Genomic DNA, 72,089 nt, shown 5'->3' on the forward strand with positions numbered 1-72,089 from the left:
AGGGTCATCTTTATTTTAAACCCCCGGGCCAGTGCTCCTCTGAGTGTTGGTCCAACCTGTCAGCTGCCGGTGGCCACCAGGGGCAACTCTGGGCTGGCCTACCGGAACCTTGGACAATCCGGTGTGCCCTGAGAACGAGATATGTGCAGCTCCTATCGGGATTTGTCGGCACATTCGGGTGGCTTTGCTGGTTTAGTTTTACCATTGTCGAGATGTCTTGTAATCGGGATTCCGAGTCTGATTGGGCCGTCCTGGGAGAAGAAATATCCTTCGTTGACCGTGAGAGCTTGTGATGGGCTAAGTTGGGACACCCCTGCAGGGATTTGAACTTTCTAATGTCGTGCCCGCGGTTATGGGCAGATGGGAATTTGTTAATGTCCGGTTGTAGAAAACCTGAAACTTAACTTAATTAAAATGGATCAACATCGTGTGTGGCCGTGATGGTCTCTTTTCGGCGGGGTCCAGGAAGAGAACGTGGTCTCGTGTTATGCTTGAACGTAGGTTGTTCTAGGATCACTTATTGATCATAGTTTTCTCGACCATGCTTTGACTTCTCTTCTCGCTCTCATTTGCGTATGTTAGCCACCATATATGCTAGTGCTTGCTGCAGCTCCACCTCATACCTTTTACCTACCCATAAGCTTAAATAGACTTGATCGCGAGGGTGTGAGATTGCTGAGTCCCCGTGACTCACAGATTACTTCCAAAACCAGATGCAGGTGCCGATGATACCATTCAAGAAGATGCGACTGAGCTCATGTGGGAGTTCGATGAGGTCTCATGATGTTACTATGTTTCCTTTCCAGACGATCAGTAGTGGAGCCCAGATGGGGCGATCGGTGACATTATGCATTTGGGGTTGTCTTTATTTTGGCTCCATAGTCGGACCTTGATTGTATCTGGATGATTGTAATGCTATATTTATGTATTATTTTAAGTGGCGATTGTAAGCCAACTATGTACCTCTTTCCTTATTCAGTACATGGGATTTGTAAAGATTACCCCTCTTGCGACATTGCCTTCAATGCGGTTATGCCTCTAAGTCGTGCTCCGACACATGGGAGATATAGCCGCATCGAGGGTGTTACACTTTGTTACACCAATTCCTTCCACACATGGCTTTCATTTTCGTGCACACCGCCACAACATATTAGACCCTAATACAGGAGTTTCCGCGAGATCTGTGTGCTTAGGTGTGCATGCATATTATTGATGTGGGTAGCAGTAATATGTAATGTTGCTTGATTATTTATATTGTTTGGATGCTTGTGTGCTTTTGTTTTTGTCGTTTCTTTTGCTTCTTTCTTTGGGCCCTCGGTGTTACATATTATCCCCTCATTAAATTTGCTCGTCAACCGATGTTGGACCCAAAGAGTCAGTAAGGAATGCATATAGTTGGAAACTCAGTGTCGGCGTTCTGGGAACGGGGGTCCCCAGACTTGCCTGCATGCGGCCCGCTGCGTAGCTAAGCCAGCAGGCCGTACGGCCCATCTTCATCAACAAGGCATCCAAGACCCTCGCGAGGGGCCAAGCCTCGCGAGGCGGACGACACAAGACCTCCTCTAGAGCGGCCTAGTCAGGCAGGCTCACGAGGAGCGGAGATATCAAGGCGAGGCGAACCTCATGAGGCTCTCGTGACGTGAGCCATGACGATCGACACCAGGCGGGCGCCAGCACGCGCAACATCCTTGTTTCCTCTTTGGTGCTAAGGAAACCAACGCAGGCGAGGATTACCGAGGCATCGGGCAAAGCTTGCCATTTTGGAGCAACAAGACCAAGACCAGAAGGATGACAAGACGGAGGTCATCGTGGAGCCCAAGACGGCGTCACCCCCAGAGCCTTTGGCAGGCGAAGACCACTTTTGTCAGGATAGCTTGTACTAGTTGTCCCCCTTCAAATTTGCTCTCCATTGTTGGCTCCCTTCCTGCTCAAGATTTGGGAAGAGGACCAGGGCCTCTATAAGTAGGACTAGCCACCACCATAGGCAGAGAGACAACATCTTAGATCATCCCCATCCACAGAAGTTGGCCAAGCACAAGAACACCTCAACCTTAGGAGGCTATTATAACCCTTGTATTGTTCATCATCAGCCCAAGAGGCAATCCACCACCACCACACTGGAGTAGGGTATTACACCACAATGGTGCCCCGAACCAGTATAAATCTTGTGTCTTTCTGTGTTGCGAGTGCGTCGAGTTCGTCCGCGAGATCTTAGCGAGCTAGGGCGTAGATCGGTGGGAGGAAGAGACTTCACGCGCACCCCAGTGTTCAAACCTTAAGGGTTTGCCGGAACCCCACATCCGACACTCAGCTAAACAAAATGAAATTCTCAGCCGACCGCAGTGAAATGAGAAATATCTAATTGTGATGATGATAATCAAGTTTGCATTAATGTGCACTCCTCACAACAGTACGGATAGTCAAGTCACCCCCAGTGTGGCCCCTTCATAACAGAAATGATCAAATCAGCGAGAAGATAAATTGTGTGCAAGATCGATGGTATATTCTCAGTCAAAGGTATAATTTAGATGCAAGTTTTGATTCTTCATTGAGGATGATTTTGAAACTGATATACCTGGAAGAAAGCAAGACTATGCCATGTATTCGATACTCATAAAGGAGGATAGTCTAGTAAAGTCCCGTTTAATACAAATAATCCATAGCATAAATATTAAGATGGTGTGTGTACATGGTAACCGGTCTGCATATCAGAATGAGAAGCTTCTGGTGTAAGCAACCCAGTCTTCCCTCGCGAGCTACCAGAGAAGCTTCCAACGCAAGATTCATCTATATTCGTCAGTACGATACATGGATGACTTCCCATGCCAAGTGCTATGTCTTGTTTAATGAGAAACCGCTAAAAAATTCGGCATAAGGCACTGAGTCCTCCCTAGAAAGTCTTTAAGGGGGGAAGCTTCTGAAGCACGATGCCCAGTCTTCCTCACCAAGATACTCTCGATGGTTTCCAACAAAAGCCATCCAATTTTCCTTAGTGCGGCATGGGTACAAGATATGACACGACGAATTGACAACATATGGTCGTGAATCCCAGAATCAGGTCCGCAATAGTTTGGTCAGAAGCAAGAGTCAGTCAGAACAAGACTGCCTCAAGAATTAAATTCTCATTTATATTGTGCGCCTGCTGCCAAGCTCTTGCAAGTCAGTGGTACGATGGTGAAAGCAAGGTGAGAATTCAGAAATCTCACGAGTCATGCCAGAATAAGGAAGTTGGTTATACACCTCAGTTGGTGATGCAAGAATTGACATGTTTTGGAGAAAGACAACATGGGACAGCAGTCAGGCTAGATTCCTCAAACCCAACAAGGTGATGTCATTCGTCACCACTTGGTATGCTTTACAGAAAAAATGAGTTAGATGCAAGCACATGTGAACCCAATATAGTTCCCACGGTACATGAACAAGGATAAGTTATGCTTGCCAAAATATTTCACCCGACAGTCCCTATGGCCACACGAAGAATGCGATATGATCAAGCTATTCCAGCAAAGAATCCAGAATAAGAGCAGAGTAATGAAGGAGCAAGACCGGCAATCCAGGTATGAAAATTGTTGCATAACCCACATGGTGCAGATACCCTGGACAGTCTGAGTCACTATAGATTGCCATGAATATTCATCAAGGGGGTCCACTAAATTTTCGTAAAGACCCCATATCAAGGAAAGAGCCGCTCAGTTAACAGTATTTGCTCAGATTTGTCGGTATCGAATATCCAGGTCTGTCAAGTCAGACCAAAGTTCAATTCAACGGCTTGATTCCAGCGACTATGGTAAAACATCATACAGCCTACTATCCCGATGGGTATACCGACATAATGAATAATCAGGATGATGAATAACAGTCTTGAAGCATGTGCCTTCACTTATGTGAATCAACAAAGGATATCCTGTCATGAACAAAATTCTTTTGCTAGAACCACGATCAGTCAAGACCACGAATATTATCATCTAAGGTTGTACCCCTTATGCTGGCCACGTCAGGCGACAATCAAATATTTGGTATGAATCCGATACTCAAGACAGTGGAATCAGTCAAGATGATTCAGAAGCTCCTGGAGAAGTCAGAATCCGCCAGGAAAACGGTTATGATTTACCTCACTGCTTGGAACCCAGAGAACCCGTACTTGGTGGAGAAACCCAATGCAAGAAGTAAGAGCTTGGGTGTTCACCAGGAAAAATCTGATCACCAATTCATGGAAGTTTGCCAGTACAGCCACCACAATCGAAAATCACTCTCGGATTTGTGGGACGGACATATATTTCAGTCATGATAACAAGTCACACTCAGCTAAGTCAGAAGATATGAAAAGAATTGGAGTCAATATAGGCATGAAAATGTGAGGTAAGATCTGTCAAGATATGGATACAGTGAAGCAAGACACCCTAGAGCCAGTCAGGTAAGTCATATGAAGAATTTCATGGGAACAATCAATAATTGAAAAAGGATACCCGGGTTGGAAACGGTCTCCTTAAGTCAAGTATATGCATACTTGTTCCCTGAGCAACCAAATCTCGAGGACGAGATTTCCTTGGAAATATTCCTTTTCTATTAAAGGAATAACCCAATTTCCCCTAGGTTGTGAAGAAACCTATATTTCTATGACTCCCAAAATTCCCAAATAATTCTCATAAATTGTTTGGGTCATATATTCTCAACGATGGCAAAATATTTTATTTGCCATGTTCCTCATCATGCTCAATTAATTATTTTCCTATTATGTCCTAGATGGCAGATTGTGAAGCAAGTGCCATTTATCTTTGCCCAATTAACCCCAAACTTCTTGGACGCCTTTTCATATCCATATAATTGCCTCATGCCAAAATTCAACTCCATTTGCCTAGTAATATTCCTGAGCAATTTTTCGAAGTTCCTATCTAAGGGAATTGGTTATGAAGGAAGTACTAGCTAGGATGATCCAAATGGGTTGAAATTTTGCATGGTCCTTCATATTATCAAATCAAATCCCTCCTCAAGATTTCAGCTCATGCAATGCATCCATGTGAGCTGAGCATCAATTCTTTGGTTCTGTCCAAATTTTTAGTTAGTGAAGCAAGTATATTTTATCTTGCTCCATTGTGTCTGAAAATTTTCCTAGGCCTTCTCCTACATATATAACTCATCTCCACAAGATTTGGTCTCATTTCATCTGGCCATTTTCCCTCAGGATTTTTCCTAAGTTTCTGTCCAGAGAGGTGCTATATGAAGGAAGTGCTATTTTGTCTTGGACAAATGGCATAAAAATTTTGTGGCACTCTCATATGCCCAAATACTCCTGCCATGCCAATTTTCATCTCAATTCATCACTCTATGTGAGTGCTTCTTCCTGTTCTTGTTTATGGACCAATTTATGTGGTTGTTAAGCAATTATATTAAATACTGGTCCAAATCATCACTACAAAAAAATACACTTCCGTGATGATATGTGTTTGTCACAGTAGGTCGCATTTTTTGTCATGCATGTACATCCATGACAAATTTATGACAGAATCAAGATAGTCATACCTGTGCCGTCGTAGAAGTGTTCCATGACATTACCAAAATTATCATCACGGAAGTGTCCACTTCGATGACGATAAATCGTGCGTCATAGAAGTGCTTTCGTCAAGGGTGACCGACACGTGGCATCCACTGTAACGGAACACTGTTAAGCTATCGGGTCGGGTTTTGGATCTGATAACCTGTTAACAGCCCCGACCAATGGGGATTTTCCACGTGTAAAATCATCATTGGCTGGAGGAGACACGTGTCAGGTCCGCGTTGGCACAGGTGTCACTCATCCAATGGGCGAGACGTGCCTATGATATGTTGACACATGGACCGGCCCATCAAGTTTAAATGGGCCAGCCCAACTGAAGGCCCACAAGATTTTGCGGACCATAATGGGCCGGCCCAGCTAAAGGCCCACGAGATTTTGCGGACCATAATGGGCTGGCCCAGCTAAAGGCCCACAAGATTTTGCGGGCCATCATGGGCCGGCCCAGGTAAATGCCCACAAGATTTTTGTGTGCCATAATGGGCCGGCCCAGGTAAAGGCCCACAAGATTCTTGCGGGTCATAATGGGCCAGCCCAGCTAAAGGCCCACGAGATTTCGCCGACATTAATGGGCCGGCCCAGCTGTAGGCCCACAAGATTTTGAGGACCCTAGTAGGTCGGCCCATTAACTGGCTGCCATGTTTTGGGTCAAATGTCGGCCCATATTTGATCCGGTCCATTAAAAGCCTACCACGTTCTGGGCCAAATTACGGCCCATATCAGGTCCGACAATTTAAGAGGCTTTCGGCTCAATTATGGCCCATATCAGATTCGGCCCATATCAGATTCGGCCCGTCAACTGGACACTATGCTTTTGGGCCCACTTGCTAAAGTCCTACTTAGTAATTTGGCCTAATATTAGTTTTGGCCTGTTAAGGGCCCGTTTAACATTTGGGCCCTATATTAATTTCGGCCTGTTAAAAGCCCGTCATATAGTTGGGCCTAACTACGGCCTGGTTTGCATCCGGCCTGCTCGCAGTCGATATATAATTGGGCCAAACAAGGACCGAGACACTTTTGGCCTGTTAAAAGCTCATGATTTGATTCACACAATCATGGGTCAGGGTTCATTTCGGGCGGCTGCCGGCCCGTGAGCTGTTCGGCACATTTCAAGACCAACCTACATCGTGATTGCATGACGGCCCGATTATGTACCGTAATTTTATGGTTTGGCCGGTTTACTGCGAAGACAGGATATATATACAGTAAAATAACTGCAGCATCATGAATAAGAAAAAACCTAGACTATACAATAAAGAAATTATGGCATATTACATCCACTGGGCATCAAAGTTTGCCACTATGATAATAAAGCACAAGCAGACAGCAGATTACATACACTGGGCATCAAAGATCGACACCAGTGCAAATAAACACGCCAACAAAATAATATACAAAACCGACAGCACTTCAATAGAGTTCAAGAAAGGTTAGCCCTACTGGGGAGCTGCAGCGCAAGCAGCTGAGCAAGATGATGAGACTGCGCTTGTTCAACACTTATATCTTCCTCACTCTGAAAGATAAACAAGCAGACAGATGACAGGTTTTGCACATAAAACTATCAGTGCTGACAATTCATCACATTTCTTACTGATGAATAAAGTGGCATAGTTTAAACAACACAATATGGTATTGTTCAGGTCAAGACATAGCAGGAAATGACATTGTGAAGGAGTTGGCAGCTTCATGACACCACTGGATTACAGATCAAGAACTCATAAGTTTCGATGGTTAGTGTGCTGTCAATTTATACCATTTCAGATTGGCAAATAAAGAGACAGTTTAAATAATAGTAGAATGATATGACATTGTTCATAGTTAAGACATTGCAGAATATGACATTGTGCTGTAGTGGGTAGGTTCACCACACCACTGGATTACAGATGAAGAACAGAAGCATACATGCAGTGCAAAAGAAGATCACTTGCTCTGTATAGTTTAATTTACATGGTATGAAGAAGGAACTTGGTTGTACAACTGAAAACTTAAATTGAGAAAGGACAAACTTTTGTTTATGAACTACAAAATAAACTTTAAACAAACAATTTGATGCAAACACCAAAAATAAACAGCTGTTGCAGTCATGCGTAACCAAATATATACAACAAAGTTTGAAGGCTTGAGATGGACAAACTTACATTATTGGTGAAGATAGGCTCTATAAAGGCCTTGTCCATGCTAATGGGGGGCAATTCAACAATTTTACCACAGAATCTTCTTCAAAAGCATTGCCTTTATTCTACATTTTGTTAAGAGTAAATATAGATGTGATAATATACGAAAAAATGGAGAATATTTAAGATAAGATGAAGAGTGATGCTACATAACCAAGTAGCTATAAATGTAAGTGCAACGATACAGGCAAAAGGTACAGCCAAGAGCAATGAACAGCTAAACTTCTTCAGTAACAACCTTATGGTAAGAGTAAATATAGATCTGATGTGTAGAAAATGGAGGGCAAAGGAAAATAAGCTGCAGAGTGATGGTACATGAACAACTACCTGTCATTATAAGTACACTGATAAAGGACAGCATGTACTTACAAGAACAATGCAGAGCTAAAAAAACATTGGCATTGGATATATTCTACACTAATGTAACCATTCATACAGATTAGATAATTTGGAGTGAACAATTGATAAGCAAGATATCATGCATACTGCTGTCACATAATGAACCAGGTATGTATGCAAGTACAGTGATACAGGACAATAGGTACTAACAAGAGCAAAGTAGTGGGCAGCATATTTGCGATATCCTGTCGTTCTTGTCAAACCGGAATTCTTCTTCGAGCAGATTTCCTGCAAAAAGGATTCGTAAGGCACATGCGGAAAAGTAGAAGTTCAAATTTTCATGTGATTTCATAGACAGTACCTCATCCTGGGAACAAGACCAGTGCATAACAAGGTTTTTCCATTCAATGTCTTCTAAATTTAGCACAGGAGACTTCACCGAAAATTCGTTTATAGATTTGTCATCAAAATGTGATTTCCTCAAGTAACACCGATACTGCTGCAATGCTTCCTTGAAAAGCACAAGCAAGCTTTGCTCGTCATGACTATCCAGATTGACCCTCGCCTAGTTACAACAATGTAATGTAAATCATTGATTTGTTCAATCAGCAGAAAACAGGAAAATAATAACCATGAATAATAGCACTTACACGTAAGTTGGACAGGAAGATGTGAAAATGGTGTTTGTCTTCACAATAATCTTCCCATGATGGGAATATATGCACGTAGGCCCTAACAACATTGAAAGTATTGTCTTTTAAACTAGGAATAAATGGAATGGGGTTCCAATCTGCAGGAATTGGCCGTCTCTGCAGTTGGGATAAGTCTTTGGCCGGTGGACTTGTTGTACTTTTTGCTGGAGTGGGATTTTTATGTGGTACAACTGGTGCTATGGCAAATGAAATCGGTATACCTTTTGCTGGAGTGCAGGTCCTGTGTGGTGGGGCTAGTGGTATGGCCAGTGAAGTATGGGTACAGTCTGCTGGAGTCGGTCCTACGTTTTGTGTCACTGGTTGTACAACCAATATAAGTGGGGTGATGTCTGATTTCTCCGGCACCACCATGTTTTTCAAGGACTTTGCTGGTGCTCCTTCAGGTTCAGCTATCACCCTCTTCCTTTTTGATGTCTGATGCACAAGAACAGCATTTGAGTGGAAAACATGGTATGATGACAGATGGAATATGTATTTATAATGGATGGGCATGGCATCTCGACATATATGATGAGTAAACTAAGCAGATGGCGGTGCAACAATGTAGAATAAATGCAACACAACATATGCAAGATAATCGCAATCAATAAAACATTGCCAAATTAGAACAGGCACCTTGATGGGTGAATAGGACAGGCCATCTGCCTTTGACTCCTCGAGGTTAGAATAGTCATTAGGATCATATTCTGAACAAGAATCAACAGGTGGGGAGCGTATGAGTTTCATTGCATCCAGAATGGCACTCAATGCCTTGGTGCCAATTTTGTAACTCACAGCAGTGTTTAGCTTCAAGAGTGGACTGCTGCTAGTACGACACAAAGCAGCTACACAGATCATAGTGTAGATATAACGGGAAAACCTTAAGCATCAGAGTAAAATCAGCAAAGTGGAACTTGCTGGAATATATGTGCTAGTATTGCCGGTACGGCTAGAAAGGCTTCGGATACCAACTCTCTTCAAGTGAAGGTGCGGTACTGTTAATATCAGTGTAACTCTCAAAGGCGACACAGCTCCCCGCATTTCCTTGCTATTCTTATAGGATTCAAGTGGGCAGGCCACTACAAATCCTATTCCTATGTTTACAAGATCCTACGAATCAAAGAGTCTCAAAGTGTCCATCACAACCGACCATATAGACCTCTACACTGCAAATGTCCCTGCTCATCTTCAGTACAAGGAACATACTGTACTACTATCATACTCCCTCCGTTCCAAAATATAAGTCTTGGTAGAGATTTCCACTATGGATCACATACAGATGTATCCACATACATTTTAGAGTGTAGATTCACTCATTTTGCTCCATATGTAGTCCACGGTGGAATCTATACAAAGACTTGTATTTAGGAACGGAGAGAGTACATATTAAAGAAGAACGGAAGAGGAACATGGTAAACAAGAGCAAGCAGATTTTGGATAATAAAATGTTGGTTGCGTAGTGCCCACACATGATGAACCAGAGCGCATTAAGAATGCAACTCCCAGCTGTCTCTCGACCATTTCAGGCGGTTGGATGAAGATCCTACGTCTCCTAACCCTTCTTCTTCCTCGTCTCTGGTTCTTCCCATACAGAACACCGCACGCGCCTCCGGCCGGACCACCGGCCCCCACCGCCAGTGTTCCTCCGGCACCCCACCCCCACCCCTGCCCCAACCCCCACCCGCGTCGAGTTTTCTTCGTTCGGCAAGGCCCCACAACTACCCGAGCCCCTTCGATCGCACCGGCGAACTCCGGCGAGCTCTGAAAAATCGACTGACCCAATTTTGAAATTTAGTCTACTGTGATTTAACTAGTGTGGAATATAAAAGGGGAAAACCATAAGAATTGGGAGTATAGTGTTGAGCGTGCCATGGCGGATCTGACGGTGCAAACCGGACAAAGGCAACTTCGCAACCAAGACAAGAAATCAGAGTAAAGCAATGGCGATCTATTTTCTTGCTGCGATAAATAAGTTGAGCAGATACGAAAGAGTACCGCCTCTGGTGTGGCGCCGTGTACGCATCTCCTGAGAATTTGACGGTGCTGTGGTAGCGATGGCTGTAGGCGGCGTGGAAGCAGATCTAGGAGGGTAGACGGTGGCGGCGGGGTGCCGTGGACGAGACGGTCGTAGGAGCGGTGCCGGCAAGGTGGACGACGACGGGGATGAAGCGAGAGGACGGGATGCAAGGATCCCGGTCCGAAGCCGTGGATGAGAGAGGTCAATCTCTTGTAATGGACGGCGGCTTCAGGGTATCAGCCCCTCCATGGTGGAGGAGGACGGCGGTGGATGGGGTGGCGGACGGCGGCGGACGGAGGAGGGTGGGGTGGAGAGGGTGTTTTGGCTCCCACGGAGTACGAATGGGGAAAAGGGAGGTAGAGAGGAAGGGGGGAACCATGTATTCAGGGCGCGCTTGTCTCAAATGCAAGGAAATTTACAAACTTAGCCCCTGTTTCAAATTTCTACTACATCACAGCAACATTAGTCGGTTGGGGATAGGACGGTAATCTCGCATACACCGAATATTTGCCGACGAGAGTTTGTTTTTGGCGCCCACCGTGTATGAATATGAATCGGGGAGGGAGTCGATTTCGGCCGAGGACACACTGTGTTTTGGCGCCCACCGTGTATGAATCTGGGTTAGAGGCGGTTACGTCACGTTTGGGTTAAATTACAAACCTACCCCTACCAGCAGATAGGCTTTGCGTGGCAGGGATAGGCAGTAGTGATTTCCATCTCGCAGATTTTGGTTTCGGGCGGTTACTGCGACTTTCCCCGCTTCGTTCAAATTTTGCAGAGTGCATGTTTACCGTGCCAACTCAGTTCAAATCCCGTTTGTATTCTATTTTTTTCAGGCAGGATCCATTTTCAATTGGAATTACATTCTATATACATCATTTTTTATATATACTTTCAAAAGCACAACAAAGAATTATGCTCCTTTATATGTATAATATGATTTACAAATACAACGATCTCGAAATCTTAAGGTTGAATTTGAAAAAAATTAACCAAATTATGTTCTACTAAAATGTATGGATCAGTAATATCTACATATTAAGTAACATAGATGTGCGTGAATTCATATGAGTATGCATGTTTGATATATCAATTTTGGTTCGAGTATGGATTACATGTATCATCATCTCGAATTCAAATATTTGAATCCCTTTTTTGTTCACTCCTTTCACGCCCATCTCTCTCGCATGCATGCTCCTTCAGGTCGCTATCACTCTCTTTTCTCCAGCTCACCCGCACGCTCACTTCATGTTTCTCCTATCCTCGCAAACATGGTCTCTCGACGTCTCCCTTGAGAAGTGTCACACTCCCCCTATCATTATACGTTACACAGTTTTCATTATCTCTCACGTCTCTACTGTTCTCTGGTATCACTCGGTACCTAAGCTTTCTTTTTCACCGCGACACACATAGTCTCCACTCGTCTTTCACTTTGTCTTTCTCTCTATGGGATTCTCTCACACACCCTATATGTCTCTACATATGACTCATACCACTAAAATTACTCTCTCTCTCTCCTGTAGACACAACATTTGTTGCGGTCTCCTTTTCGTCTCCATCCCAGACTAACATTATTCATTTGTTTACTGATCAGACAACCCCGACTACCGTCTCCTCTCTCTCTCACACAGCAACACACACACACACAACTCTTGCTTCCACTCCCCTTCCCGACTACCGTCTCTCTCTCACACACACAAAACTCTCGCTTTCGCACCCCGACTTGTATTTCTCTCACAAACATTTATCGACTAGCTAGCCTCTAGATAGGTTTATACACCCACACACTCGTGCTTCCACCATCGCATACATGTCTCTCTCTCGTTCCTTGTATCTATGTAGATTTTTCTTCCCTTCTTGAGACACGCCCTCTCGATCATGCACACACACACTATTGCCTCATTTTAAGCTGGTACCTATCGCACACACAGTCCTTGTGTCTTTGTCACACATGCACTCCGTCCTCCTCCACTCTCCCTCTCTCTCACACACACATGGGCTTTTTGCAACAACTAGCAAGATGCCCATGCCTTGCATGGAACATCAAGATGCATTTGTACGAGTAGTTTATCTTGTGGGGGAAAAGGATGAATGAGGGAAGGCCTTATTTGCAAATGTGGAGAGGGGTGTGGGTATCTTTTTGCAAAATTGCCATAGTTTCCTTCCTATCCGTCAGATATAGATGGGACGGCCTATATTGCAGGATGGCAGGCACACGATCATCACCGACAATGCTTTTTATAAGAGTAGGGATAAAAATAGAGTTGGTGATGATGGTGGGCCTGCCATCCTGCAATATAGGTCGTCCGATTTATATCTGACGGATAGGAAGGAAAATATGGCAATTTACCCGCACTCTTCACCACATTTGCAGATAAGGCCTTCCCTCGTTCATCCTTTTCTCCCACAAGATCTTGATGTTCCGTGCAACGCACGGGCATCTTGCTAGTAAGAGTAGAAATTAGACATATACCACTTCTCGAATCTTGAAACCAAAAACATTCCTCCCTTATCTCATCAAAACCGCCAAAGGAATATATTTTGTGTGAAACATAACATATTTTTAGTGATATACGTATTTCAAAAATAGACTTTTTTTCTATAAAATCAGTGAATATGTATTAATCTACTTTGATCGCGTGGCAATGCATTGGCACATTGCTAGTAGTTCTTATAATTTTTTGGGCACCAGACAAATGGTGGAGTACATATACAAAGAGAAGAGGCGCACGCATGCAGTCGGCCTCTCGCTGTCTCGCACACATGAGTGTTACGTAAAGGTGACGTTAACAAATAAACCCTAAACCCCTAGGTGCACGATTGTTGCATTCACGGGTACCGGGTACGTGGTGGAGCACCTTTGTAGGAATAGTCAGCTCGCGGGATAATTTGATCCATAGGAGTTGATGGTCGGGACCATAGATGAACGACTTGGAGCGCGTTGGCTCGCCAGTTGCCACAGATCGAGTAGCCATGTTTAAAATATCATTTTTAGCGGGGTTAAGAGTTCCAATTTTCAATGGCGTGTTATAAGTAGTAAGTAGTTTTTAGAACGATTGGTATGGAGCGAAAATGGAATTCATAGTACTACGTACCTCCTTGGCGTATGGTTGTATGGTTTTTTTTTGCGATGGAGGTTGTATGGGTTTATGTTGCGAGATGTTGAACCTGGTAGTTCTAGGGCAAATACTATGGTTTAGATTTAGATGCTGGTTTTCAGTAATGAAAATCGGAAGGGGAAACCCTTCTTTGATTAAAAAAACTACTACCTCCATTCTGGTTTACTAGTCCCCATCGTACTTTGGGTCAAAGTTTGTCCATGAATTTTACTTGTAAAATGTGATTGGAAAATGAGATACATGCATGAACACTAGTTACTCTAACCCCCCTCTCTTCTTTAATTCTTGGCCACATCAGCATGTTTGCTATTCCCGTGTGCATGATACCAGCTAAGATACCACCATTATGGCCAGCCTTAATCATCGCATGCAATAATTTAGTGCACCTTGAAATATGAACATGTGTGGGGCGTGTATGTTTTTAATGACTTGAGACTATACCTAGCCCGGCATGCAAGATGACTTATTATGCACCGTTCCCCATACCTGCAGGAAGCTCGTTTGTCTCCAAATATTTTCCTCTCTGTGTGTGGAAACAATATGCCTGCCAAACTCTCCTTCTCCCTCCGGCGGTTCCACCACTCCACCCCGTGTGAAAAAATCTGCATGCATGACTCTCCTCCCCCACGCTCGTCCAATCCGCTGTGACCAGCAATATTTCCACCCCTTCGCTCCCCCGTAATTTACTCCAACAAATATGCCCATGTAGCTGTTACTTAACTACCGGTGCATTCGGTCACTGACATATGGGCCCAACAGGGGTCTGGCCCACATGTCAGTGACCCAACTGGACTCGCAGTTAAGTCAGTGCAGCTCAGTCCATATCTTACGTAGGTGTGCCATTGCTCGCTATAAATACTACGCCTCCCATGACATCGCTATCTCCTCCCCCTCACATTCACGTTCATCGCTATCTCCTCCCCCTCCCTCTCACGTCGACCTCCACGGCATCGCCCCTCCCCAAGCCCTAGGAGCCCCTCGCTGCACCGCGCGGATGGTCACGTGTCGCCGTTCCGTTCCTCGCCGCCACTAGTCGAGGAGGACGCATCGGTGTTTCGCTCCTCGCAGCAACGCGACGCATCGCCGTTCCGTTCCATGCCGCCACTAGTCGAGGAGGACGCGTCGGCGTTCCGCTCCTCGCCGCGACGCAACGCGTCGCTCTTCCGTTCCTTGCCGCCACTAGTCGAGGAGGACGCGTTGGTGTTCCGCTCCTCGCCGCGACGCGTCGAGGTGGACGCGTCGGCGTTCCCAATCTCGCCAGCATGCGCGCCGGAGGACGCGCCGGCACCCCGCTACGAGGAGAACGCCGTGCCGCCCGCCGAGCCCCCCAGCCTTGAGGAGCTTTGGAAAGAAATGGATGTCACCTTGTGGGAGGCTTTGACTCCAGCAGAGCGCGCCAGAATACAAGCGGAGAAGAAGGCCGAGGAAGAGAAGCGCACCGCGGAACAAGCTGCCTGGGAGGCCTATGTCGCATCCGAGAGAGTCAGGCGATTGGCTCTTTGGCAGAAGGCTCGTGCGAGGGCCGTGAGGGTGGCGGAGGACGCCCGTGCCGATGCCCTGAGTGCAATCGGGCCCAAGTGCCTCATCTACGCTTAGCGGTACGTGGACCGGGTGCATGCTTCCAGCGAGGAGTACCTATTGGCGCCGGATCACCACACCGGTGAGATCGCGCTCGCCCGCCGGCAAGCCACCAATCAGCACCTCGCGAGTTGCGAGGCTGAGGAAGAGGCGTTGTGTCGGCACGCTAGGAAACGGACACGCACCAGGGCACTCGTGGCGCGCCATAAGAGCTCATGCGAGCGCCATGGCTTTTAGGAGGAGTATAATTTTTGTTTCGTAAGGCGATCTCATTAGTTTTGGGATGCAAATAATAAATCCCGAACATTCAAGAATTTTTAGCGTCCTTAATTAAGTATGTAAAAGGGAAAGTTTGGAAACATTGTGTATTCGTACGCATTTTGCAAGTACGTGCATATAGCACAAACTTTACTATATACTATCGCACTACACGTCTCTCTCGATATATGCTTGCAGACTGTGCTACTCCCTCTGTCCAGGTCAATAAGTCATCTTTGGTTGTGCACCGTGACCAAGAAGGAGGGAAGACTTATACACCTAGACGGAGTGAGTACTACTATTACTTATGTACGTGCAAATGCACATTTTAACATTACGATGCGGTTTTTGTAAAAGTATGAAAACAGTACTAGTAAAGCTTGTGAAACGATTGAATGCAAAACAAATGCAAAAATGCTCGTTTGATTGTTTACTTTTAGCTTCCTTCTCTGTGGTTATTTCTCTGTCGTACTTTGTACGTAGTATCTCACTGGTTGGAAAGGCATGCAAATTCCCAAACCGCTTCCTACACCCTGTATCGATTTTTTTGCCTAACAAGTTGTGCCGTGCAATTGGAATTCCATCTTGAGTACTACTACAAGTAGGAGTACCAGGGGCCAGTTCTTTTAGGCTTCTAGATTAGTAATCCCGTAACTACTACCTCCATCCTGGTCTATTGGTCCCCATTGTAATCTGTGTCAAATTTTGATCATAAATTTAACTAATGAAATGTTAGTGCATGTCACATGCACTACTCCATCCGTCTAGGTGAGTAAGTCATCTTAGAGCAAGGTTAATAGTAAAGCCTGCTGCCGGCTCTATAGTAGAGCCATGTCACCTGTAGCCTATATTTGAAAAAGTTCATACAGTAGAATGGATGTAGTTTTGTCTATACATTTAATGCACGAATGCTGTGCTAGGCAAAGGAAAGTTACAGGATTGGCTGGGGGAGCTGAACGCCGGCCGTAGCACTCGCATGGGCTGCATGCAGGCTTCTTTTCCTTGTTGCTTGTGCTATCTCCCGGCGACTCGCGAAGCGCCCGCTTGGTCCTTTCTTATCACTTCTCTATCCTCCAGCTATGATTTTGCTGATGTGGAAGATGCTATAGCCTGCTGACTAGTCTCTATTGTACTTGCTATTAGGCTGTGCACCGTGACCAAGGAGGAGAAAACGAGAAACGTTAATGTTTATTTGCTAATTAATAGTATTGCATGTAATGAACTAACCACTGCATGTCATGTTTGATATCTCAAGTCATTAAAAGCATGCACACTCTTTATCTCTTATTGGTTGATATGTCAAGAAACAAGAAACGAGGTAGAAGTTAATGCACCGCGCCTAAGTGTTTTGGGATTATTTGGTTTTCGTAAGATGACTTACACACCTAGACGGAGGGATTACAATGGTGAGGAATAAACCAGTTAAATCTTTGGTCAAAATTTAGCACAAATTACAATGGTGAGGAATAAACCAGGATGGAATAGTAGTTTAGAAGCCCAAATAAATGAGTGAGGCGCCTTATTATTACTCTCCACTGTGACTAGTCTTGTGGGAAAAGCTAGGGAAGCCGCCAAAAGAACTGGCCCTAGGATTAGTAGCTAGGGATCGAGTGTGCGAGATGAACCGAAGAAAGTAAATGCAGAGAGATGAAATGCAAAAAAGACGGAGGGATGTGATGGTTGCTTATTCGTTTATTTTACGAGGCCACTTATTACCGGGAGTGGTTGGGTTTTGTGATATGACGGCTTTACTGACGCGCCACGAGCGGGGTGAGAGGTGAGACTCCCGTGCAACGCCGCCCTCTACACTTGTACTACATCGGTCGTGGTTTATTAGTCCCCCATTGAATTTGACTGAAGATTTAACTGACAAAATGTTAGTGCATGTCAACAAAAACTATATCGTTGGATTCGTATTTGAACATAGTTTTGAATGATATAATTTTAGGTGACATGCATAAGCATTTATCGTACTATATATAATGTTAGTTCAATTTTTGGTCATACTAATCTATAGTAGGAAGTTGCCCGTGCGTTGCACCGAAGAGTGAAATGCATTGATCGGGGAGTTGTTTATTTTGACAAAGGATGTGGGGGTCATCTCATGTGTAACGGGTATCGATAGGTTTCTTCGGATATTATTTCATCTCTAGAGCTCACAAACATCTGGGTGAAATAGATAAAAGGTATCTTTTGCAAACAAAATCGTTCAACTGTTCAACCTGCATCCAAAACTTGTGAAGAAATAACACTTATTGTGCTTTGCAGGAAATGATCTTTTCTATACTATCTATACTACTATATAGTATACGAGTCCTGAATTGCACCTAGAGCATCAATCATAGCCACTCATCTCCTAAATCTAACGGCTGATATTGGAGGGATTCGCAGTGAACAGTGCCTGCGGCTGAATCTACTTGGTTCTGGAACCATCGCTGCACCGTGTCATACCTTCCTGAAAAGAAGACCTATGCCTCCTCTACTATGCTGCAATTGTCAGGTTGTGATGAGTAAAAAAGAGTTGGTTGTGAGCCGATGTGAGATGGTCTGGAGGAGAAACTAAAGTTGAAGTAAACAATTTGTGGGTTCCACCACGTACTTTTTTTATATTCTTCAAAAAAAATTGGATGACCGCAGGCAGTAGTTGCATTTTGTACTACCAATTAGTAAATTTCTAAACTCTATTTCGTGTGCATCAACACTATTTTTTTGCTCGGAATTCAATTTTCAAAGTATTTTTTGGTGGAATCACACCATACTATTAAGACGTGCATTGCACGTGCATACACACTAGTAAGAATTAGTTTTTGAGTATCTATTGTTATACATGTTGGCTACAGATGACATGGCACTTTCTTATAGTCAACAGTTGGCTATACTATTAAGTAATATTAACCATGCCCTTATACATCTAGACGGAGGGATTAAATCAAGATGACTTGCAAGCGGGCAGAGGAGATGTAAGAAATGGTTCATCGTAAGTCTTTCACTAGTACTGTAGTAAAAATTCATACATGGAAGATTCTAGACTAAACCATAAACGGATACACTTTTATTCATGCGCGATACTCCAATAGAGCAAGATCCTGCATGGAAGTCTCCACATGCTTAGACAACGGATTACATTGAGCGAAGACTAATGATCAACATTTAACTTGATAATGCGTATGTCCAGGTGAACCTCCTTGGAGTCCCCCTGCACCGCGTCGGCGGGTAAAGGATGCCATGGGTTTTCCAAGTCCACATTGGCGGGATAGTCCCATCTCCCCAGAGTGCAAGTCCGTTTGATGAGGCCGGTTTCGCCGCCCACGCGACCCGGAGGGGTAGTAACACTAACCACGCACTCGTACATCGGCCTCGTGTCAGTGTCAGCGTCAGCGGCGTCGCCCCTGACGCACATTACAGAGACGGGGCGGCGGCCTGCGCGGGCCTCGCCGGTGCCCACGATCAAGAGGAAGACACTTCCGTCCTCCTCCGAGACTAGTAGGCGGCGGTGATCCTCCAGCAACTCCGGCATGGTGAATGGGTAGCACGTCTCGTACTTGATGTTCTCCGCCAAGGGCCAGCAGTGACCGCTGCACGCATCCGTGAGGTGATGCACCACGTCCGCCGGCGAGCCACAAAACGGCATCGGGCACTCATAGCAGTGGACGAAGGGCTCCTTGGAGGCATCAACCAGGCCGTCCATGAAACGGGAGTGGCTGTAGGGGACATTGCGCCAGTTGAATATATGAGGAGATTTAATCCGAATAAGCACAAAATAAATCATGATGGCTATAACAGAGATGAAACTAATCATGTGGACTAGCATAGTAGTAGGATACAGAGTAGAAACATGAATTCTACCACGATTTCGAACAGGAAGGACAGAAACACATACGGTGCAACGGGAGCAGCACCATTGGCGTTGAGGTTGTCGCCCATGTCCAAACTCCACATAGACACGGGCCCTGTTTGGATACTCTAACTCAGTTAGAGGTTAGAGTTAGATTCTAACCTTGAACTAGCTCTGAACTAACTCTAACCAAAAAGATGTTTGGATGGCAGGGTTAGATGGAGCGCAGATACGGCGAGGCGCCTTCATGGGCAGTGCGAGAGGGAGGGAGGAAGAGGACGAGAAGCTTCGAGGAAGTGGGGTGGGATCTGCCACGGGAAGAGCGAGACAAAAATATGTTTTTTAGTGGTCCCGAGAAGAACTAACTCAAATAAGCACCTCTTGGGGGGGTTAGTTTTTTGGGGTGGGTTAGATGGATCTAACCCAAACTAACCCTCTTGTTTTGATATTTTTGGGTTATTATTGAGTCCAAACTAACCCAAACTAACTCTAACCCATATCCAAACAGGGCCATGGTCTTTGATCACGGTTCATAGTCATTCCACGCTCGGGCATTGAAGTTTATAACTATTTTAGATTAGAATATAATACTCCTCCGGTGCTAGTAGTAGAGCAGAGTCCTACTCTAGTACTCTACTCAAGCAAGTTAGGGCATAGCACTGTAGGGAGTACCAGTACTGTGATCACTCAAGCAAGTTGTCTGGCATCGACATGACCCTACGCTGTTGGTATGTGTCTCGTAAGTCAAGCGGCATGCTGTAGTCATCATCACCTGTCCACTTCCCGTAGCACATATTCGCTTCTCCATCTTTGTCCGCACATAATCTCGTCCAATCTTCCATCCCCGCTAAGGCGCCTCCCCCCCTCGTCTGAAACCCAAGCACTAACAATGGCATAACCGAGCAGCATCGGCCGAAAGAGTGGATGGAATTCGCTCCCCACAGAGGTAATCAAGCTCATTGTTTCGCATGTGGACAATCTCAGTACCATCCAAGGGTCATGATGGCAGCGCGGTTTCGTTCATCAAGCAAAACTGTGTGTACACAGCGTACCATGCGTCTCTGCATGCACCATACCCTGATATGAGCCGCCACGCTCTGCAGCCCAAAGTAGGAGAGAGGGTCGCAAGTATCAAACTTCGGCCTGCTGGCTGGAGTTTCCCCCGTCAGGCACCCATCTAGTTCAAGTCGTCAGCCAATCTCCATAGCTTAATAAATAGTAACGTCTAACTGAGCCAGTTAGTTAGATGTGTACACTTGGTGTAGTAGGATCTTTAATTAGTTTGATGCATACACTTGTTCTTTTTTGGTAGCCCTTTTGTAATGATGGCTGATGTTTGGTTTGGAAGAGAGAGGTGCGTCTTCACTCTTCTGGCCTGCTTACTGCTTCTGTTGCACCCCCAGCCCTGGTTGCTGCTGCTGCTGTTTTCAATGTACAATCAGTAGTATATTTCGTCTGTTGGTTGAATAAATGTGTTATTAGAACGACGAACACAATGTTTTGGAAGTCGTTGCACGGTTCGATCCTTTAGTGCCCCGTACCGTACGTAGTGCATACTATTTTTCGTACGGAACACATTTTCCACTTGTTGATAACATGCAGCCCACTCATGAAGGCCCAATAGAGAAGCCCATAATTAACTGGAAGGGAGGCTCTCACATGAATCCAACCCAGGTACATGCTCATGGTCCCCTAAACATAAATAGGTAAATAAATAAATGAAGCTAAATGCTCATGCACCAGTTCTTTGGGAAAATAGGTAGCCCCGTATTTCTTTTTGAAGAATACCCAAGCTAGGCCTATTTGTTTTCTTCGAATTACTGGGCTGCAAATCTTTCAAGATGAGGAGGGATGCATTCCGGCCTGGCTTAAGAGTATGGTCAATGTCTGTTAAAAGTAATATCAAAAGGGGTTGAAAAGTCCAAAAAAATTATAGCAAATGGGATATAAGTTTCTTTTTTTGTTTTTGTTCTTCACTGATATCTTATACGTATTTCATTGGATTAAACATGATATAGTACTAATTTATTTTTAAATTTGTTTTAGTATGGCTATTAATTTTTGGATTAAGAATATTTCGTTCCCTAGCAAAAATTTGCGAATTTTCAAGATTTCCCACATATTTAGTTAATTTTTTTACCCTGGTACTGACCAGAAAATGGCCAGCAATTCTAAAAATGGAAAACGGGCTGCAATAAATTCCATATGAATTATAAAATGAGTAAAATTAATAAAAATAATAGAAAATGGGTTGTACACGCCACAGATTTCGAGGCTGACTTGTTTACTCAAGGATTTGTCAATGAACACACGATTCTAGCAACAGTGACTGTTGGATGTCCATCCAACGGCCGATGTGCTTCTTCAATCTCTCATCTTCCTGCTCCAGCCGCCTAAACTAGCGGTGGTGGGACTACCTGCTCCCTCCTCTTGTAGCCCGTTGTGATGCCGCATAGGCTTCCCCGGCCCACCCTACTCCCTCCGCTGGCCTGGCCGCACGCAATCAACTGCCTCCTTATTACGCGAAAAAATATTCCTCCCACTGACATCTGGGGTGCACCGGTTGGGAGGCTGACCTGTGGGCCTACTAAGTTGATGCGTACGCAGGGCTTGTCAACTTAGTCAACAAACAATTCTAGCAGCAGTAACCGTTGGATTTGAATCAAACGGTCCTGTTGCTTCTTCAATCGCTGGTCTTCTTGCACCAGCTACCCAGACTAGCGCCGGGGAGACCGCCTGCTCCTTCCTCTAGTGGCCGGCTGTGCTGCCGTTGAGGCCTCATCGCCCCCTACTACACCCACCGCTAGCAAGGCCCTGCGGTGACGGCAGCCTCACACAGCAGCCGAACCAGTGAACCCTCGTACTCCTCTCCTCGTGGGCATCCCCTGCCGCGTCTTCCCCAGCTCCGCATCGTCCCCTTCCTAGGCCTCACCGTCGTCCACCGCCTTGGTGCTCTCGGCGTGGCGTGGTCAACTTTGTCAACGACATTCCATCGGAAGAGTACTGTACGTGTAGAGGCTGACAGCTGGGTCCATGGCCACACCCTAGTTTTTTTGTGATTTTCCAAGTAAGTCGCTTTGTCAGGCCTGTTGGGCTGCAAATCTTTCAAGACGAGGAGAGCTTTCATTCGGCTGGCCGAGAAAATGGCCCATCAGTAATGAGAAATGGGATGTACATTTTTAAAACACATCAAACCGGCAATTAGTTTCAAATATCTTTTTTTTCATTTCGAGATTTTAAATTACATTAATTTTTATGCTTGGAGAATTTGTTGGATTTTATATTGATATACATTTATTTTTAAAATCAGTTTGAATGTGAGTCGAAATTTCGGGATTAAAAACAGTTCAGACCGCACCGAAATATGCAAAATTTCGTATAATTTTTTAACCGTGGCCACAAGATGGGATGTAATGCTAACAAAAAGAATATGGGCTCCAAAAAAACCTTAATAATTAGCAATTGGGTTGTAAATTATTAGAAATAATGGCAGATGGGTTGTATGCTATTTTCCACAGATTTGAGGCTTTCCTAAAAAAAGGTTGACGGACAAGCAGTCACTGTTGGATGGCCATCCAACGGCCATCGTGCTTCTTCAATCTCTGCTCTTCCTGCTCCAGCCGCTCAAACAAGCACCGGCGGGACTGCCTGCTCCCTCCTCCCCACGGCCGGCTCTGCTGTCGTGCAGGCCTCACCGCCCCACCGTACTCCCATCGCTGGCCTAGCCATCCCTCTACTTACCCACACATGGTGTTATTCTCCGGCGACGGCAAACGAACCAGTAAACCCTCGTACAGTCGTACTCCCCTCCGTGTGGGAAACAACTACCGAGTCTTCCCTACCTCCGTGTCGTTCCCTTCCTAGGCCTCATCGTCGTCCACCGCCCTGGTACTCTCGGCGTGGCCTGGTCAACGTGGTCAATGACCGACATGCATCTGAAGTGGACTGTACGTGGAGAGGCCGACAGCTGGGTCCACGGCCGCACGCAAGGAAATGCCTCCTTATTACACGCAAAATAATGATTCCTCCACCTGACATCAGGGACCCACCGAAAGGGCCTCTGTATTTTGTGAAAAAAGCGTTACCGCCGCTGACAGCTCGGACCCACCAGCTATATCTTCGCATGCAAGGAAGTGCCTCCTTATTACGCACAAAAAAAATGAATACTCCCCCTATTAGCTGGGACCTAGTATAGTGGCAGGCTGACTTGTGGGCCTACTAAGTTGACATGGACGGAGGGCTTTGTCAACTTAGTCAATATGCACGATACTAGCTCCAATGACTGTACGATGTCCATCCAATGGCCGTAGTGCTTCTTGAACCTCTGGTCTACTTGCTCTAGCCGCCCAAACCAGCGCCGGTCGTGCCTCGTGCTCCTGCCTCCCGTGGCTGGCTGCGATGCGGCGGAGGCCTCACTGCCCCCTACTACTCCCACCGCTGGCCAGGCCATCCCTCTACTCACCCACACCCCCTATTATTCTGCGGCGATGGCAGCCTCACACCGCAATGAACCAGTGAACCCTCGTACTCCTCTACGCGTGGGCATCCATTGCCGCGTCTTCCCCGGTTCCGCGTCGTCCCCTTCCTAGGCCTCGCCGTCGTCCATCGCCCTAATGCTCTCGGCGCAGCGTGGTCAACGTGGTCAAGGAACGGCTTCCATCGGACATGGACTGTACGTGGAGAGGCTGACAGCTGGGTCCATGGTCGCAGCAAGGAAGTGCCTCCTTATTACGTGCAAAATAATTCTTCCTCCACCTAACAGCGGGGACCTACCGGACGGGCCACCATATTTCGCGAAAAAAACATTTGCCCCTGACTACAGGGACCCACCAGCTACATCTTCGCACGCAAGGAAGTGCGTCCGGGCAAAAAAAAATGATTCGCCCCCTGACTGCTTGGACCCACCAGCTACTTCTTCGCAGGCAAGGAAGTGCCTGATAGTCGGGACCCACCTGGCTGAAGCGTACGTAGCGTTGTCATTCTGGTCGCGAACGTGTATGTACATATATACTGGTGGATGTAGAGGCACGCACGTGCCGTAGTAGAGGCGTGTACGTGTCGTAGTAGAGGCGCACACATAGCATGTACACGTACGTACATCGGCCAGGGTGCAAGAAAGAAAATACGGCCATGTATACGTACATACGGGCGGGGTCTCAAACGCCTACTCACGCATACATACAGCCAGGGGTCGTGTACATGGCTGGGTCGGAATGGAGACACAGCGTCGTCGTCGAGTTAATGGGGAGGCAACGGAACGCGTCGTGTTCATGGGGAGGCAACGGAATGCGTCGTGTTCATGGGGAGGCAACAGAATGCATCGTGTTCATCGGGAGGCAACGGAATGCATGGGAGCCAACCGACTGGGTCGAAACGGAATGCGTGGTCGTGTTCATCGGGAGGGCTTGGACTGAACAGGTGATGGAAACAAGGCCTGGCGTACCGCACAACGGAGGAAACGGCCTTGTGTTCGACCGGCCACGTTCGAAACGGGATCCTGTTCATCCGGAGGGGTCTGGCGTACCACAAAACGGACGAAACGGACCTCCTACGGTCGAAACGGGGGTCCTGTTGATCAGGAGGGGTGTAGCTACCGCAAAACGGACGAAACGGACTTGTGTTGGAGCGCTACGGTCGAAACGGGGGTCCTGTTCATCGGGAGGGGTGTGGCGTACTGCAAAACGGGACTCCACGGGATACTGTTCATCTCCACCGTCGACCTCCTCCAGCCTCCACGGGCTACCGTCGACCTCCTCCAGCCTCCACGGGCTCCTGTTCATCCAGCCTCCACCGCGCGCTACTCCACCGGCTACTGTTCAACCACCCCTCCACGGGCACCCCTCCACCGTCTACTGTTCATCCAGCCCTCCACACCACGGGGTCTTATTCAACCACCCCTCCACAGGCACCCTCCACCGTCTACTGTTCATCCAACCCTCCACCACACCACGGGGCCCTGTTCATCCAGAGGCAACGCCATGCTCACTGTTCATCCAACCCCCCCCCCCCCCCCCCCCCCGCAACGCTCATTGTTCATCCAATCGATCGACTTCAGTTAGCAGCAGTAGCGAAGGAAATCGCTCGATCGGGTTCAGTTAGCAGCCATCGATCGATCGCTCGGGTTCAGTAATGCGTAGCCTGCAGTGCAATCACTCGGGTTTAGTTAGAGCCCAACGCCTCGCTCGGGTTCAGTTAGTGCCAACGCCTCACACACACTCGCGTACGTGTACGAGAAAAACGCGCATCGCTCGGCCCCCGACCTCCCACCGTAACCGGGAACTCCCCGAAATTCCCCCCCCCCTCGCTTCTACTATGCTTTTTTCCGTCATGGACGGCCCAAAGAATGTCATGCAGCTGCGTCTCCGGCCCGCCCAGGACGAAAAGCCCATTTTCTGTCATTATTTTTTGTCATAGAAGTAGGAGCCCACCACATCTATGATGATACCGGGTTTTGTCACAATTATCATCATAGAAGTGTCATATGTATGACAGAAAAAAAATTCGTTCGGCCCAAAATGTCATGGATGTGTCTTTTTTTTGTAGTGCATATCATAATTGACAGGATTATAGTCCTTCCTAACCTAAACTCCCCTGACATCTAGTTTTCCTCTTAACCTCACTTTGTTGTTCACTGCATAATGATTCAGTTTGATGCAGTAAACTTCAGAGCTCAATTACCATTTAACCGCAGAGTCTTTAACCGAGCTACCACCGCAGTTGAAACCGCCCCAGGAAGGACTAAACCCCAGACATCGTTTGGCATAGCTTGTAGCACTATGTGCACCAGTGCACGTGGTGACCACCGCTTTGGCATGAAGTGCGCACGTCCATAACGTCTTCTTGCTCGGCCCCTCCTTTGCTCGGTGTCTCAGCGAGCACGGGCCTGTCCAGCGTGTTCCCCGCGTCGTCGCCGTCCTCTTGGAGGCATTGCCACCTCCGTCCGCTTCTCCGTCGGTGCCTGTCGCCGCGCGCCCATGGATGCGCTGTAGCCGACATGCATTAATGGCGCTTGGCTACTCATGCACCCTCGACCTCTTCTGCTCCGTGACCTTGATATGTCTCCATCATATCTATAATTTTTTATTGTTCCATGCCAATATTTTACAACTTTTACATAATTTTGGCAACTTTTTAATACTATTTTTGGGACTAACATATTGATCCAGTGCCCAGTGCCAGTTCCTATTTGTTACATTTTTGTTTCTTAGAAAATCCATATCAAACGGAGTCCAAACGGGATAAAAACTTATGAAGATTTTTTTGGAATATATGTGAATTTTGGCAAGTGGAATCAACGTGAGACGATGCCCGAGGGGCCCACGAGGGTGAGGGGCGCGCCCTGGGCCCTCATGGCCACTCTGTATGGCGGTTGGTGCCCTTCTTTCTCCGCAAGAAAGCCAATATCCGGATAAAAATCGTGTCAAAATTTCAGCCCAATCGGAGTTATGGATATCCGGGAATTTAAGAAACGGTGAAAGGGCAGAATCAGGGAGCGCAGAAATAGAAGGAAACAGAGAGAGAGATATCCAATCTTGGAGGGTCTCTCGCCCCTCCACCGTCATGGAGGCCATGGACCAGAGGGGAAACCCTTCTCCCATCTAGGGGGGTGGTCAAGGAAGAAGAAGAAGAAGAAGAAAGGGGGGCTCTCTCCCACTCTCTCCCGGTGGCGCTGGAATGCCGCCGGGGCCATCATCGCAACAACGATCTACAAGAACAACTTCACCGCCGCCATCACCAACTCTCCCCCCCTCTATGCAGCGGTGTAACCCCTCTTTTACCCGCTTTAATCTCTACTTAAACATGATGCTCAACACAATATATTATTTCCCAATGATGTATGGCTATCCTATGATGTTTGAGTAGATCCGTTTTGTCCTACGGGTTAATTGATGATCGTGATTGGTTTGAGTTACATGTTTTATTATTGGTGCTGTCCTATGGTGCTCCCCGTGTCACGCAATCATGAGGGATCCCCACTGTAGGGTTTGCTATATGTTCATGATTTGCTTATGGTGGGTGGCGTGAGTGACAGAAGCACAGACCCGAGTAAGTAGGTTGTTTGCGTATGGGAGTAAAGAGGACTTGATGCCTTATAATTCTATGGTTGTGTTTTACCTTAATGATCTTTAGTAGATGCGGATGCTTGCTAGAGTTCGAATCATAAGTGCATATGATCCAAAAATAGAAAGTATGTTAGCTTATGCCTCTCCCTCAAATAAAATTGCAATAATGATTACCGGTCTAGTTATCAATTTTCTAGGGACAAATAACTTTCTTGTGACAAAAAGCTCTCTACAGAAACTAATTTAGTTGTGTCTTTATCTAAACAGCCCCTATCTTTTATTTACATGCTCTTTATTATCTTGCAAACCTAGCCTACAACACCTACAAAGTACTTCTAGTTTCATACTTGTTCTAGGTAAGGCGAACGTTAAGCGTGCGTATAGTTGTATCGGTGGTCGATCGAACTTGAGGGAATATTTGTTCTACCTTTAGCTCCTCGTTGGGTTCGACACTCTTATTTATCGAAAGAGGCTACAATTGATCCCCTATACTTGTGGGTTATCAAGACCTTTTCTAGCGCCGTTGCCGGGGAGCAATAGCGTGGGCTGAATATTCTCGTGTGTGCTTGTTTGCTTTATCACTAAGTGGATTTTATTTGCTGTTCTAGGTTTACTTGCTACTCATGGAGATGGGGAACCTCCTAAAACCCTCGATGCTCATTATGTGAAAGATATTATGCACTACTTTAACAATCCTGAGAAAACCCCATTCAATTGTATAATGGGACACACGTTGGATCAACGTGAATACTTTAGGGATTATCGCTTGACTCAAAAAGGGAAACTATTATGGGATCAAATTTATATGTTGCATTGGTATGCTCGGCAACTATGCTTGAGATATGATTATACTTGTTGCTCTAGGATGAAGGCTCCACGCCTTCCCTTTTCATGCAAATTTAATGATAATGAAACCTTAGCTTCTTATCCTAATGGTATATATGATTACTATGATGTGGAACGAATAGAAGAATTTGTTGCTTTTAAGGGTGCTTGTGAAATTGAATCTTTGTTTAAAGAGTTTGAAGATTTTGATGATTCAGTTTATAGACCCGAAAATTTAGCTATCCTTAAATATTGCTGTGAGAATTATAAATACAATTATGATATTGATGAATTTATTGAGAAAGTCTTCGATGTCCGAGTAGAGACTAATATTTTGCAGGAGTCTATGGAAGAAGAAATTGATGAAACGGTGAGCTCATTGGATGAAAAATATGATGAGGAGACCGAAGAACAAAAGTAGGAAGATCGGTTTAGCTACCCGTGCCCACCTTCTAATGAGAGTAACTCTCCAACACATACATTATTTAATGTCACTTCGTTCTTACCGAAGGATGAATGCCATGATAATTGCTATGATCCCGTTGATTCATTTGAAATATCCCTTTTTGATGAACTTGATGCTTGCTATTCTTGTGGCCAAGATGCCAATATGAATTATGCTTATGGAGATGAACTTGTTATTGTTCCTTATGTTAAACATGGAATTGTTTCTATTGCACCCACACATGATAGTCCTATTATCTTTTTGATTTCTCCAAACTACACTATACCGGAGAAGTTTGCACTTATTAAGGATTATATTGATGGGTGGCCTTTTACCGTTCCACATGATAACTTTGATGAAAATAATATGCATGTGCTTGCTGCTCCTACTTGCAATTATTATGAGAGAGGAACTACATCTCCGCCTCTCTATGTTTCCAACACGATAAAATTGCAAGAAACTTCTTATGCTATGCATTGGCCTTTACTTGATGTGCATGAATTGTTCTTGTATGACATGCCGATGCATAGGAAGAGAGTTAGACTTCGTAATTGCTTGATATATGTTGCTTTGTGATCACTACTAAATTCCGAGTCATTGGTAATTCAAATTGGCTTTGATATACCTTGGGATTCGGGTGGATTCATTAGTTGAGCACCTTATGCATAGCTTAATGGCTTTAAAGAAAGCGCTGCCAGGGAGAAAACCAGGAAGTTTTAGAGAGTCATTTATTTCTGTTGAGTGCTTTTATAGAGTTTAAAAACAAAAAAAATAAAGAGGGAAACCCAAAACTTTTCAAAAAGGAAAGTGAAAGTGAGAGAGACAAGCATTGTTGAAGTGAGGGAGCTCCTTGAAGTTTGTTCATGCTCACGGAAACTTTGTGAATCTTGATTACAGAAACTTTTCAACAAAAATAATTATCCCCTTATACAATTCCATTGTATTATAAAAATAATGTGCCAAGATTTGCCTTTAGGATGTTTACATTGCTTGTTGGTTTGTGCGGTGGAAACCAGAAACTTTGGCTCTAGTGCGCGATTTTACATTTTTTTACTGGAACGTCAAATGGTTCTAAAACTTTTTGCACTGTCTTTCTATACAAATTTTTTGTTTCTCCTAATTTTTTCAGAATTTTTGGAGTACCATAAGTATGGTGAATGTTCAGATTACTACAGACTGCCCTGTTTAAGACAGATTCTGTTTTTTGATGCATTGTTTGCATGTTTTGATGAAACTATCGATTTCTATCAGTGGATTAAGCCAAGGAAAAGCTATATTACAGTAGCTACAATGAAAAAACAAAATATGAATTGGTTTGCAACAGTACTTAGATTAGTGATTTTCTTTATTATACTAACGGATCTTACCGAACTTTCTGTTGAGTTTTGCGTGGATGATGTGATCAAGGATCGAGGAGGTCTCGATATGAGGAGAAGGAGGAGAGGCGAGAGCTCAAGCTTGGGGATGCCCCAGGCACCCCAAGTAAATATTCTAGGAGACTCAAGCGTCTAAGCTTGGGGATGCCCCAGAAGGCATCCTATCTTTCTTCAACAAGTATCTGTATGTTTTCCATTTCGTTTCGTTCATGTGATATGTGCAAATCTTGGAGCGACTTTTGCATTTAGTTTTCACTTTTCTTTGATGCACCATGCTGGTATGAGATAGTCCATGGTTGATTTGTAGAATGATCTTTGCACTTCACTTATATCTTTTGAGTATGGCTTTATAGAATGCTTCATGTGCTTCACTTATATCATTTGAAGTTTGGATTGCCTGTTTCCCTACACATATAAAACCACCATTTGTAGAATGCTCTTTTTCTTTACTTATATTTGTTAGAGTGTGGGCATATCTTTTGTAGAAATAATTAAACTCTCTTGCTTCACTTATATCTAATTAGAGAGTTGACAGGAATTGGTCATTCACATGGTTAGTCACTAAATCCTACATAAAACTTGTAGATCAGTGAATATGATATGTTTGATTCCTTGCAATAGTTTTGCGATATAAAGATGGTGATATTAGATTCATGTTAGTGGGTAGTTGTGGATTGTATAAATACTTGTGTTGAAGTTTGTGATTCCCATAGTGAAGTTGGAGCATGAGGTATTTATTGGTTGTCTTCCTTATGAGTGGCAGTCGGGGACGAGCGATGGTCTTTTCCTACCAATCTATCCCCCTAGGAGCATGCGCGTAGTACTTTGTTTTGATGACTAATAGATATTTTCAATAAGTATGTGAGTTCTTTATGACTAATGTTGAGTCCATGGATTATACGCACTTTCACCCTTCCATCATTGCTAGCCTCTTCGGTACCGTGCATTGCCCTTTCTGACCTTGAGAGTCGGTGCAAACTTCGCTGGTGCATCCACACCCCGTGATATGATACGCTCTATCACACATAAGCCTCCTTATATCTTCCTCAAAACAGCCACCATACCTACCTATCATGGCATTTCCATAGCCATTCCGGGATATATTGCCATGCAACTTCCATCATCATCATATACATGACTTGATCATTTATTGTCATATTGCTTTGCATGATCGTAAGATAGCTAGCATGATGTTATCATGGCCTGTCCGTTTTTTGATTTCATTGCCACGCTAGATCATTGCACATCTCGGTACACCGCCGGAGGCATTCATATAGAGTCATATATTTGTTCTAGTATCGAGTTGTAATATTGAGTTGTAAGTAAATAAAAGTGTGATGATCATCATTATTAGAACATTGTCCCATGTGAGGTTATCAAAATAAAAGTGGCCAAAGGAGCCCCCAAAAACGAGAGAGAGGCCAAAGAAGCCTACAAAAAAAAGATCAAAATAATAATAAAATGAGAGAAAAGAGAGAAGGGACAATGTTACTATCCTTTTACCACACTTGTGCTTTAGAGTAGCACCATGTTCTTCATATAGAGAGTCTCTTGAGTTATCACTTTCATATACTAGTGGGAATTTTCATTATAGAACTTGGCTTGTATATTCCAACGATGGGCTTCCTCAAGTGCCCTAGGTCTTCATGAGCAAGCAAGTTGGATACACACCTACTTAGTTTCAGTTTAAGCTTTCATAAACTTATAGCTCTAGTGCATCTGTTGCATGGCAATCCCTACTCCTCGCATTGACATCAATTGATGGGCATCTCCATAGCCCATTGATTACCTGCGTTGATGTGAGACTTTCTCCCTTTTAGTCTTCTCCACACAACCTCCATCATCATATTCTATTCCACCTATAGCGCTATATCCATGGCTCATGCTCATGTATTGCGTGAAAGTTGAAAAGGTTTGAGAACATCAAAAGTACGAAACAATTGCTTGGCTTGTCATCGGGGTTGTGCATGATTTGAATATTTTTTGTGATGAAGATGGAGCATAGCCAGACCATATGATTTTGTAGGGATAACTTCCTTTGACCATGTTATTTTGAAAAGACATGATTGCTTTATTACTAAGATTGAAGTATTATTGTCTTAATGTCAAATGATAGACTATTGCTTTGAATCACTCGTGTCTTAATATTCATATCATGATTAGATTACATGATCAAGATTATGCTAGGTAGCATTCCACATTAAAAATTATCTTTTATATCATTACCTACTCGAGGACGAGCTGCTGATATGTCTACATACTTTTGGCAAATTTTTATACTATTTTTGGGACTAACATATTGATCTAGTGCCCAGTGTCACTTCCTGTTTGTTGCATGTTTTTGTTTCGCAGAAAATCCATATCAAATGGAGTCCAAACGGGATAAAAACTTACAGAGATTTTTTTGGAATATATGTGAATTTTGGGAAGTGGAATCAACGCGAGACATTGCCCGAGGGGCCCACGAGGGTGAGGGGCGCGTCCTGGGCCCTCGTGGCCACTCTGTAAGCCGGTTGGTGTCCTTCTTTCGCCGCAACAAAGACAATATCCGGATAATAACCGTGTCAAAATTTCATCCCAATCAGAGTTACGGTCTCCGAGAATTTAAGAAATGTTGAAAGGGAAGAATCAGGGAGTGCAAAAACAGAAGGAAACACAGACACACACACAGAGAGAGAGAGAGAGAGAGAGAGAGAGATCCATCTCGGAGGTGATCTTGCCCCTCCGCTGCCATGGAGGCCATGGACCAAAGGGGAAAACCTTCTCCCATCTAGGGGGAATGTTAAGGAAGAAGAAGAAGAAGAAGAAGAAGAAGGGGGCTGTCGGTGTCAAAACCGGCAGATCTCGGGTAGGGGGTCCCGAACTATGCGTCTAAGGCGGATGGTAACAGGAGGCAGGGGACACGAGTTTATCCAGGTTCGGGCCCTCTTGATGGAGGTAATACCCTACATCCTGCTTGATTGTTCTTGATGATATGAGTATTACAAGAGTTGATCTACCACGAGATCATAGAGGCTAAACCCTAGAAGCTAGCCTATGGTATGATTGTCTGTTGTTCTACGGACCAAACCCTCCGGTTTATGTAGACACCGTAGGGGGCTAGGGTTACACAGAGTCGGTTACAAGGGAGGAGATCTACACATCTGTATTGCCTAGCTTGCCTTCCAAGCCAAGGAGAGTCCCATCCGGACACGGGAGGAAGTCTTCAATCTTGTATCTTCAAAGTCCAACAGTCCAGCCAAAGGATATAGTCCGGCTGTCCGGAGACCCCCTAATCCAGGACTCCCTCAGTAGCCCCTGAACCAAGCTTCAATGATGATGAGTCCGGTGCGCAGTTTTTTCTTCGACATTGCAAGGCGGGTTCCTCCTCCGAATACTCCATAGAAGATTTTGGAACCAAGGATATTGTCCGGCCCTTCAAAATAATTTCCACATACCACCGTAGAGAGAATAATATTTCCACAAATCTAATCTGCTAATTTGTTTTGACAGCACGACGTTACGTCATGACCCGGTCATTATTTGAACCGTTTTTCTCAACCAGCACCGCACATATCGTGAGTCGGTTTTCTTGACACGTCCTGTCGAAGCAGAGATCGTGTCCCCCTTATTACGGGATTCTCATCAATACGGACGTGGGTAACCCACTTGTGCCCATTGGTATGCCTCCTCGATTTTAGGCGAGTCCAAAACGGCAGCGAGGAGGACGCTTGACATTCACCCTCTTTATAAAGAGGCCAAGACCTGTCCCTTTTTCCTCTCGCGCTCAATCGAATCCTCCCCCACCTCGAGTTACAACACCCCAGGCTCAGGTCAGGTGCTTCGGACCTTCAACCATGTCCGGATCCAACCTCCAAGGTCAGTGGATGTAGTCCTTCGTCTTAGAGGAGGACATCAAGAAGCTGAGAGAGGCCAGATATCTAACCGCCGAAATCTCGCACAGGCTGCCCGCCCGAGGGCAGGTCATCCCCACTCCCGAACCCAACGAGAGTGTTGTGTTCATCTCTCACTTCCTCCAAGGACTAGGCCTCGCTCTGAATCCCTTTGTTAGGGGGTTCATGTTCTATTATGGGCTGGATTTCCATGATCTAGCCCCGGATTCCCTCCTTCACATCTCATCGTTTGTCGTCGTATGTGAGGCCTTCCTTCACATTACCCCTCACTTCGGCCTATGGCTCAAGACCTTCAATGTGAAGCCGAAGATGATCGAGGGGCGGAACGCAGAGTACAGAGGTGCCGTAATAAGCAAAAGCGCTGATGCTCCATGGCCAGAGGGTTCCTTCCCAGAGGTGTCCAGTTTGTGGCAGCGGGTGTAGTTTTATATCACAGCTCCCCGGAGTGCCAAGTGGGTAGCCGCCCCTGCCTTTCGCTCGGGCCCCCCACCACAACTAACGTCATGGATCAGCGAGGGGCTAAACTGGGGTCCAATAAAGGGTGTGCTGATATTGCAGAGTCGCATCCGAGATCTCATTGAGAGAGACGTCAACCTGGTCACAGTGATGCAGGTCAAGCTAGTTCGCCAGGTCCCGCCTTGCAAACACAGACCTCTTCGTTTGTGGGAGTTGAACCCGAAGGGACCGCCAATCATTCAACACTTCCTCGGCATGACGCTCGAGGAGATGTACAAGTTGTTCTTCGGACCACAAATAAAGTGTCCGGACACCACCGAGGATGCGGGTCTAAGCTGTAATCGCCCGGATACCCAAGTAAGTAATCCCGTGGCCGAACACACCGTTTCTCTTATTTATCATAACATCATTCTGAAAAGTCGCTCTTTGACCAGGACTAGATAACAAAGGCGAAGATGATCAGGTGTCCGGCCCCCCTTCCCGAGGGCTTCGCCAATCCAGTACTAGACAGAATGCTGGAGCCGGCGCCTTATCAGGTGCCCTCGAAGGAAGATAAAGGGGGGAATAAAGAGGCTGAAAGCGAGCCTTACTCACTACTCGTCCCAACCGGGGGAATGAGCGCCTCCGCGAAGGACGATAACCAGGGTGAAGAATCTGACATTCCCTCTCCCCGAGGAAGGAAGAGGACCACCTCTGAAGATTCGGAATTGGAGGTTTCCAAACGAAGGAAGAAATCTTCGCCAGAGGGTCCTACCCCAGGGGGTACCCTTGCCGCACAGTGTTCCCAAGGGAATCAGCCCTCTACCGAGCTGTAAGTAATGGAAAAGTACTTAGTAGTGAAAATATCCTACCTTACTTCTGAAAACAATAACCGAAGCTTATATCTTATAGTTCGGATCGTAGTCCTTCTCTACAGAGTTCTTCTTCAGGGGATCTTCTTCCGGAGATGATGGAGAGCGAAACACCTCCCCCTGCCACCCCGCCTCATGAGGCGGGCGACCCTGAAGTGTCATCGCAGAGGGTTTCTCCTGATCCGCCAAGGCCAGGGGTAATCCCTTGGCCACCCGGAGTCCTCAGTATTCGGCTCCTAAAGAGAGCAACAGAAAGAGTCCGGAACCATACAGTGTGTGGTCGGACGCACTGAAGGATCTTCTAAAGCAAGCGGCCATCTCAGAAGCGCATCGTACGCTAATGAGTACGGTAGTTGAAAGGATTTCATCCTCTGAAAGCGGATTGCATGAAGCTTTTATGAGTCTACTGAAAGGTTTTGAGGTACGTGAAATAGTGTATGTTTTTGACGGTACCGCGCACGTTAGGTGTGCCCTATGTAGATAGTAGCCCCTGAGACTCTGGTTGTCGTCGAAAACGGTGGCAAACAGAGGATCATAGTCCCAAGTAATAACCAGACCGCCTTTATGTGCAAGTGGCTGAAGTTCCGGTGGCTAGCCGGACTGATGGGTTTGCCGAGCTAAAGCAGCAACTTGATGTGGCGGATGCCGACATCGTGCTTGTCAACAAGCGACTTGACGAGGCACAGGGTAAGTGATTTCTCCGGTGATCAACGCATAGTAAGAGGAGCATGATGCCAGTATCTTTAATATGTTGTGACTGTAGATGGAGCTGCCACCATGGAGACCCTTCGGGCAAAGCTTGCCCGAGCCAAGGAACAAGCAAGGAATAGCGATGCGGCCGCTCTAAAGGCGGTCGAAGAGCTGTGGGCCGAAGAGTCCGCGCATCGCCAGAGCAAGGAGAGGATAGCCAAGATGGCCATTGAGTTGAAAGATGCAACTGACCATTACCAGCTTCTTGAGAAAGAAAGTCGAGAAAGGGCGACGGACCTGGAGAAGGCCATGGTAGCAGCCAAGGAAGCCCGTTCTAAAATCAGAGCGACGAAGGAGGAGCTGCATCAAGCTGCGGATATCATGGCTGGGTAGACCTTCTTGTTGCGGACTAAGTTCGGAGATCCGAAGTATGCTCCTCTTGATCAACTATGGAGTTCTGCGGACGCCTACGTGGATTTGGCGGCAAGTGCTGCTGATGCGGCCGAGTACTTCAAGGATCAAAGAGATCGTGAAGTGGAAAAGCTATTCTGGTCGCAGTTCCATGCTCCACTGCGTCCACTACTATTGAATGAGCAAATGGCCGAGTGGGCCGAGCTCCATAGGTTGTCCAGACTCGCCATGAGGTCTGTTGTGGATCATCTATGGCCGGGAGGGCCAAGGCCAAATAGTTACTTTAGTTTAGTGCACCAATTCCTTGGTGCTGTGCCGCACATCGATGCTATGAAGAGGTCGGTGTGCATAGAGAGTGCACGGATGGCCTTTGCCTGTGTCAAGTCATACTGTGCAGAGATGGAGGCCACCACTGTTGCAACACAGGGTTCGGCCGTGGGCCGAGTGGCCGCCGAGCACTACTTTGAAGAAGTCCTTGAAGGCGCTCATTCGATAGAGGCTCAGTGCTCGAAAAATATCATGTTCTAGTGACATGTACTCCCATTGTAAGAACAACGTTTTATTGAGTTATCAAGGCTGTGTTTATACTTTTGCCTGAAAGTATTATGATGCCTCCTGTGCGGCCGTTTATGTATATATGTATATAACCTGAAAGTTTGCAGTCATCGGCTTCCGCCCCCCACGCATATAATGCCGAGGTGTTCGCAAAAAACGTGTATTCACACTTGATCCAACGTCTTGGTCCATTAAGGAGGTGGTAGCGCAGCGAACAAGGCAATCAGACTATACTGCTTTAACACTTTCACTTAGCCGTAGGAGTTTGACGGTGGGGATACTATATAGCCCCGGGTACTTCTGCGCTCGTCCGAATACAGGGCGCGTACGTACATGACCGGGAAAGAACCCTTCATTAATGCGGAGGAATCCTGAAGATTCCGCTGAGTCGTCGAGTGGTTGACCAGTCTCACAGTATATCATGACAGTCAGTTTTCGGCTTTCTCTACTGAGGTGCTCATCTGGAGGAACTGGGGCACAATCGTAGTAGTTCTCCCAATGCTACCTTAGCCGATATAGCGGAACGTAAGGTACCAAAACATGGGAGTCAGGCAAACCCAACATTTGACCAAAGACATGATTCGGAGCTGATGCATATCAGGCCAAACTCGTGACGCCGAACACTCCCTAAGGTGTTCGGTCTTTATAACCTATGCCGGGCTGAACAATGCCCTTAATAATAAACCCCAGGTGTCCAGGTACGTGCAATATCTTGACGTGGCCACATGCCTATACGTCGGCATACTTCTCGGTTGTATTGAGTATCCGGAGGATGTGAACAACAAGAGATAGTAAAAAAGGTTTACACAGGGTCTTAATGTAAAAAGAAACCTTTGAGCGGGTCCCTACTGCACGTCTGCGCCTGTGTCTCCGTTGTGCCGTGTCCTAGATTGGTGTAGCACGATTGTCATCTGTAAAAGAGAAGAACTTAGGTGAAAGTTGTCATGCCGGAAAATTGGTTATTATCAATAGACCATTAAAATTCAAGATAAGTCAAGTTGAGCCGGAGTAGCCCTGATTACATGCGGGAAGCCCCTGGTACCGTCTAGGAGGGTTTGATCATCAAACAAATCTCTTGTATATGTAGTGGTGCACCGGACTCGTCTAACCGTGTCCGTGGTCTTGACGACCTGTCATTTTTTCTGGTTGGTAAGGCCGTCTAGCGCTCGGCGGCTAAAGCCGCTGCACATTCTTCCGCGTATAGAGAACGCTCGGTGTTTCTGCTAACTGTGATGGTGCCACGTGGACCAGGCATCTTAAGTTTGAGAGAAGCGTAATGCGGTATTGCATTAAAACGAGCGAAAGCCGCTCTTCCGAGTAGTGCCTGATAGCCACTTCGGAATGGAGCGATGTAGAAAGTTAACCTTTCGCTTCGCAAGTTGTCGGAAGAACCGAATACAACCTCTAGTAATAGAGAGCCCGTGCAGCCTCTAGGCCTGGTACTACTCCCTTGAAGGTAGTAGTACGGTGTCTTATTTTTGTTCGGTCTATCCCCATTTTGCGGACTGTGTCCTGATATATCAGATTTAGACCACTGCCGCCGTCCATGAGGACTTGTGTGAGATGCTATCCGTTTATTATTGGGTCTAACACGAAGGCAGCCAATCCTTCGTGCCGGATGCTTGTCGCGTGACCCCCACTAGCAAAAGTGATCGGGCAGGCCAATCAGGGGTTGAACCTAGGGGTGACGGGCTCTATGGCGCGTGTTTCTCAGAGTGCATGCTTGCTTATCCTGTTCGTCACATGGATCTTGTTGACTGTTTTAACCTCTGGTGGGAATTTTTTCTGTACTCCAGTGCTTTGCTAGCGAGGCTCGTCCTCATCTTCGCTTGGTGTCCCCCCCTTGTGTTCGGCGTTTAGCTTACCGGCCTGCTTGAAGACCCAGCATTCTCTGTGGGTGTGATTTGCAGGTTTGTCGGGGGTGCCATGAATCTGACATAGTTTGTCAAGAATCTTGTTTAGGCCAGACGGTCCATCTCTGCTGCCTTTGAAAGGCTTTTTCCGCTGACCTGGTCGAGAGCCCCTGAATCTAGCGTTTACCGCCGTATTATCTGGGCTATCTTCTTTATTTCGACGCTTGCTTTTATTGCGTCGTGGTTTTCCATTGCCATCCCTGACTTCGGATGTGCTTGGGTCGCTGGTGCTACTGCGGGCTAACCAGCTGTCTTCACCCGCGCAAAAGTGGGTCATGAGATTTGTTAGAGCTGCCATTGTTCTCGGTTTTTCTTGGCCGAGGTGTCTGGCGAGCCATTCGTCTCGGACGGTATGCTTGAAAGCTGCTAAGGCTTCGGCGTCCGGACAGTCGACGATCTGGTTCTTCTTAGTGAGAAACCTGTTCCAAAGCTTTCAGGCAGACTCTCCGGACTGCTTAATTATATGACTTAAATCGTCTGCATCCGGAGGTCGGACGTAGGTCCCTTGAAAATTAGCCCGAAAAGCGTCCTTGAGCTCCTCCCAACTTCCAACTGATTTTTCGAGGAGGCTTTTCAGCCAGTGCCGAGATGGTCCTTTAAGCTTGAGGGGCAAGTATTTAATGGCATGGAGTCATCTCCGCGAGCCATATGGACATGGAGGATAAAGTCCTCAATCCAGACCCCAGGGTCTGTGGTCCCGTCGTACGCATCTATGTTCACTAGTTTGAATCCTTCTGGGATTCGTGGTCTAGAACCTCATCGGTGAAACATAGGGGGTGTGCGGCACCCCTGTACTTGGATGTACCATGGCGTTCGGACGGTTATAGTATTCGGTTTTGATTTTGTGCCGAAGCGCGCTTCCTAGATCCATAGCTGGATCTGGTCGTACCAGATTTTTGGCGCAAGTCCTCATGTAGATCGTGTGTTGACTTATGTGTGACTTTGTTAGCCGCTCTATCACGCGCACAAGGTGGTGGATCCGGCCGGTTAGCCATTTCATTATTTGGCTATGTGGGCTCTAAGGCCTCGTCGTCGAATTCAGGTAATAGCTTACGCTTTGGATAGCTCTTTGTGTGGTAACTTCCACCATACTTTGCTTCGTTGTCGAGCACTTTGTTCCACCTGATGTTGAGTGTATTTTGTGCGGCCTTAAGCCTTTGCTTCTGCTTCTTCAGACTCCTCGCTGTGGCAATAAGCCTTCTGCGGAGGTTCTCTTGCTCCAAGTGCGTTTCCGGGATGATGTGTGCATCTTCGCCCGGACTGTTTTCCTCCCCAGATGGGGTTGATGAGGTTTATCCTCGGCATCGCCGTGTTCGGACGTCGGATCCGTACTATGTTCGCCGCTTGTAGCTTCATCGTGCTCTGCCGCTGGGGCAATGTGGTCGTCGTTTCCTCTGGAGTCGACTGGAGTGTTATTTTCTCTGGCGCTGTTATCGCTGTTTTTGCTATGGCGGGACTTAGAGCGGCGCCGTTGACGTCGGCGCTTGGTTTGCTTCTTGGAGGGGCGATCCTCCGCTGTCTCTTCGACATTGCCTTCTTTAGGTGTATCCACCATGTATATGTCATGTGATGAAGTGGTTGTCCGGCGCCCTGTGGGCGCTGGTTCCTGTTCGTCTCCTACATCTTCGTCCATGCCGTCGATGTCTTCGGAGTCGAAGTTGAGCATGTCGGTTAAGTCGTCGATAGTGGCTACTAAGTGGGTGGTGGGTGGGAAATGAGTTTCTTCATCGTCCGCATCCCATTCTACCCGGACATAGTTCGGCCAAGGTTCTCCTGACAAGGAGAGAGACCTTAATGAATTTAGCACATCGCCAAAAGGCGAGTGCTAAAGATATCCGCGGAGATGAACTCCATGATCGGTGCCCAGTCGGGTTCGATAGGCACGGATGCAGGCGGCTCGGAGTCCGTGGCCGGAGACGAATCCAGTGGTTCGGCGACACGACTCTCGTAAGGGGTGAAGTCAGTATCCGGCTCCATCGCCACTAAGAGTGCGGCCTCCATGGTGGGGTCTGTACCTCCGTCCTTGGATGGCGCAATTTGCTCCGTGTTGAAGGCCGGAGTAGTTGTAGATGCGATATCCCAAACACTGTCCTACGGCAGAGTCACGTCGTGCTCGTCGTGACTGTGCGGCGCACCTGACACGGGCTCGAGTCCGTTGAAGATCAAGTCTCCACGGATGTCGGCAGTGTAGTTTAAGTTTCCGAATCTGACCTGATGGCCAGGGGCGTAGCTCTCGATCTGCTCTAGATGGCCAAGCGAATTGGCCCGCAGTGTGAATCCGCTGAATACAAAGATCTGTCCGGGGAGGAAAACCTCACCCTGGACCGCATCACTACCGATGATCGACGGAGCCATCGAGCCTTATGGTGACGACACGGTGGAACTCTCCATGAAAGCACCAATGTCGGTCTCAAAACTGGCGGATCTCGGGTAGGGAGTCCCGAACTGTGCGTCTAAGGCGGTTGGTAACAGGAGGCAGGGGACACGATGTTCATCCAGGTTCGGGCCCTCTTGATGGAGGTAATACCCTACGTCCTGCTTGATTGTTTTTGATGATATGAGTATTACAAGAGTTGATCTACCCATAGATCGTAGAGGCTAAACCCTAGAAGCTAGCCTATGGTATGATTGTCTGTTGTCCTACGGACTAAACCCTCCGGTTTATATAGACATCGGAGGGGGCTAGGGTTACAACGACTCGGTTACAAGGGAGGAGATCTACACATCCGTATTGCCTAGCTTTCCTTCCACGCCAAGGAGAGTCCCATCCCGACACAAGACGAAGTCTTCAATCTTGTATCTTCATAGTCCAATAGTCCCGCCAAAGGATATAGTCCGGCTGTCCGGAGACCCCCTAGTCCAGGACTCCCTCAGGGGCTCTCTCCCCCTCTCTCCCGGTGTCGCCGGAACACCGCCGGGGCCATCATCGCGTCAATGATCTACACCAACAACTTCACCGCTGTCATCACCAACTCTTCCCCCCTCTATGCAGCGGTGTAACCCCTCTTTTACCCGCTGTAATCTCTACTTAAACATGATGCTCAACACAATATATTATTTCCCAATGATGTATGGATATCCTATGATGTTTGAGTAGATCCGTTTTGTCCTATGGGTTAATTGATGATCGTGATTGGTTTGAGTTACATGTTTTATTATTGGTGTTGTCCTATGGTGCTCCCCGTGTCACGCAATCGTGAGGGATCCCCACTGTAGGGTTTGCAATATGTTCATGATTTGCTTATGGTGGGTGGCGTGAGTGACAGAAGCACAGACCCGAGTAAGTAGGTTGTTTGCGTATGGGAGTAAAGAGGACTGGATGCCTTATAATTCTATGGTTGGGTTTTACCTTAATGATCTTTAGTAGATGCGGATGCTTGCTAGAGTTCGAATCATAAGTGCATATGATCCCAAAATAGAAAGTATGTTAGCTTATGCCTCTCCCTCAAATAAAATTGCAATAACGATTACCGGTCTAGTTATCGATTGTCTAGGGACAAATAACTTTCTCGTGACAAAAAGCTCTCTACTAAAACTAATTTAGTTGTGTCTTTATCTAAATAGCCCCTAGCTTTTATTTACATGCTCTTTATTATCTTGCAAACCTAGCTTACAACACTTGGAAAGTACTTCTAGTTTCATGCTTGTTCTAGGTAAGGCGAATGTTAAGCGTGCGTAGAGTTCTATCGGTGGTCGATAGAACTTAAGGGAATATTTGGTCTACCTTTAGCTCCTCGTTGGGTTTGAGACTCTTACTTATCGAAAGAGGCTACAATTGATCCCCTATACTTGTGGGTTATCAAACCTCTGCGCCACATCCGCACATCCCTCTTGCGTCCTCGCGCCTCCCCGTGATCGTTGCGCGTTGCCAGAGCCTTGGCCGAGCGCGAGTGGTGGCACCCGAGCCCATGTCCCTTGCCCCGGTTATAAGTAGCCCTCCCTGGGGCCTCTCGAGCACACCACTCACCTCCCCTCACTCCTCTGGTCTCGCCTAGACACTAGCCCAAGCTCGGGAAGCTCTCCTCGCCTCGGTTGCCCGCCTTGGCCGCCGCGGTGCTCCGGCTAAATTTGGCCGACCCGAGCCCTCCCCCTCCTCATGGCCACCACCAAAGACCTCCACCACACCCCTAGAGTGTTCCCGCCATTTTCTCCTCCTCTGGTAGCCCCTGGCCGCGATGCCCAACCTCACCCAAAGATCATCCCGCCGGAGTTCAAGCTGCCGTCACCTCGGCCCTTCTCGATGGTCGTGATCCAGCCCCCTGGCTGCGGTTCTTCCCTACGAGCTTATTTGAGGGCGGAGCGCCGCACGAGGTGGCCAGAGCATCCCGGGAGCCACGCCGGTGATGCAGGGCCTCGCCCCCTCTGTGTTTTTGTCAAGGGAAGAGGAGGGAAGAAGAAGAGAAGGAAGGAGGAAAGAGAAGGATAAGGTGGGCCTCGCCTGGCAGCGAGACAAGCCCCGGCCCCACCACTGCCAGCGTGCATAAGTGGAAGTGCATGCCGGGCTTAACGCTTTCCCCATGGAAAGGCGTATTCTGCTGGAGTGTGCGACCCACCGAGCTATCAGGGACCCCTTTGTGAATATTTTCTTTGCAAACAAGTCCCTGGCAGAAAACCCTTCACCACTTTTTGCTCAAGACTTCGATTGAGGTGAATCCAAAGCCTACTTGTTTGTCTCATCGAGCCCGTTCTGTTGTTGTCACTTTCATTATGGTTTGACATACTATAAATGGCCTTATTGCCCTTGCCCGCAAACAGCCCCCTCTGAAAGAGAATTGTTTTCGGCGATTCTTTCCGTGGCTTCACCGCACTTCACCCCGGAGCCTTCTTCACCCCGGAGTCTTACTTTCATATTGCCATGCTTGATAGTAGTACATGTTGGGTTGGTCATGTTCTTCGGTGCATGACTAACGTCGGTTACCGAGTACCGGTGATATGCGTTGTCCCTTGTGGTTAGAGGGTTAAGTGCTTACTCGGTAATATTATTGATGTGTTATTGCATGGTATTTCTTGTTGATGTTAATGGTCATGTTATACTATGAGTAGTGTTGAACTTGTGATATTAATGCTCGTCATTATGCCAGGCTCAGTTCGATATGATTCATTGTTAATATGGTGGATAGTTATGTTGTACCCTCATGCTCATGTAGATATCATGTTCATGCATTGTAATTGCATCATGTTATTTTATCATGGCTCAGCATATTGCATTCAAGTTTAACCCGACTAAATTGAACTTGAACAACTGTTGGTTGAGTCATGGTGCCACCATATCGAGCTAACCAATGCAACCACACTTGCCTTTATGGGAGGGTGCTAACTGACTCTATTGTTGTGCCTCTCGCCGGTGCCTCCAACGAGGGAAGGTTATGCGCGAGCACTACCTTGGCCAGGTAGGACGGCATAAGCCTTGTGAGCCCGAGTTTGGTTATGTGCACATGTCACCATTTGGGACCGTTTTTGTTTTGCCACGTCAGTGGCCGTGATGCCTTCGGTAGGCACGGGGCCACCCAGGATTGAACCACAAGGGGGTGTTGATCGGAGTGGCCAGGAGAGTGTCTTGGCAGTAGGACAGTTTTATCGGAACGCTGTTGGTCCACCCGAATGGGAGTGCGAGGCCATGGGTTCTGTGGTGTGAGTATGGTGTGCTACCTCTACCGTGTGTATATTAAATCTATTGATAGCCTCGCACGCGGATAAAGGCCCAGTTCGTAGTTGGTCACACTATGGGTCAATAATAATAATAATAACTTGCTTAATAACAACCCTGGTTTGATGATGAGAAAGAGATTGGTTGTGATCGTGAGATGATCATCGTGGTATCGAGGATACCGAGTTGATGGATATTTGTGATTGTGGACGTGAGATGATCACCATGGTATCGAGGATACCGAGTTGATGGATATTTGTGGTTGTGATCGTGAGATGATCACTGTGGTATCGAGGATACCGAGTTGATGGATATTTGTGGTGTTATGTGAGAGTCAAGGGTGAAGATCAAGCTCCTTGTGGTCATGTAATGATTACTACGGTATTGTTAATACAAAGCTTGATTGGATCCTGAGAAGATCGTGTGATGTCCGTGTTGGTTACGAGGTAACCCGAGCAGAGTAAGTTGATGCATGATAACATCATCATGTTGCATGATTGTGCCATCATGTTTATATGTTCATGCCATGCTCGTATTGCTCTAACTGTATCATGTAGTTCATGCCATGTTGTTCTGATAGTATCATGTTAATCCTTGTTAACCTATAATTGCCATGCCGTTGTCTGTCTTGATTGCTTTGGTTGCTGTGAGCTTGCAAGTACACTCAATGTACTGACCTGGCATGTCATGCCAGTTTGTAGTTCATGCCGGATTAGATTGCTTGTTTGTCGTGGAGTCCTTGTTTGCAAGCTTGGATAAGCATTCCTGCCAGAGTCGCTGCGGAGTGGAGTTCATCACCGTCGTCGCTGTTCCGCTACTAGAGTTATTCCGCTGCATCGTGTTGTTCTGCTGCTTGCATGGAGCAACCGTGACAGGCGTAGTGTCGTCGTGCCGATGTAATCCCCTTGTATCCATATAGGTTGTAATAAAGAGCTGATTTGTTCTATGCTAAGTAGTGTTGTATTCCAGAAGACTTATCCTCGATCTTTGGGCTGGAATATGGGGCGTTCCGGTTTCTCTGAGCCGGGGTGCCATAGCTGCCCAGCCGGAGCCTCTTCCCTGACGACGTCGTCCACCGCAACAACTCGACGACCCTCACCCACCTCCCCGGATGAGGATCCGTCGTCCATCTCATCATCCCGCCGGTTTAGCCGCCTCGTCCTCCACCTCCAGGGAGCTGCTCCTACGATCGCCTTGTCTATCGTGGCTGCTCCATCCCCACAGCGCTGCCTTAACCTGCTCCACTAGAACCGAAACATCCTCACCGAGTCCTAGGACGAAGCCGAGGCCTACTCAGCGCCACCAAAGAGGTTGTACACTCATCGTATCGCACCTTCTCCTTAACTTGACCTCCCGCCGCCGACGGTGCTCCATTCCGCACCCCCATGGTGCGGCTACCTCGAAGCCAGCGCCGCGGGCGACATCTCCACAGTGGCTTTCCCCAATGCGAGGACCCTTCGGCAGCGGTGTCGGTATCAAAAACGGAGGATCTCGGGTAGGGGGTCGCGAACTGTGTGTCTAAGGCGGATGGTAACAGGAGGCAGGGGACACGATGTTTTACCCAGGTTCGGGCCCTCTTGATGGAGCTAAAACCCTACGTCCCGCTTGATTTATTCTTGACGATATGAGTATTACAAGAGTTGATCTACCATGAGATCGGAGAGGCTAAACCCTTGAAGCTAGCCTGTGGTATGATTGTTGTCGTCCTACGGACTAAAACCCTCCGGTTTATATAGACACCGGAGAAGGTTAGGGTTACACAAGGTCGGTTACAAAGGAGGAGATATCCATATCCGTACTGCCTAGCTTTCCTTCCACGCCAAGTAGAGTCCCATCCGAACACGAGACGAAGTCTTCAATCTTGTATCTTCATAGTCCAACAGTCCGGCCAAAGGATAGAGTCCGGCTGTTCGGAGACCCCTAATCCCGGACTCCCTCAGTAGCCCCTGAACCAGGCTTCAATGACGATGAGTCCGGCGCGCAGTGTTGTCTTCGGCATTGCAAGGCGGGTTCCTTCTCCGGATATACCACAGAAGAGTTCAAATAAAAGGATAGTGTATGAACCTGCAAAACAAGTTCCACATATCTCCGCAGAGAGAATAATATTTCCACATATCTAATCTGCTGACATGTTTTGACCACAGGACATTAAGCCATGGCCCGTTGATTATTCGAACCGTTTCCTTTAACTAGCCCCGCACATAATGCGAGGCAGTTTTTTGACACGTATTGTCAAAGCAGAGATCGTGTTCCCCTAATTACGGGATTCTCATCAATACGGTCATGGGTAACCCAACCGTGCCCAGGACTCCTAGATTTTAGGCAAGTCTCAAACGTCCACTAGGAGGACACTTGATATTCACCCTCTTTATAAAGGGACAAGGCTTTTACTGTTTTCCCTCCCGTGCGCAATCAAATCCTTCCCCCGCCTCGAGTTCTAACACCCAAAGCCCAGGTCAGGTGCTTTGGACCTTCAATCATGTTCGGATCTAGCCTTCAAGGCCGGTGGATGCCCTCCTCTGTTACGGAAGAGGATATCAAGAAGTTGAGGGAGGCCAGATACCTGACCGCCGAGGTTTCGCATCGGCTGCCTGCCCGAGGGTAGGTCATCCCTACTCCCGAACCCAATGAGAACGTTGTGTTCATCTCCCACTTCCTCCAAGGTCTAGGCCTCACTCTGGATCCCTTCGTTAGGGGTTTGATGTTCTATTACGGGCTAGATTTCCACGATCTAGCCCCGGACTCCTTTCTCCACATCTCGGCATTTATTGTCGTATGTGAGGCCTTCCTCCGCATTACCCCTCACTTCGGCCTGTGGCTCAAGACCTTTGACGTGAAGCCGAAGATGGTCGAGGGGCAGCATGTAGCGTGCGGAGGTGCATTAATAAGCAAGATCGCTGGAGCTCCATGGCCAAAGGGTTCCTTTCCAGAGGTGTCCAGATTATGGCAACGGGAGTGGTTTTACATCACAGCTCCCAGAAGTGCCAAGTGGGTGGCTGCCCCTGCTTTCCGCTCGGGCCGTCCACCACAACTGATGTCATGGATTAGCAGAGGGCTGAGCTGGGGTCCAGCCAAGGACGTGCCTATACTGCAAAGCCGCATTCAAGATCTCTTCGAAGGAGATTTCAGTCCGGTTACGATGGTTCAAGTCGTGCTGGTTCGTCGAGTCCAGCCTTGCAAACGCCGGCCCCTCCGCATGTGGGAGTTCAACCCAGAAGGACCATGCACTATTCAGAATTTCCTCAGCCTGACGCACGAGGAGATGTATAAATCATTCTTCGGACCCCAAATAGAGTGTCCGGATACTACCGAGGACGTGGGCCTGAGCAGCATCCGCACTGCCGCCCAAGTAAGTAATCCTCTAGTTGAACACACCTTCTTTCATTTATGATGACGTCATTCTGAGAAATCGCTCTTTGACCAGGACTGGCTAACAAAGGCGAAGATGATTCGGTGTTCGGCCCCCCTTCCTGAGGGTTTGGACAATCCGGTACTGGAAAAGATGCTCGAACTAGCACCTTGCTCGGAGCTCTCAAAGGAAGATAAAGGGGGAATAATGAGGGCGAAAGCGGGCCCCCATCGCTACCAACTCCAACCGGGGGAATGAGCACCTCCGTGAAGGAGGATAACCAAGGGGAAGAATCTGACCCTCTCTCGCTTCGGGGAAGGAAGAGGACTGCCTCTGATGATCCGGAAACCAAGGCTTCCAAACGGGAGAAGAAGTCTCCACCAGAGGGTCCTGCCTCGGAGGGTGCTCTTGCCACACAAAGTCCGTGCGGAGATCAGCCATCTAACGAGCTGTAAGTTATCAAAAAATACTTGATAGTAAAGATATTGTACCTTTCTTCCAATGAAAATAACCGAAGTATTTATCTTGCAGTTCGGATCTCAGCCCTTCTCAGCAAAGCTCCTCTTCGGGGGATCTTCTTCCGGAGATGATGGAGAGCGAAACGCCTCCCCCGGACTCCTCCGCTCAAGAAGCGGGCGACCTTGAAGTGTCGTCTCAGAGGGCCTCCCCGGATCCGGTCAGGCCAGAAGATAATCCTATGTCACCCGAAGTTCCCAGTATCCGGCTCTTGAAGAGAGCAAACAGAAGAGTCCGGCTCCGTCTGGTATGCGGTCGGACGTACTGAGGGAGCTGTTGGAGCGAGCGGCCATCTCAGAAGAACACCGTACATTGATGGGTATGGTGATGGAAAGGATTTCATACGCTAAAAGCGGGTTGCATGACGCCTTTATGAGTCTACTTACGAGCTTTGAGGTACGTAAAATGATGTACATTTGTGATGGTACCGCACATTTTTAGGTGTGTCCTGTGTAGATAGTAGCCCCCGAGACTCTGGTTGTCGCCGAGAATGGCGGCAAATAGAGGATCGTAGTCCCACGTAATAACCATATCGCTTTATGTGCAGGTGATGGAAGCTCCGGTGGCTAGCCGGACTAATGAGTTTGCCGAACTAAAGCGGCAACTGGAGACGGCAGATGCCGACATTGAGCTTGTTAACAAGTGGCTTGACGAGGCACAGGGTAAGTAATGTTTTTCCGGTCCATGTCACATAGTAAGAGCAGCGTGATGCCAGTATCTTTAATATGTTGTGTCTGCAGATGGAGCTGCCACCGTGGATACCCTTCGGGCGGAACTTGCCCGAGCCAAAGAACAAGCAAGGAGTAGTAATGCGGCCGCTTTGAAGGCGGCCGAAGAGTTAAGAGCCGAGAAGGCCGCGCATTGCGAGAGCAAAGAGAAGATGGCCGAGATGGCTGTAAAGTTAAAAGACACTGCCGACCATTGCCAGTTCCTTGAAGAAGAAAATGGAGTGAAGGCGACGGACCTCGAAAAGGCCACGATGGCGACCAAAGACACCCGCTCTGCCATGAGAGCGAAGAAGGAGGAGCTGCATGAAGCCGGTGATATTGTGGCTGGGAAGCCCTTTTTGCTGTGGAGGAAGTTCGGAGATCTGCGGTATGCCCCTCTCGATCGGCTGTGGAGTTCGGCGGACTCATATCTGGATTTGACGCCGAGTGCTATCGATGCGGCCGAATACTTCCGAGATCAAACATACCCTGAAGTGGACAAGCTATTCTGGTCACAGTTTAACGTTCCTGAGCGTCCGCTTCCACTAACTAATCAGCTTGCCAAATGGGCCGACCACAATAGATTGTCCGGACTTGCCATGAGGTCCGTTGTAGATCTTTTGTGGCCCGAAAAGCCGAAACCGAACAGCTATTTCAGCTTAGTGCAACAGTTCCTTGGTGCGGTGCCGCGCATCAATGCGATGAAAAGGTCGGCGTGTATAGAAGGCTCGCGGATGGCCCTTGCCCATGTCAAAGCATACTGGGCGGAGATGGATGCCACTACTGTTGCGGCACAGGGTTCGGCCATAGGCCGAGTGGCTGCTGAGCACTATTTCGAAGAAGTTCTCGAGGGTGCTCGTTTGATAGAGGCCCAGTGCTCGAAGAATATTATGTTTGAGTGACATGTATTCCCATTGTAAAAACAATGTTCCAGTCAAAAAAATTGTAAAAACAATGTTTACAAAATTTATTAAGGCTGTATTTATACTTTTGCCTGAAAGTAATATGATGCCTCCTGTGCGACCATTTATGTATATAACCTGAAAGATTGCAGTCGTCGGCTTCAACCCCCACGCATATAATGCAGAGGTGTTCGCAGAAGATGCGTGTTCACTCTTAATCGAACGTCTTGGTCCTATTAAGGAGGTGATAGCTGTAACACCCCGGATATGATTTACCCAATATATAATCCAACTCTTGTCATTTCTGGCGCTAAGTTATTTTATTTTATTTTCTCGGGTTCGGGTTTTTGTCTCCGTGTGTTGTTATCATTGTCATGCATCTCATATCATATCATCATGTGCATTGCATTTGCATACGTGTTCGTCTCATGCATTCGAGCATTTTCCCCGTTGTCCGTTTTGCATTCCGGTGCTTCATTCTCCTCCGATGGTCAATTCTACCTTTCTTTCATGTGTGGGGATTAAACATTTCCGGATTGGACCGAGACTTGCCAAGCGGCCTTGGTTTACTACCGGTAGACCGCCTGTCAAGTTTCGTACCATTTGGACTTCGTTTGATACTCCAACGTTTAACCGAGGGACCGAAAAGGCCTCGTGTGTATTGCAGCCCAACACCCCTCCAATTTGGCCCAAAACCCACCAAAACCCTCTCCATCATCTAGAGCGTTCGATCACGATCGCGTGGCCGAAAACTGCACCTCATTTGGACACTCCTAGCTCCCTCTACCTCTATATAAAGACCCCCTCCTCAAAATACCGGATCTCCCCTTCCAAACCCTAAAAAATCATCATCGCGCGCCGCCAGACAGAGCCGCCACCGACGGTGACGTCCGGATCCGCCCGCCACCGCCACGTGGCGCTCCGCCACTCGCCCGCCGAGTCGCCCCACTTTGCCGGCCGGTCGGCCCGGGGAGGGCCCCCGAGGCCCGCGCGCCCCGCCGCCTCCCAGCTCGCCCCGCCGCCGCCATCCGCTGCGTCTCCCGAGCTGCACCGCCGCGCCGGAGCGGGCGCCGCCCGAGGCCGGCGTCCGGCGAGATCGCCGACCTCGTCAACCGCGCCGCAAGCCACCACCTCACCGCGCCCGAGTCGCCGCGCCCGCCGCCGACCACCTCCTCGATGTCCGCGTCACCTCCTCGACGTCCGCGCCACTCCGGCGACCTCCTCCGGCGTCGTCCTCCTCCCCGGTGAACAGTTCCGGGGAGCCTCGAAGTCCGCGCCCGGCTGGATCTAGATCTGGGATTTGTCTCGGGTTGACTTTTTGCCCGAAACCCTAATTATTTTGGCTATGTTCATCGCATCATAACTCCTCATCCGTAGCTCCGTTTTGGGCATATATCATATCAAAATGTTTGCCTCAGAGAGCACATCATTTCATCTCATTGCATCATTTTCATTTGAGTTCATCTTGATGCCCGAAATGCTGTTGGAAGAGTGCTATTTGAGACAATTGTCAGATTTGCTGCTCCAATTAGATATTTGTCATTTTTGCCATGATTATTATGTGCATGATATGCCCCTGAGCTCTTCATGAGTTTTGTTATATGTTTCGCCATCTATCCAGAGGTGCAACCCATTTATTTTTGTGATGTGTGTGGTGACTAGCACAAGCTTGCAAAGTGGAGCATTCGTTAATGCTGATTTCAGGGACTTAGCATTTCCACTAAGTCCTTGATCTGTTTATCTCATTATGCCATATGTTCATGTTGTTTCCTAGTGATCCGTGCCTCTTTTGAGGATAATTAGTAAGGATATTTTGTTAATCTTGTAGTGCTCTATCCATCCATGTCTTTGTTTGCAATTATGGAGCACCCTAGCTTTAGTAAATCGAGCTCTACTTTTGCTATTTCGTGAATCTGGGCAGATTGTCTACTTGTTAGCGATTTTGCCGAGGATGTTGTAGTTGATCCATGCATGCTATGTTATTGTTCTTGCCATTTCTAGCTTGCATAATGTGTATTCTTGATGGGTGTATTCTTAGATTGTCATGACATGCTCTGTAGCGAGTGCATCGAGCTCGTAAACATGCCTACTTGATATCTGTTTCAGCATGCTCCAGTTTTCAGTAAGTCTGAGAACTGATTATGTTTTTGCCATGTTCACATGCTTGCAAATGTATTTCCTGATCCCTTTTGTCTCAAGGTCACTAAGGATCTTTTGTTAAGCTCTTTGAGTATCTCCATGCCATGCTTTACTTTGCCATGTTTAGGTCCTCTAGCATAGAGTTTTCATGCTCCAAAGTGTGCTACCTGATCTGAAATTCCAGACAACTGTTAATTTCACTGTCTGAAATCTGTTTGTCAAATGCATTTTTGCCATGCTTGTTTGAACCTGTTAATGGATGAATTGGCAGTAGCTCAGTGTTCATCTTTTGTTAAGCATCATTAATGGATCCCTGCCATGTATTTTTTTGCCGTGTTTGGGTGCTATAGCATGTTCATCTTGTTGCATTTAGACAGCTACTTGTTGTAAATCGTAGAACGGGGTCATATTTGTATTGCTTGCCATTTCCAAACCATAACTCCGATTCCGGCGTTCTTTACATCATTTTCAAGCGATTTCACCTCACCTTTCCAGTGGCACACTTGGATTTCCAAGTTGAGTCCAGGTTCATGCATTCCTTGTCAAATCTTGCATATGCATCGCATATTGCATCCCGCATAGCATACCATCTTCGCATCATATTGTTTGAGTTTGCACGTGGTTGATTGTGTCCTTGTTGCTTGTTTGTCTTGTTTGGGTAGAGCCGGGAGACGATTTCGCTAACGAGGAGCCCGTTGAGTTTGCTTTCGAGGATCCAGTCAACTCTGACAACTTTGCAGGCAAGATGATCACACCCTCGAAATCACTACTATCTTTGCTTTGCTAGATGCTCGCTCTTTTTCTATGCCTATGCTACGATGCCTACCACTTTATTAACATGCCACCCAAATTGCCATGTCAAACCTCTAACCCACCATGTCCTAGCAAACCATTGATTGGCTATGTTACCGCTTTGCTCAGCCCCTCTTATAGCGTTGCTAGTTGCAGGTGAATATTGGAGACCATTCCTTGTTGGAACATTATTTACTTGTTGGGATATCATTATAATATCTTGTTATCTTAATGCATCTATATACTTGGTAAAGGGTGGAAGGCTCGGCCTCTCGCCTAGTGTTTTGTTCCACTCTTGCCGCCCTAGTTTCCGTCATATCGGTGTTATGTTCCCGGATTTTGCGTTCCTTACGCGGTTGGGTGATAATGGGAACCCCTTGATAGTTCGCCTTGATTAAAGCTTTTCCAGCAATGCCCAACCTAGGTTTTACCATTTTCCACCTAGCCTTTTTTTCCCTTGGGTTTCCGGAGCCCGAGGGTCATCTTATTTTAAACCCCCCCGGGCCGGTGCTCTTCTGAGTGTTGGTCCAAACAGAGCCACTTGCAGCGCCACCTTAGGGCAACTCGAGGGTTGGTTTTAGTTGTACGTAGTGTTCATCTGAGTGTGCCCTGAGAACGAGATATGTGCAGCTCCTATCGGGATTTATCGGCACATTCGGGCGGTGTTGCTGGATTTGTTTTAACCTGTCGAAGTGTCTTGTAGAACCGGGATACCGAGTCTGATCGGAATGTCTCGGGAGGAGGTCTATTCCTTCATTGACCGTGAGAGCTTGTCATGGGCTAAGTTGGGACTCCCCTGCAGGGATTTGAACTTTCGAAAGCCATGGCCGCGGTTATGGGCAGATGGGAATTTGTTAATGTCCTGTTGTAGATAACTTGAACCTTAACTTAATTAAAATGAATCAACTGTGTGAGTTACCGTGATGGTCTCTTCTCGGCGGAGTCCGGGAAGTGAACACGGTGTTGGAGTAATGCTTGCCGCAGGTTGCTCTCTAGTTATTCGTTCGCGCTTTGCCTTCTCTTCTCGCTCTCTTTTGCGAACAGGTTAGCCACCATATATGCTAGTCGCTTGCTGCAGCTCCACATATTTTACCTTGACTTACCTATTAAGCTTAAATAGTCTTGATCGCGAGGGTGCGAGATTGCTGAGTCCCTGTGGCTCACGGATTACTTCCAAACCAGATGTAGGGCCTGATGATTTTGCTCCAGATGACGCGCTTGAGCTCAAGTGGGAGTTCGATGAGGACTCACGCCGATACTACGTGTCTTTCCCTGATGATCAGTAGTGGAGCCCAGTTGGGGTGATCGGGACCGTGTCGCATGTTGGGTTTATCTTTCATTTTGGCGCCGTAGTTGGGCCATGAGTATTTGAATGTTGTAATGCTATTTATGTACTTTGATTGAAGTGGCGAGTGTAAGCCAACTATGTATCTCCCCTTTTATTATCTATATTACATGGGATGATGTGAAGATTGCCTAACTTGCGACATTGCTTTCAATGCGGTTATGCCTCTAAGTCGTGCCTCGACACGTGGGAGCTATAGCCGCATCGAGGGCGTTACAATAGCGCAGCGAACGAGGCAACCGGACTATAATGCTTTAACACTTTCACTTAGCCATAAGAGTTTGACGGTGGGGCTACTATATAGCCCCTGGTGGCTCCGAATTCGGGGTGCGTACATGCCTGGCCGGGAAACGGCCCTTCGTTAAGGCGGAGGAATTCTAATATTCTGATAGGTCATCGAGTGGTTGACCGGTCTCACGCTATATCATGACAGTCAGTTTTCGGCTTTCTCTACTGAGGTACTAGTCCAGATGAACCGGGGCACAATCGCAGTAGTTCTCCTGGTGCCGCCTTAGCCGATAGAGCAGAACATAAGGCAGCAAAACACAGGAGCCGTGCAAACCCAACATTTGACCAAAGACATGATTCGGAGCTGATGCATATAAGGCCAAACTCGTGACGCCGAACACTCCCAAAGGTATTCGTTCTTTATGGTATAAACCGGGCCTAAACAATGCCCTTTGTAAGAAGCCCCTGGTGTCCAGGTACGTGCATTATTCTGATGTGGCCACATGCCAAGACGTCAGCATCCTTCTCAATAGTACTAAGAATCCGAGGGATGTGTATCAACAAGATACAGTGAGAAAGGTTTACGCAGGGTCTTAATCTAAAAAGAATCCTTGGAACAGGTCCCTGCTGCACGTCTGCGCCCGTGTCTCCGTTGTGCCATATCCTGGATGGGTGTAGCACGATGGTCATCTGTAAAAGAGAGGAACTTAGGTGAAAAGTTGTCGTGCAAAAAGGTAGGTTATATTAAAGAAACCATGTACAATTCAAGATGAGTGAAAATTGCCACTTGTTTACGCGAGTGGAGCCCCTTGTTTTTATAACAGGGGTGTGGCCGTCGAACCTGTATTGATTACATATAGCTGCGCCGGACTCGTCTGACCGTGTCCGTGGTCTTGACGACCTATCAAATGCTTTAGTTGGTGAGGCCGTTTTAGTGTGTGGCTGCCAAGGCAGTCGCACTCTCTTCGGCGTGCAAGGATCGCTCAATATTTCCACTTACTATAATGATGCCACGTGGACTGGGCATCTTAAGCGTGAGGGAAGCGTAATGCGGTATTGCGTTGAAGCGAGCGAAAGCTTCACGTTCGAGTAGTGCTTGATAGCCACTTTGGAACGGAGCAATGTGGAAGGTTAAATTTTCACTAAGGAAGTTATCGGGGAAGTCGAATGTAACCTCTAGTAGCAGGGAGCTCGTGCAATGAGCCCTTGAGCCTGGCATTACTCCTCTAAAGGTTGTATTGTTGTGGTGAATTTTTGTTCGGTCTATCCCCATTTTGCGGACTGTGTCCTGATATATCAGGTTTAGACTGCTGCCACCGTCCATCAGTACTCGTGTGAAGAGGTATCCGTCAATTATTGGGTCTAATACCAAGGCAGCCCATCCTGCACGCCAGATACTTGCTGACTAATCCCGATGGTCGAAAGTGATCGGTTGAGACGACTAGTGGCAGGACTCCACAGTGATAGGCCCTTGGGCAGATTTCTCTTGGAGTGCCGCTTTATTTCTCCCCTTGATCACGTGTAACACATTTACTGTTTTGACTTCTGGTGGAAATTTCTTTTGTTCCCCAGTGTCTTGCTTGAGAGTCTCATCCTCGTCTTCGCTTGGTGTATCCTCCCCCTTGTGTATGGCTGTTGGTGTCAAAACCGGCGGATCTCGGGTAGGGGGTCCCGAAATGTGCGTCTGGGCGGATGGTAACTGGAGGTAGGGGACACATTGTTTTACCCAGGTTCGGGCCCTCTTGATGTTGGTAAAACCCTACGTCCTGCTTGATTAATATTGATGATATGGGTAGTACAAGAGTAGATCTACCATGAGATCAAGGAGGCTAAAACCTAGAAGCTAGCCTATGGTGTGATTGTTGTTCCTACGGACTAAAACCCTTCGGTTTATATAGACACCGGAGAGGGATAGGGTTACATAGAGTCGGTTACAATGGTAGGAAATCTACATATCCGTATCGCCAACATTGCCTTCCACGCCAAGGAAAGTCCCTTACGGACACGGGATGAAGTCTTCAATCTTGTATCTTCATAGTCCAGGAGTCCGGCCGAAGGTATAGTCAGGCTATCCGGACACCCCCTAATCCAGGACTCCCTCAGTAGCTCCCGAACCAGGCTTCAATGACAACGAGTCCGGCATGCAAATTGTCTTCGGCATTGCAAGGCGAGTTCTCCTCCAAATACAGTGTACCTGTTGAATAGTGTCTGGTTTCTTGTAAATGTAGCGCTCCTTGGCTTCTACGCCCAATAATGGCCGTCTTCCACGTGTCGAACGAATACGAAAAGTCAGGGTGTTTTCTTTACATTTACACCCCTAGTCACGTGAATGAGCCGCCTATTTAAGGGGACGAGGATTGAGATCCAAACCACACCTTCTCCCCTCCGCGAGTATTCATCAGAGCGTATCCGACAGAGGTCCATTCTATCATGGCCGGCCGCCGCAGATCCTCCTCTCGCCCTTCCAGCCCTCAGCCTGGAGATTGGAAGAGGTGCTCCATCCTACACAGCGAGGTAGTGACGCTCCAGACCAAGGGATTTCTCTCCCCGGCCTATATGGTCCCTGTTCGAGCCGGACTTGCCACCTATAATGGCGGAGAGCAAGCGGAGAGCGCCCCCAATCCCTCCAAAGGAGAGCGGGTATGCCTTGTCCCTTACTTAATAAGAGGGCTCGGATTTCCAATTCATCCGTTTCTCCGGGGGCTCCTGGAGTTCTATGGCCTCCAGCTGCACAACCTCACGCCTACCTCCATATTGCATATCGCGGGCTTCGTAGCCCTTTGCGAGCTGTTTTTGGGCTGCGAGGCTCATTTCGCGCTGTGGAAAAGGCTATTCTGCCTTGTGCCCCGTTCTCAGAAGGGGTCAATGTATCAAGTGGGTGGAGCCGAAGTGTGGCGCATCGCTGGAACCGGATATCTATCTGGAACCCCAAAGAAGGCGTCCGAGGACTGGCCTTCAGAATGGTTTTATATAGAGGACGTCCCGCTGCCAGATCCTGTCCGGATCGGCCTCCCTGAGTTCGATAGTGCTCCCCTAAAGAAGCGCCTAAGCTGGCGTCCACGGAGCCCTCAGAGGGAAAGCGACAAGGACGTTCTTTACCTGATGGGCCGGATAAGATTGTTAGCCCATTCTGGACTGACCATGATCGGGGTCATGGCCGCATGCATCATGCGAGGGGTGCAGCCGCTCCAGTATAGAGGCCACCCCATGTGGGACTTCAACGGGGAGGATGACGCCACCCGCCACGGCCGTAAGGGGCCGGATTCGGCTGCCGCTCTAATAAAGACCTTGTCCGCTTTGTACAAGGGAGAAGAGGAGGAATTTCTCTGCGTCAACCCACAGGGTGGATTTTCTATGTATAATCCCCCAAGTTGGGTAAGTGGACACTTTTACTTGCCCATCCGTTTTATATTCCCATCGTTAAATATTCAGTCTAACGACTTCAACGCAGGAACTGCGCCAGGCTGTTAAAGAAATAAACAGCCCTCCTCCACAACCCGAGGATCCGGGACGGTCCCTCGACCCAGCCTCTCAAGAGGATCCGGACTTATCTGTGGAGCTGATTGATGGGGTGTTTCATCAATTGAGCAACGACAACGCCTTGGTGGCCATCACGGCCGATTACCCAGGGCTACTCCCAGCCTCACAGGTAACCGAGACCGAAGTCCCAGCACTTTGAAAAGGGATCTATCCTCGCATATTTTCAATTGTCGTATGACAACCGTGTTTTGCAGGGGATGTCCTTGAGATGGGAGGCCGAGCCTGCGGTGACTAGCCAACGAGGGGCGGCAAGGCCCCGCGGGCTGAAAAGAAGTGCGGTCCAGACTGAGACGCCGGCGCAAAGGTATAGCGCGCCATCTTATTCCCAGGTGTTATTCCTTCAAGGCATACTAACGCTCGTGCTTTCTTCCGGATGAAGAGACCTCCAATCGCGCCTCCACCAGCCAGGCTCCAAAGCCTGGTCCGGAAGCAGAGGCGAACATGAGGTGCGCACCGGACGCTCCTCCGACAGAGGATGCGGACAGGCTGTCTGCCACCAATTCCGAGGTGGAGAGTGCCATGAACCACAGGCGTCACCGGACAGTTCTTCGCGACGCTTGTTTTTCCCAAGAGGCATTGGATGCCTTCAATTCGGGAGATGCGTACCTCCGTGCCGCTCAAAATGGTCTAGCCAGAGCCACGAAGCAATATGTAAAAGACATACGGGTAAGAAAATTTTGGTAATTATATATATACCAGTAGCCCCTGAGACTTGAAACAGTTAGAATAACTAATGATCATTTGTTATGCAGGTTCTTACAGAAAAGAATAAACTACTGTCCCAGGAGCTGGAAGAGTGCAAAGCCCAACTTGAGGCCGCACTAGCTGCGGCAGGGGAGCCCAAGGAGACCCCCTCTGGTAATATACGCTTCGAAAGATAAGTATTTTGCGAAGTGCGGCGTGGGTGCAAATCTGACAAATGAAATTGCAGATGGCGCCGGATTAAATCCGGAAGAGCAACAACTCCGACACCAGCTGAAGGCTGGTGAGAGCGTGCTGACAAAGGTGAGGCGGGAGAAGAACGATCTCCAAGATGCCAACACCAAGCTGGGCGTTGAACTAAAGGATGTTCGTGCCCAGCTGTTGGACTCCGTGAAGGAGAATCAGCGGCTTCGACGCGGCATATATAGTAAGTGCTTAAACGAACTTTGAAAAAAGAGTTCGGCGAGGAAGTCGACTAATAGAGTAATGTCTGTAGGTATGCTAACAGGTCGTCCTGCAGAGGAAATGCTCGGTTCTACGGGTGACCTTCTTCCCGAGCTCTCACAACTGCACGAGCGAGTTCGGCAGGTGATGCAAAGCGTCGCCCAGGCCTTGTGGCCATCTGTCTCCATGCCCGAAGGCCTTGGAGAGCTTGAAGAGAAGCTGAAGGGAGCATGGTGGCGCTTCCGATTGTGGAAGATGTCGGCCTACCGTCAAGGCGCCAGGGAGGCCTGGGCCATGGTGAAGACGCGGTACACGAAGGCTGACCCAAACCACATGGCCGAGGTCGGACCCGTGGGGCCCGATGGGAAGGAGATCCCTGTGAGCTTAGTATACGGCCAAGTAGAATTGGCCGCAAAGTATTCCCAACAGGACTGTAAACTAGACAGCCTGTTAGATGGTATTGAAGAGGAATACAATCAGTCAGATTGACTATGTAATTATAATTGACATGTGTAATGCCTTCTAGCCGGATTGTATATCGTTTGTCATGGCCGACCTTTTCGCTTCAACCTCGGGACCTGACGGTCCAGAGTGTGTCCGAATACCCTCGCGGTTATATAAGAACCGGGGTATGCATGGAGACCAGGCGTAAGGGTCATTAGTGCTTGAACAGACAAGTGCCCAACTAGTTATGTTATATTACATGGTTAGTAAGAAACATCTTCTAGGGAGAATAGTTCCGTTAGGGGTTCCTTTCCCTGGGAGGCATGCCCTAAAGTGCATGTCCATTCTGCGAAAAGAGACGCAGGAAAAACATCTGGGGGATTATAGATAAATAAGTGAAAAAAGATCATCTTTAGTTCACCGACCGAATATTCCCTTAAGAACGCTAGCTTTCGGCTTCACCTAGTCTGAGGTACACATCCGGCTGACCCGGTAGTAACAATCACAGAGGTGCTCCCTTTACCACCTAGCCGAACAATCGGGAACGTAGGGGTAAGCACAGGAGCCAGGCAACCCAGCTTGGCCAAAACTTAAGTCATATCGATGCATATAATGGTGAATAAAAGGTACATGCGGAAGTGTGACACATGTGTTGGGCATGAAGCCTGTATAAATAAGCTTCTGTTTAAAGAATCCCCTAGGTTTAATGAGCGCGGATAGCGCATCACTATATGAGCCTTCAAAGTCTATAAGAGAGAGAGGAGAAGGAGAGAAATGTAAGACAGAAAGTATATAAAAAATGGACAGAGGAAGGAGACGAACACAGAGTCCCACGCTAGGCGTAGAATCTTCGGAGACGGGCTGCGTTCCATGGGTTCGGCTCGAGTCGGTTATCCGTTGCATCTCGCAGGAGGTACGCTCCACCAGTCAGGACTTGGTAAATTATGAAGGGACCTTCCTACTTGGGCTTGAGTTTGTCCTTTTTCTTGCCCGGCAGGCGTAGAACTAATTCGCCAACGTTGTAATTTTTGGCCCATACTTCTCTGCTTTGGTATCTTTGAGCCTGCTGTTGATAGAATGCGGAACGGGCTTTTGCCACGTCACGCTCTTCCTCCAAGGCGTCCAAACTGTCCTGCCGATCGAGCTCGGCTTCTCTTTCTTCGTACATGCGCACTCGAGGTGAGTCATGAATTATGTCGCAGGGCAAAACTGCCTCTGCGCCGTAGACCATGAAGAATGGTGTGTATCCAGTGGTGCGATTCGGCGTGGTCCGCAGCCCCCAGTGTACGGAGTCGAGCTCCTCTAACCAGTGCATATTAGATTCCTTAAGGGACCGCACTAATCTGGGTTTGATGCCGCTCATGATAAGACCATTTGCGTGTTCGACCTGGCTGTTAGTTTGTGGGTGATAGACGGAAGCATAATCGAGCTTGATGCCCATGTTTTTGCACCAGAGTTTTACCTCGTCGGCCGTAAAGTTCATGCCGTTATCAGTGATGATGCTGTGGGGGACGCCGTAACGGTGTACAACCCCGGATATAAAGTCTATCACCGGTCCGGATTCGGCCGTCTTAACAGGCTTGGCTTCTATCCATTTGGTGAACTTATCCACCATGACCAGTAAGTATTTTTTCTAGTGGGTTCCGCCTTTAAGGGGTCCAACCATGTCAAGCCCCCAGACCGCGAAGGGCCAAGTGATGGGGATAGTTTGGAGGTTGGTGGGTGGCATATGGCTTTGGTTTGCAAAAATCTGGCAACCGACGCATCGTTGGACAAAGTCCTGGGCGTCTGCCCGGGCCGTCGGCCAATAAAAGCCCTTACGGAAGGCCTTGCTTACAAGGGACCGAACTGCAGCGTGATGACCGCCGAGTCCGGCATGAATTTCAGCCAGGAGGTTCCGCCCTTCCTCTTTGAAGATGCAACTTTGAAGGACTCCGGTAGTGCTTTTCTTATGAAGCTCTCCCTCATGGACTTTATAGGCTTTAGATCGCCGCACTATGCAGCGTGCCTCATTTTGGTCCTCGGGGAGTTCCTGCCTGATAAGGTAGGCGAGGAATGGTTCTGTCCACGGGGCGATAACGACCATTATTACGTGGGCCGAAGGTGTTATTTCATTGGCAGAGCCTCCAATTATGTTAGAGTGTTCGGTGTCGGGCAGTGCGGTTGGGTCCGGGCTATTATTGCCAGGTTCCCCTTCCCATACTACGGACGGCTTGAACAGCCTTTCCAAGAAGATGTTGGGGGGGACTACATCGCATTTTGCACCGATGCGTGCCAGGACATCTGCCGCCTTATTATTTTCCCGGGCTATATGGTGAAATTCGAGCCCTTCGAACCGAGCTGACATTTTTAGGACGGCGTTGCGATAAGCTGCCATTTTTGGATCCTTGGCATCAAAGTCTCCATTTATTTGGGATATTGCGAGGTTCGAGTCCCCGCGCACCTCTAGGAATTGAATGCCCATGGATACTGCCATCCGGAGACCATGTAAAATGGCCTCATATTCGGCTGCGTTGTTGGAGTCTGTGTACATTATCTGTAGTACGTATTGAACTGTGTCTCCTGTGGGGGACGTCAAAACGACGCCAGCCCCGAGACCAGCCAACATTTTGGAGCCGTCGAAGTGCATAACCCAGTTTGAATATGTGCTGTACTCTTTAGGGAGTTCGGCCTCCGTCCATTCTGCGACGAAGTCGGCCAAGACTTGCGACTTGATAGCTCGCCGTGGCTTGTAAGTTATGTCGAACGGGACGAGCTCAATGGCCCATTTTGCAATCCGGCCCATCGCGTCGCGGTTGTTTATAATATCGTTAAGTGGCACTTCTGAGGCTACTGTTATTGAACACTCTTGAAAGTAGTGTCGCAGCTTCTTCGATGCCATAAATACCGTGTACACAATCTTTTGATAATGCGGGTACCATGACTTGCACGGAGTAAGGACAGTGGACACATAGTAGACCGGCTTTTGAAGGGGGAATTTGTGTCCGTCCGTTTCTCGTTCGACGACGAGCACTGCGCTTACGACCTGATGGGTTGCTGCAATGTATAATAGCATTGGTTCGCCAATGTTTGGTGTGGCCAGGGCTGGGTTTGTTGCCAAGATGGCTTTTATTTCGTCGAGTCCGACTGTGGCTGCATCCGTCCACTCGAAGTGTTCGGTGCGCGGAAGGATGCGGTAAAGGGGTAGGGCCTTTTCTCCCAAGTGGGAGGTAAAGCGGCTTAGAGCCGCCATGCATCCGGTTAATTTTTGTATTTGTTTGAGGTCCTTCGGGATATCCAATTGTAACAAAGCTCAGATCTTGGCTGGATTTGCTTTAGTTCCTCTACCGGATACAATGAAGCCCAAGCGCTTTTCGGCTGGAATGCTGAAAACGCATTTTTCTGGGTTGAGCTTCATGTCGTATGTTCGGAGGTTACCGAATGTTAGCCTCAAGTCGTCTACTAGAGATTCGACATGTCTTGTTTTAACGACCACATCATATACGTATGCCTCCACTGTTTTGCCGATCTGGTTTGTCAGACATGTCTGAATCAGGCGCTGATATGTTGCGCCGGTGTTTTTGAGCCCGAAGGGCATTGTGTTGAAGAAGAATGGGCCGTATGGTGTGATGAATGCCGTTGCGGCTTGGTCTGACTCTGCCATCTTTATTTGATGGTAGCCGGAGTATGCGTCGAGGAAACACAACGAATCGTGTCCTGCGGTAGCGTCGATAATTTGATCGATGTGTGGGAGAGGGAAGGGATCCTTTGGGCAAGCCTTGTTAAGGTCTTCAAAATCAACGCACAGGCGCCAGGATTTGTCCTTCTTTGGTACCATCACCAGGTTTGCTAGCCAGTCCGGGTGTTTTATATCTTTGATGAATCCGGCCTCCAATAGCTTGGCTAGTTCCTCTCCCATGGCCTGTCTCTTAGGTTCGGAAAAACGCGAAGAGCCTGTTTGACTGGCTTGAATCCTTTTAGGATATTTAAGCTGTGTTCGGCCAGCCTGCGTGGGATTCCTGACATGTCTGAAGGGTGCCAGGCGAAAATGTCCCAGTTCTCTCGTAGGAACTCTCACAGTGCGGCATCTACATCAGGGTTTAACTGTGCCCCGATGGAAGCTGTTTTATTGGGGTCCGTTGGATGGACCTGGAATTTGACTATTTCGTCTGCCGGTTTAAAGGAGGTGGACTTGGATCTTTTGTCGAGTATCACATCGTCCCTATTCACCGTGGAGCGCAGCGCAGTCAGTTCCTCAACCGCTAGGGCTTCGGATAGCGCCTCGAGGGCCAGTGCGGCTGTCTTGTTTTCGGCGCGGAGTGCTATGTCCGGATCACTAGCGAGAGTGATGATTCCGTTAGGCCCGGGCATCTTGAGCTTCATGTACCCGTAATGGGGTATTGCTTGGAAGATTGTAAACGCTTCCCGCCTGAGCAGAGCGTGATATCCGCTACTGAATGGGGCCACTAGGAACGTGACCTCTTCGGACCTGTAATTATCCGACTTGCCGAACACCACATCTAGTGTGATTTTTCCTGTACAGCGCGCTTCCCGACTGGGGATTATTCCTCTAAAGGTTGTGCTACTTCGCTCAATGCGGTTTGAGTCTATTTCCATTTTTTGAAGGGTTTCCTCATAAATGAGGTTCAATCCGCTGCCGCCATCCATGAGTACCTTGGTAAGACAAAAGCCGTCCACTATTGGACTGAGGACCAATGCGGCTGGTGCTCGGGCTGTTCGGAATTTAGGTTCATCACTGGCGTTAAAAGTAAAAGCCGTGTCACTCCATGGGTTTATTGTTGCTACTTGGTAGACTTCAGCAAGGCTGCAGAGTGTTCTTTTTCGCATATTATTTGATGCGAAAGTCTCGAAGACTGTTAATACCGTACTGGTGTCTCTGGGGTGGCTTTGTGTGGCTTCTGGAATTAGAAGATCTTCGCCAATTTTTGCCACCTGCCGGAGTATCCAACATGCTCTAAGGCTATGAGTTGGTGTGGCGCCCTCTGCACTATGAATTTTACAGGGTCCATTAAGCCATCCTTCCAGCACGGTTCCGTGCCCTATAGAGGGCTTTTGCTTTTTGGTATTGAACCCGGGTGTCTGGCGATGATGCACCATCTTATTTCGGACTGGGTTTGTATTCAAGGCAGGATTATCCCAAAATTTTATTTCGGTTTTCCAGGCGCTTTCCATCGCACAGTACTTTCGTACTATGGACGCCAAGTCAGCGAAGCGTGTAATATCACGGCGACTTATGGCGTTGAGGATTCCCTTGTCCGTGCAATTATTGCAGAAGAATGAAATTGCATCTTCCTCGCGGCAGTCCTTTATCATGTTCATAACTAGGAGGAATCTGGCCCAGTAGTGATGTATTGTTTCTTCGGGCTCTTGCCTAATTTGGGATAGATCGCTTATGTATGGGTGGGTGGGTGGAATCAAATCCGAAACCTAACCCAATCTGAGACCCAGGGGCCAAGGAGTTCCCGAACTCGGAAGTTTGGATTCTTGGATGTTGTCCAATGAATCTAGCCCATCGCCTGACTTTAAGTTCAGGTCTTGAGTGATGTCCTACCCCCCGCGGGTATCCGGCTTGGAGGGATCGGGAATCCAGACATAGCTAGTCCTTAAGATAGATGAAGGGTCGCCGCACTGTCCCTCTACCACGGCAACGTGATGGGTGACCCGGGGAGAGTTAATCTCTCTCAGATCGGGTTTAGGCCCAATCTGGTCATAATCCGTAGCGACTCCCAGGGCGGCAAGCGATCCAAGAGATCGTTTAGGGAAGAGAGCTCCATTGGATCTAGCCGCTCGGCAAATTCTGACCTGACATGAAGATTGCTTTCGATGACCCGAGAGGTCATCGTCGGCGCAGCAGCCGAACGGGCGGTCATAAGGAAACCACCTAGCCTAACAGTCTGGCCGATAGCCAAAGCTCCCTTAGCAACGGTGCCGTCTTTAAATACGGGATGAGGCATCCTTCCTGATGGCGACGAGACAAAGGAACTCTCAATGAAAGCACCAATGTCGGTGTCAAAACCGGCGGATCTCAGGTAGGGGGTCCCAAACTGTGCATCTAGGAGGATGGTAACAAGAGGCAGGGGACACAATGTTTTACCCAGGTTCGGGCCCTCTTGATGGACGTAAAACCCTAGGTCCTGATGATATGGGTAGTACAAGAGTAGATCTACCACGAGATCAAGGAGGCTAAACCCTAGAAGCTAGCCTATGGTATGATTGTTGTTCCTACGGACTAAAACCCTCCGGTTTATATAGACACTGCAGAGGGCTAGGGTTACACAGAGTCGGTTACAATGGTAGGAAATCTACATATCCGTATCACCAAGCCTGCATTCCACGCAAGGAAAGTCCCTTCCGGACACGGGACGAAGTCTTCTATCTTGTATCTTCATAGTCCAGGAGTCTGGCCGAAGGTATAGTCCGGCTATCCAGACACCCCCTAATCCAGGACTCCCTCAACGGTGTTGAGCTTGCCGGACTACTTGAAGACCCAACATTCTCTGTGGGTATGATTTGCAGGTTTATCGGGGGTGCTATGATTCTGACATATTTGGTCCAGAATTTTGTTTAGGCTGGATAGTTCATCTCTGGCGCCTTTAGAGGGCGGATTTTGCTGACCTGGCCGAGAGCTTCTGAATCCGGCGTTTACCGCCGTGCTCTTCGGGTTGTCTTCTTTATTCCGGCGCTTATTATTTTTGCTGCGTCGTGATTTCCCGTTTCCATCTCTAACTTCGGATGTACTTGGGTCGCTGGTGCTGCATCGGGCTAGCCAACTGTCCTCGCCCGTGCAAAAGCGGGTCATGAGGCTTGTTAATGCTTCCATTGTTCTCGACTTTTCTTGGCCGAGGTGTCTGGCAAGCCATTCGTCTTAGACGATGTGTTTAAAAGCTGCCAAGGCTTCAGTGTCTGGACAGTCGACTATTTGGTTCTTTTTAGTAAGAAACATGTTCCAAAGCTTTCGGGCTAACTCTCCGGGCTGTTGAGTTATATGACTCAAATCGTCCGCATCCGGAGGTCGGACATAAGTCCCTTGAAAATTTGCCCGAAAAGCGTTTTCGAGCTCTTCCCAGCTTCCAATGGAGCTTTCGGGGAGGCTTTTAAGCCAGTGCCGAGCTGGCCCTTTGAGTTTGAGGGATAAATACTTAATGCCGTGGAGATCATCTCCTCGAGACATATGGATATGGAGGATATAGTCCTTAATCAAGACCCCAGGGTCTGTTGTTCCGTCGTATGCCTCTATGTTTACGGGTTCAAATCCCTCTAGAAATTCATGGTCCAGCACCTCCTCGGTGAAACATAGGGGGTGTGCGGCACCCCTGTATCTGGGTGTACCGTGATGTTCGGATGCTTGTTGTGTTGCATCGTATGCTGGAGTGCGCTTGCGTGGTCCATAGATGGATCTGGTTGTGCCGTCCTTTTGATGCGAGCCCTCGCGTGGATCGCGTATTGGCTTATGTGCGGTGTTGTTTGCCGCTCTATGTTGTCCGTGAGGTCGTCTATCCGGCCAGATGGCCATTTTAATTTTTGGTTGCGGGGGATCTAAAGCCTCCTCATCAAATTCAGGTAGCAACTTCTGCTTTGGGTAGCTCTTGGTGGGGCGATTACCATCGTACTTCGTTGCTGTGTTGAGTACTTTACTCCATCTGATTCTGAGTGTGTCTTGCGCAGCCTTGAGCCTTTGCTTCTGCTTTTTCAGACTCCTCGCGGTGGCAACAAGCCTTTGACGTGCATTCTGTTGCTCTGGGTGTCTGTCCAGTGTGATGTCGTCCGGACTATTATCTTTGACAGAGTTGGGTTGTTCGGTTTGATTCTCCGTGTTGCCGTGGTCCAGCGATGGTTCACCCTACTCTAACACTGGGTCTATATGATCATTGTTTCTGCCGAGGCGGGATTTGGGGCGCCGCTTACGCCGCCGCTTTGACTGCTTCTCGAGGGGGCAACCCTTCGTTGCGTCCTTTCATTCCTCATCGTCGTCTTCCTTTGGTGTGTCCACCATGTATACGTCATGTGATGAAGTGGGCATCCAGTGTCCTGTGGGCAGTGGTTCCTGTTCATCTCATGCATCGTCGTCCATACCGTCGATGTCTTCAGAGTCGAAGTCGAGCATGTCGGTTAAGTCATCGACAGTGGCTACTAAGTGGGTGGTGGGTGGGCGGCGAATTTCTTCGTCATCCACATCCCAATCCTGTCGGACATAGTTCGGCCAGGACTCTCCTGACAAGGAGAGAGACTTTAAAGAATTCAGTATGTTGCTGAACGTCGAGTGCTGAAAGATATCCGCGGAGGTGAACTCCATGATTGGCGCCCAGTCGGATTTGATAGGCACGGGCGCAGGCGGTTCGGAGTCCGTGGCCGGGGAAGGATCCGGCAGTTTGGCAACATGGCTCTCTTGAAGGGTAAGGTCCATATTTGGCTCGATCGCCGCTGAGGATATTGCCTCCGTGACGGGGTCTATCCACCCGTCCATGGATGGCGCAACTGGCTCCGAATTGAGGCTCAGAGCGGTTGCGGGTGCGATCTCCTGAATACGGTCCGATGGTAGAGCTAAATCGTACTCATCGTGACCGCGTAGCGCACAAGGCAGGGGCTCGAATCCGTCGAAGATCAAGTCTCCGCGGATATCGGCCGTGTAATTTAAGCTTCCAAACCTGACCTGATGGCCAGGGGTGTAGCTTTCGATCTGCTCCAGATGGCCAAGCGAGTTGGCCCGCAGTGCAAAGCCGCCGAACACAAAGATCTGTCCGGGGAGAAAAGGCTCACCCTGGACTGCATCGCTATCGATGATAGAAGGAGCCATCAAGCCTAACGGCGACGACACAGAGGAACTCTCAATGAAAGCACCAATGTCGGTGTCAAAACCGGCGGATCTCGGGTAGGGGGTCCCGAACTGTGCGTCTAAGGCGGATGGTAACAGGAGGCAGGGGACACGATGTTTTATCCAGGTTCGGGCCCTCTTGATGGAGGTAAAACCCTACGTCCTGCTTGATTTATTGTTGATGATATGAGTATTACAAGAGTTGATCTACCACGAGATCGGAGAGGCTAAACCCTAGAAGCTAGCCTATGGTACGATTGTTGTCGTCCTACGGACTAAAACCCTCTGGTTTATATAGACACCGGAGAAGGTTAGGGTTACACAAGGTCGGTTACAAAGGAGGAGATATCCATATCCGTACTGCCTAGCTTGCCTTCCACGCCAAGTAGAGTCCCATCCGGACACAAGACGAAGTCTTGAATCTTGTATCTTCATAGTCCAACAGTCCGGCCAAAGGATATAGTCCGGCTGTCTGGAGACCCCCTAATCCAGGACTCCCTCAGTAGCCCCTGAACCAGGCTTCAATGACGATGAGTCCGGCGCGCAGTATTGTCTTCGGCATTGCAAGGCGGGTTCCTTCTCCGAATACATCACAGAAGAATTTGAATACGAGGATAGTGTCCGACCCTACAAAATAAGTTCCACATTCCACCGTAGAGAGAATAATATTTTCGCAGATCTAATTTGCTGGCTTGTTTTGGCAGCATGACGTTACGTCATGGCCCGGTGATTATTCGAACCGTTTCTTTTAACGAGCCCCGCACATAACGCGAGGCAGTTTTTCGACACGTCTTGTCAAAGCAGAGATCGTGTCCCCTTATTACGGGATTCTCATCAATACGGGCGTGGGTAACCCAACTACGCCATCAATTGCGGCGCTTGGGGGATAAGCGAGTTTTACCAGGCAAGTGGGGACGCTTAATTTCGTCCGCCCATATAAAGGGATAAGGATTCACCTTTCTATCCACGCCTTCTTCCTCCCTTACCCATCCGTTTTCACATACTCGAGCTCTAGCGCCCAAGTCCGCACTTCCCACCTCGACCTTCTCCAATCATGTCCGGAGTGGGAGGTAGGTGGATGGTCTCTTCCGTCACGGAGGGAGACATCAAGAAACTGAGGAGAGCCGGATAACTACCCGACAACATCGCGCACCGGGTCCCAGATGAGGGGCAGCTCATCCCCACCCCCAGGCCCCATGAGAGGGTAGTATTCCTCACCCATTTCCCCTGCGGACTAGGATTCCCTCTCCATCCCTACGTCCGGGGGCTCATGTTTTATTACGGCCTGGATTTCCACGATCTAGCCCCGAACTTCATCCTGAACATCTCGACGTTTATCGTCGTGTGCGTGGCCTTTCTCCGCATCAAGCCCCACTTCGGCTTATGGCTGAAGACCTTCAATGTCAAGCCGAAGGTGGTGGGCGGCCGCCAGGCGGAGTGTGGAGGCACCATGGTGGGCAAGATGCCCAACGTAACATGGCTCGAGGGCTCCTTTGTGGAAACCATAAAGGGGTGGAAATCGGGGTGGTTCTATATCACCGAGCCGCGCGACCCTGCATGGGCAGCGGCCCCCGAGTTCCGATCTGGCATCCCCACGTGGCTCACCTCCTGGAAAGAGAAGGGCCTGTCCTGGGGTAGTTCGAAAGAGCTGACCGGACCCCAAACATGTATTCAAAACATGGTGGACAAGAAGCTCAAGCTTGTCAACATAGTCCAAGTTATGCTCATCCGTCGGATACTCCCGTGCCAACAACGGGAGTTCAACTTGTGGGAGTTCAATCCAGCGCAGCACCGAACTCTGAACAGGCTCTTCGACACGACACATGAAGACGCCTGGAGGGTGCTGTTAAAAAGTACCGAGGTCCCCCCCTATTACTGAGGATCGTGGATTCAGCGCAACGCGCCAAGCCAGTGCGGTAAGCTGCTTTACCTTTCACAGGATAGTTATTTTTTCTATAGATTGACTCTATGCGGGATCTAAACTCCCGTACCTTTGACAGGACTGGCAGAAGATGGCCGGATAGATCGACTGTCCGGATCCTTTGCCCGAAGGCCCCACAGACGCTCTTCTGGCGAAAATGTTGACTCCGGCCCCTTATACGGTGCCGGAGAAGACCAAGAAGGCCAAGGGAACCCGAAAGAGTTCCCGACGCCAGGCGTTGTCGGACTCACCGTTCGATGACTCTAGAGCGCACTCTTCTCCCGAAGACGAGGAAGAATAATAAGAATATGCTCCCCCACCGACTGGGGGAGACAAGAAAAGGAAGGCCTCCCCAACCGGGGAGGCCGGAGGGTCCAAGAAGGTAAGGACTCTCCTTCCGAACAGTTCCACCGCCGTCGACGAAGGCGAAGACGAGTGGTTGCCTAGGGTCAAGCCCCCGGGGAGATCGTAAGCATACGGATACCAGAGTAACTCATAGGATTCCTTTGTCGCACTGCTTTCCCTAATGCCGAACGCAATTATGCAGGCCACCATGAGCCAGTATCGATGTATCATCGGACGGCTCCTTGGGCTTGTCGGACATGGATAGCAATCCAGTCCCGACCGCCACCTCCCCTCATCCTGCCGACGACGCTGAGGTGTTGTCTCAAGAGGCACCGGATCGAGGGGAGACGGTCCCGGAGGTGCCTCAAGGCAACCTTTCGGACTCCGGGAGCCGAGGGGACGGGGCCCCTGAGAGCTCCGAGTTCGGCCCTCAGCCGAACACCGCGCCAGAACCTCCAGCAGTTCCAGGCTCGGGTAGGCGGCCTCCTTCTAAGAGGGGCAAGACGCCTGTGCCAGTGACCTATGTCCATCCAGAGGCACCGGACAATCTGCTGGAAGCGCTTCGCAGTGCTTCCATCGTCGAGGAGTGTCGGTGTCAAAACCGACGGATCTCGGGTAGGGGGTCCCGAACTATGCGTCTAGGCGGATGGTAACAGGAGGCAGGGGACACAATGTTTTACCCAGGTTCGGGCCCTCTTGATGGAGGTAAAACCCTACGTCCTGCTTGATTAATATTGATGATATGGGTAGTACAAGAGTAGATCTACCATGAGATCAGAGAGGCCAAACCCTAGAAGCTAGCCTATGGTATGATTGTTGTTCATCCTACGGACTAGAACCCTTCGGTTTATATAGACACCGGAGAGGGCTAGGGTTACACATAGTCGGTTACAATGGTAGGAGATCTACATATCCGTATCGCCAAGCTTGCCTTCCACGCCAAGGAAAGTCCCTTCCGGACATGGGACGAAGTCTTCAATCTTGGATCTTCATAGTCCAGGAGTCCGGCCGAAGGTATAGTCCGGCTATCCGGACACCCCCTAATCCAGGACTCCGTCAGTAGCACCTGAACCAGGCTTCAATGACGACGAGTCCGGCGCGTAGATTGTCTTTGGCATTGCAAGGCGGGTTCCTCCTCCAAGTACTTCATAGAAGATTTTGAACACAAAGGTAGTGTCCGGCTATGCAAAATAAGTTTCCACATATTGCCATAGA

The sequence above is a fragment of the Triticum urartu genome, chromosome 3 (assembly GCF_003073215.2).
Source record: "Triticum urartu cultivar G1812 chromosome 3, Tu2.1, whole genome shotgun sequence".
NCBI classification, from domain to species: Eukaryota; Viridiplantae; Streptophyta; class Magnoliopsida; order Poales; family Poaceae; genus Triticum; species Triticum urartu.